General features: G+C 37.5%; 2 protein-coding genes across 9 annotated transcripts; both read left to right on the top strand.

The window, feature by feature from the left end:
- The first annotated feature begins 31,796 nt into the window (after window positions 1–31,796).
- Window positions 31,797–48,370, top strand: LOC5571690 (transformer-2 protein homolog alpha). Of its 4 annotated transcripts, none has more exons than XM_021842016.1 (6): window positions 31,797–32,010; window positions 32,108–32,288; window positions 32,362–32,426; window positions 32,791–33,052; window positions 47,351–47,724; window positions 47,809–48,370. In XM_021842016.1, exons 2-6 carry the CDS (start codon window positions 32,259–32,261, stop codon window positions 47,924–47,926), a joined length of 849 nt encoding a protein of 282 aa, XP_021697708.1. In that variant the 5' UTR covers window positions 31,797–32,010; window positions 32,108–32,258; the 3' UTR covers window positions 47,927–48,370. The 4 variants fall into 4 exon arrangements, with proteins under 4 accessions (XP_021697708.1, XP_001659834.2, XP_001659833.2 ...); XM_021842017.1 differs by having other exon boundaries at window positions 31,802–31,853; XM_001659784.2 differs by having other exon boundaries at window positions 31,797–32,288; window positions 47,812–48,370.
- A 6,770-nt stretch (window positions 48,371–55,140) lies between these two features.
- LOC5567983 (transformer-2 protein homolog alpha) lies at window positions 55,141–70,879 on the top strand. Of its 5 annotated transcripts, none has more exons than XM_021842014.1 (7): window positions 55,141–55,248; window positions 55,311–55,400; window positions 67,632–67,670; window positions 67,727–67,794; window positions 68,386–68,629; window positions 69,066–69,388; window positions 70,324–70,879. In XM_021842014.1, exons 2-7 carry the CDS (start codon window positions 55,371–55,373, stop codon window positions 70,436–70,438), a joined length of 819 nt encoding a protein of 272 aa, XP_021697706.1. In that variant the 5' UTR covers window positions 55,141–55,248; window positions 55,311–55,370; the 3' UTR covers window positions 70,439–70,879. The 5 variants fall into 5 exon arrangements, with proteins under 5 accessions (XP_021697706.1, XP_021697703.1, XP_021697707.1 ...); XM_021842011.1 differs by having other exon boundaries at window positions 55,142–55,248; window positions 70,321–70,879; XM_021842015.1 differs by having other exon boundaries at window positions 55,186–55,251.
- The last annotated feature ends 1,210 nt before the right edge of the window (window positions 70,880–72,089 follow it).

Raw genomic sequence — 72,089 nt, 5'->3', positions numbered from 1 at the left:
CTATGAGTCCTATTATGCATGCTTGGTGGATAGGATCACAAAAAAGTTTGATAAATTATACCTTAAATTTTATGTAAACATCAATAAAACCAGTGTTTCATGCAACTTTGGCGACCTGTAGCTAAAAATTGAGACGTGCTGGAAAATTTCTGCGAATGGCATCAGATTCAGCAACCCCAAATCTACTAGAGACACATAATTTGATCCTTGAGACACCCAAACATGTCATTTTTGTTACGATGTCAGGTCTTGCTTCAATTCGTATTCCTCCTTAATTCCCAGTCAACATTTTGGTTGGTATAACTTTTGTTATACATCATTCTATATGAACCAATTCAATCGTATAGAATGCATGAAAAGGCTATATACCTATCAAAGTGGAGGCTATATGCGTACTTGGCACGACTTTTTCAGACTTTCTGCGATCAGATATACGATGCCACAAAATTTGGATGGAAATAAAAAAAAGTTTCCAGCGAGTCTCGAACGCGGGACCTCTAGATCAGAAAACGAACACCTTAGCACTGTACCACCAAGGGTTACATATTCATTGAGTGATTATTTGCCAATATTAATACATGTTTCATGTACAGCGACGCATACTTTGTTGTTCTTTGAGACCCATCGTCAGCAGATACAAAGTTTGGGTGGCAATTTTTGCTAAGTTATTGCGATTTCATAGGATGCTTTCTTGATTGATATATGATCTGATTTATATAGCATAACGCGATTCTATGTTACACTATTTACGACATGTTTTGTTGTCAACACAGATTGTCGTTAATGGATCGTATTGGGGATTTATATACAACTTGTATTGACATTGATAACGCTTAATTTGGCATCTTGTGCGATTCTGATTTTCGACGTACAAATATGTGATTTTGGATGTACATTCTTATACGATACGTGGTTCACTGGGTTTGAATTTCTGTAGCAATGGTGATTGGGCTGTGTTAACATAATAAGGATAGAACTTTTTTCCAGTTTGAAAATATAACATAATTTTGTTTCACCAATATGCTTAAACCTGATAGAATTTTACATTAAAGTACATCGCGGGAAGTGTACCAACGAGGTAAGTGTATCATCATTGAACTATTATAAGTATAAATACCTATATATTTAGATTATTTTCGTACCATTACTTTGTTTTAAGTTATATTCCCATGTTCCGGGGTGTCTACAATCTGGAAAAACCTGGAATTATCAAGGAATTTTATTGAACCTGGAAAATACCTGGAATTCTCAGGGAATTTTGATAACTATCAGGGAAATTTCTTTAAGGCAGTAATTCATGGTAGAATGTGTTCATGAGAAAGGATTTTCGCGTCAGAACACTTAAAAAATCCAGCTGCATCGCTATCAAAACGCTCCATTGGCTTATTTTATCGACATCCCAAGACATGATTGAATTTTATGAATATCTCTAAATTTATTCAGTAATGGATTTACATATCTCCAAACATGCTTTTTAAAACTACTTAAAATTTGAATAACTGGAAAACTAATTTTGGGAAAGTAATCTGGGATGCAAACAACTTTCAATTTTAAAATGTTGAAACAATCAATTTATCAATGTCAGCACTGGTAGCAGGTCTCTTTTTGAAGATTTGGTCTCTATTCTAATGCAAGTCTCCACTTTTGATCAAAAGTCTCTAAAGCCTTTATTTTTGAACCAATTTGGTCGCCAAAGTCTCTTTCTGCTCCCCAGGTTGTAACCTGGGAGGGAGGCACCGATACTAGCGGGATTTGGGGCAAGTGTGCCACCTTAAGCAAATTGTTCTCTAACTTTGTCTAAAGCTTAAAAAACCCGCCAATTCAGCCTTACGATGTTAGTTTCACATCTTTTCATCAGCACTGTGCCATTTAAAAAGAAAATAATTTCAAAAAGTATTAGTTTTGGAGCTCCTCAAATATCATCCAAAATACCCTGATTTTCAACACTATGGGGCAAGTGTGCCACCCTTATGGGGCAAGACGGCCATCGAATGAACATTCATGTTATTCTACTTGTAATGAAATTTTCATTATTTCCTGTTAATATTACTAACAAAGCAGAGCCTAATTGACAATTTTAAAAATATTTTTAGGTTTACCGTCATGAGGGGATGCTTTAAAACAAGGTTCATCACATGTGGAACTCTCTACTAGTCAATTCGAATAACTAAAATCGGTTTTTTTGTCTCCATTCAATGCGATATATGAATTACTCTTTCATTATTTAGGATCTGTATAATATTACACTAGATCAGCATAATATAATAATAAAGGTAAAATATTGATGAAAATAAGTAAAATAGTTCTTAAAACGCCTAAAACCATGTTATTATCGAATATTTGGAGAAAAAAAATCATTGTAAGAGCAAAAATGTTCGCTATTCCTTTTCTACACTTCAAAAACCACTACTGGTGCCTCATTTCGGTTCATTATCATGATTTTGTTGATGATGTTTACATTTTTATGAATTTCACCCCAACCATTTTTGTTTACCAAATAGGTGGCACACTTGCCCCAAAAATTATAGATTTCAACCAAAATGGATTTTGTATGTAAAACTAAATATTTTTTTCGTTCAAATGCCACAATTACTTACACATTTGTATAGCTTCACAATGTCCAGTACGTTTGAAAAATTCGTTATTAATTTACCTCTCACCATGCTATTTAGAAACAACGAAATCTTATAAAAAATCACTGAAATTTTATGGTTTTCACAAAAGTCGATGTAAATACGTGAAAAATAGAGCAATTTGCGTCATATTTTGACCATTGTATTATGGACTATAAGGGAACATATTGTCAAGCTCAAATAAAAAATATAGTTTGTAGTTTTTACAAAAATCAGGGGTGGCACACTTGCCCCTATGGCACAACTCCAGTTTGTCAACGACAATCAAGGCAGGCTTGGTGAAAATCACTAGTTTTCATTTGTTGTGTACCTTTGATCTTTCTGGACAAAAATTGAAAAAGGGGCACAGTTTTCTATGCGTTTTATTTTCAGTTTTTATTGAAAACAGTAAAAAGAGCCTCATTACATCACGTTATATTCAATTAGAATAAATGGTGCTCTCGTGACGTTACTTTTGAATGTGCATGAATTGATTCTAATTCGATTTTTGCTACTTTTGATGAAATGTAAAAATATGCTTTGGCTTAATACGCGCTTTTATCATGTTTGTCCATTGTTTAAGATCCGGGCTCACAGTGACAGTTCATGACAGCAAAATCTCGGTTCACTGTGACATAGAGAAATTTTGCATTGGTTGCTCCCTCCCAGGTTACAACCTACTGATATTTTTACACTAATTCTTCAACCGAATTTTCCAATTGTTAATCTACGAGAGTCTAATGTTCAGAGATTTTTTCCAAGAATCTCGACAAGAATTTCTAAGTCGTTTCATCCACTGTAACTCCAAAAATTCCTCAAGAAACCATTTGAGAACTTTTAAAATAATTCGACACTGTGTATCATCATTAAGTTCCTTTAGATTTTTTTTTATGAATTTCTCCAGAATTTCATTTATGGATTAGAACTTCAGGTCATCCAAACATTTTTAACCAGTTTCTTATAACAAAAAGCCTGGAATTCACAAAAAATATTTAAGATTCCATATTTGTTAAAACTGCAGCATTTATTCCTGAAAATTCCATTTCTACATATATTTTAAAGGATTTCGATGTTTTCAAGGAGTTCCTTTAGAAAATCTTGCAGGGTATTACCCAGAGTTTCGAATAAACTTTAACATTAACATTAACAATTTACAAAGAAATTTTTCTAAAATTTTCGCAAGGGTCTATGAGTTCTTCTAGTTACCGTTATTCATTGAGGGGGACTTAGGAACTTACATAAGTTTCATCGGAGGTTACTTTACAATTTGCTCAAAGAATTACTGTGGGGATTCTGAAAGTATTTTGAGTAATTTCTGGTAAAAGTCTAAAACAAATAGTTACCTAAAATCTCATAGAAATTCTGAATTACAATGTTATAAGAAATCCCTGGATGCATCTATGGAGAAATTTCTGGTTGATTTTTTGCAGAAGTTCTAAACGGGAGTCCTAGGGAAATCGATAAAAAAAACTCACCGGATGAAATCATGAAGAACTTAGGGTTTTCTTGAAAAATATCTGAAACAATATTTAAAAGAATTTCTGGTACTCTATGAGTTAATTTCTGTGATTGTTAGTGGTAAAAACCAGATTATTCTTGAGTATCCAAAACCAGCATTCTAAACAGAATTCTTTTATGAATTCTTTAGGAAAATTCTCAAAGGAATTCTCTGGGAAACAATGAACTCCTGAAGAAATTTAAGCGATGAGCCACAGAAAATCTTCGAAGTAATATCTGAATCTTTGGATAAAAACCTGAAATAATTTCTGATGGTATTCCCTGAGAAATAGACCTATTTAAATATGTATTAAATTACTTTTGTAACATTGACACGATTTAATGAAGTGATTAGGGTGCCGGTGCCATTAGTGAACTACCTAAGCTGTAACAAATCATAACAAAATAACGAAAAGCCCTAACCGAGATCTTTTGGCGTGAACAGAAAGATTTCAACCTCTGCTATATGGGAAAAATATAAAAAGAGTGATAAAACTAATTTTTTAACATAAAATTGCTTGAGCCACTATTGGTACACGTGTTCCAGTAGTTGCGCTAGTGCTCCAGTAGTAGACGTTCGGGAATGCTACAAGGCATTTTAAACGAAATGGTAATTTTTTACAGGTTTAACATGTTTCCCTCAGAACAGCAACTAACATCTTTCGAATGAAGCATAAAGATCATCTCTGAGACTTTTCTTCATTTTTATACATCCATTTTAAAAACTGCATCCATCCGTTAATCCACTACTGGAACACGACGGCAACTATTGGTGCAAGGGAGCAATTTTTTTGCGTAATTTTAATTATTTTTATGACTTTTTGATAAAATTAGAAGCTGACTTTTGGCAAATCGACTAAACTAGAGGCGATCTATCCACCAAAAATAGCACCTGTCGTTTTTATCAAAAAATGTGCAATTTATGCCATAGTCCAATCTACTGGTACATTACAACCATTGGTACCGGCACCCTACACATATTTTAAATAACTCGAATGTTTTACAGGTCATATGAAAACAATTTTATGTATACAATTCAGAAAACTGCGTAAACGTAATTTTATTGTAAAATATTTTCACAAACATAGGTCATTTTTTCCTTTTTTTCGCTAGTTGAGGTGTCTTAAGTATCCAAACGGCCCATGGGTATCATTTGAGGTTTCATCACTGAACGCGGGCCAACAATTATAAGTATATGATCTGTTTTCGCACGAGTACGCAGTTATCAATAAACTCAATCAAGATTAGATTTGTTTACAATGATGATCATAACGATATACAAATGATGAAGTCTTATTATCAAATACAGTTCAGTTGAATAAAACTCAAGCTTCGATATTGTTCAAACCTGAAATGGGCTTCAACACGCATTAAAAAAACTGGAAGCCTGAAACAATATTGAATATATATTATTTTGTCACTAATTTTTATGCATCTGAAATAATAGTATTTCTAGAACCTGGAATTGTTTTGTAAAACCTGCAAAAATCTGGAAATAATTAGGAATTTCATTTCTGTAAACGAGTAGACACCCTGTGTTCGCACTATTACTACTGCAAAATTTATACGTGCACTAACACAAACAAACTTGTAAACTGCAAAAATCAATTTGTTTCCAAAATGTTTCCGGTCTATGAAAAATTTACTGTTTCTTTGTCCAAAAACTATTGTATACTATAGTATTGTTTTTTTTTAACGCATCGTAAACATCTATATTCTATTTGAATGACTTATAAAGAAAACAATTCATTTCTATAGACAAATCCAAATATATTGGGCATGGTACCCTTCCCAGCACTTTTCAATGAGATGGAACAAGTGGATCAAGTATTATTATCATGTATTAGGAGACGAGTTATGCGAATTTGAATTATTATTAGTTCCTAAAGAAGTTATTTTCCTGAAATCTTCTTCTTACATTTATCAAACTTAGCAGATTTGTTTTTTTTTATTAATTCACTTAACAGTAGAAAAGTCTTTCTGGTATAAATAATATGATAAGATTAAAAATAAAAACTTTTGGTGGAAATGGCTTCTCTCATTTCAGGTAGCAAATTATACAAATTATGATGATAATAAATCTTCGAGCTGTTTAGTAGAATACCTATAAGCAGATGCATTTTAATTCCACTAGAGATTGTATCCTTTGACAGATACGCGTATTTCAACTGTAAGGCCGTCTTCAGTGTCGTGTACTAGACTCGACTCAACAAGTCAACAAGTCGAGTATAATCAAATTGGAATTACAATGTAAAGCTAAACTAACCGTAAATAACTATTTGGTCATATTTTTTTCTCAAATCTGGTCGCTTTAATTACTATTTTTTGGTCCCACTTTCCGCTACCAGCCCTGGAATGTCCTTGTTCTCGACGAAGATCGTCAGAACAAAAAAAAAACAAGAATGGCCCAAAGCATCAGGCCGAGGACATATTTTTTTCGCTGCTAGAGGGAATCGGCCGCGGCCTCACGTTCGCTGTTGCTGGCCGCTCTCGGTGAATGCGCCATAAATTAATGAACATAATGGATGTCAAATTCATCAACACACAAATTTAATAATTCCGATAAATTATGACCCATCGACGTGGCCGACCAACAACTGGCACTTCATTGGCATATCCAAATCGCTGCCACCCGCCAGGATCGCCATCAGGACACTCTTTATCGAGGGGGGGGGTGGGAAATGGTTCGTGTTTGTCGACGGAGGAATGGTTGAAGCAATTTTTAATTCTGACCCCGCTAAAAGTCGAGCAATCATTCCGAAAATGCACGGATAAATCTCGGAGTGCGGATAAATAAAATTATTATGAACGTTGCATCGCGCAATGCAATGGAAGTCGGAGAGCGAAAATGAATGAATGATGCATGCCTTGGTCGGCGCTTTTGCATGGTGATGGGGTTATTTTTTTTAGTTCGGGACCATGTTTGCGTTTGGTGTGCCCATAGCTTGTCTTTTCAGTATGAATCGTGACACTTTTTCGCCAACGATTTTCAATGGGAAATTATTATGCCATTCATATTTGAACGACGTGTTTAAAATCCGCGTTGGTAAATGAGCTCCCCCACTGATCATGTGTTTATTGAGAAAATGGAGAAAATTATTGCTGCAGTGCTTTTGTAGGCTTAAATTATGATTATTTCATTAAATATTAACACTAAGAAGCGTCATTTAAATGAAAATCTGTTGAAAATGTAATACACATTTAACCACAAAAAAAGACGACAATTTTTCCATTCACATATTTATTTTAGAGGGAAACATTGAATATCGCTATCCAAAAGATCTATACTTGATACTGTAATCCAGGGTCAAATCGGTCATTTTTTTCCTAGTATACGACACTGATGACGGCCTTACAGTTGAGGTCGAAATACGCGTATCTGTCAAAGGATACAAACTCTAGTGGAATTAAATGGTAAAATACTAAATTCGGTTTTTTTTATCTACTTTTAGATTTATCTAATTTAGCGAAGTTATTATCGAAAGAGAGGATCGATGAAGAGAAATAGCTCATGTCAGTTAGGCCCTATTGAAGTAACAGTGCACTATGGTCCAGGAATCAGTTTTACGCGGAAAGATGCATTTTGAGCTTTAGAATGAAACATTAGACAAAAACGGTCTTCTACAAAGTTGTTTGTATTAGTTAAGCCCTTTGTTTGGTGTTATTGAAAATTAGGGTGGACCACATTTTCATAGAAATTGTTTAACTAACTTTCTTATTTGTAGAAATTATATTATACATGCTTCAGCAAAGTTGTAGACCATTCAATTTCAAGCAACTTTGCCAAAAAAGTTTTTTTGTATCTCTTAAATTGACCGATTTAAAGCTTTTTTCCTACGGTGACATAGGGTGGTCCGAACAAAACTGGTTTTCTGGCTCTAGAGTTTTCAATTCAAATTTCTCATCAAGGTAGTCTATGAAACACTTTTAGAGCTTTGAAAAATGCGTAATTTGGTGAGTGAAGAAACTCGCTATCTCCTTCCGTTTAGGAGTTATTGTTGTTTTTCTCTAAAAAACATGCCTACTTTGATTGTGAATATCTCTGATTGGGGCAAACATAAAAAATATTTTTTGACGGCATTCAAAAGACAAAATAAAATTGTATATTATATCAAAAAATTACAGATGTGTTATTTTTGTAACTCTAATAAAATGCCTTGAAAAACAAAGGATTTTAAGCAGAAAAACTTTAATAACTTTTGAACTAAAATAGATATCATCAATATTTTTGCATGAAAATTTGCGTTTTGTTAAGTTCTTAAAGTCGTTCATGGACGTCTTTGACGAGAAAATAATATTTCAAAAAACTAGAGTTGAAAAACTTATTTTTGTTGGACCACCCTGCGATGATTTTTGATTTTAAATTTTCAATCTATTCAAAAAAGTAATAAATTTTCGGCCTGTAGTTCATAAATACAATTTTCAATATATGTACTTTCCAGAAGGAAAAAAAACACGAAGGAATAAATTTTTAAATTAAGAGCAGCTTAGAATCCAAATTCCAAGACTGCACTGGAACCACTGGTATTGTTTGTTAGCAAAAAACTTAAAATAAGAATATCGGGGAAGTTTGCCTACTATTTCTCCGGTTTAGTGCTTACGTAAACGCGAGTAAGGGCACAAGTTGGCCATAGTGACAGCCATATTAGATTCCGAGATGATTCGAATGAAACCTCAGAATACCAGTCGTTAGGAAGTTATAGTAGAAAAAATAAAATAAACATTTGCAGTCGGGTTGTTAGGAAACTTTGAATTTCGCGGACTTTAGTGGTCAAATTTGTACGAAAATGTAAGCATTCAATACAGATAATGTACGGTAGGGTAAGCGGATACAGAAAAATGTATAGTTAACTTCATCTTTATGTTCAGCTAACGTGTCTATTTTTTTCGTGGATCACAATTGAGGGACTAACTTCAAATCGTTTTTTTTTTCCGTCTCAAAGATTTTTTTTTCTGATTGTTATGTATTGAGTAAATATAAGGGACTTGAAAATTTGCGCCAAATAATCCACTTGCCCAACCAATGTACGTGAAGCACCAAGAAGTCCAATAAACAATTTAAGGTGATAAATTAACATGTCTGCTTAACTGCTGTTTTACAACAGTCGTGCTAGAGCTAGATGAATAAGGGTAAATCTCGCGTAACAATTCTAAAGGGCCAATGATCAAATTGTAAACAAATCGGGTGTTGTACCATTCGATAGTATCTCCCAACACCCACAAACTATGCAAAAATTGTCAACATAATCATAACATTTGCCGTTATAAACTCGATTTTCAAAACGGCCAGATAACCCCGGGGGAACCGATGAAGTGGACATTTCGCAATGCAACATCTCGAACACAAATATCTCAGAATCTAGATATTTTAGCTAGATGGTGTCTTCGGCAAAGTTGTTGGGTAGGTCAAGGACTAACATGTGATAGGCTGCTTGTTTCGGAATTCTTTCACCAGATGGTGCTAGTGAGCATGACATTTTTCAAACCACAGGATCCCGATTACCTAAAAAGTTGACGTCTTCGACAAAAGTGTTGATTAGGTCAAGGTCTAGCATGTGATAGGCCACCCAATTAGAAATTCTACCACCAGATGGCGGATAGCGTTATTATATCAAGATGGTGTCTTCGGCAAAGCTGTTTAGTAGATCAAGGGCTAAACATATGATGTGCCATTTGATTAGGAATTCTTCTACAAAACGGTGCTGATTATGGAATTTTTCGAACGCAGATATCTTTGGATCCTGATTCCTAAATAAATGTCTTGAGATATCCTCATTACTAAGAAATATAACATCTTCGGCAAAGTTGTTTATTAGATGAAAGCCTAAACGCGAAGGACCTCAAGTTTTAAAATTCATCCAACAGGTGGCACTAGTGATCGTGCAGATTTATGATTGCTAATATATGAGGATTAGAGTGATGCAAATTCCGAAATTTTTGCTCCCCTATGCTTAAACGATTTAAATTATGGTAAAAAGCATCCTCCCAAAATTTGAAATGATTTGGTAGAAATTTGACTGTGCACACGCCATTTGAAGTTTATATGGAGATTACTATGGAAAACGCCAACCTTTTGTGTTCAGCCCTCTATCTTTTCGTCATAATATTTTATGGAAAAGTGAACACACGCTTCTCATGCGAAACTCTTTCAGCTACAACTTTGCCGAAGACTACATTTTGATTGGACGTCAGGAAAAATTGTTATTCATCATCATAAAGTGGGTTTGCATTTTACATGCTTCACCAACTGATCGGCAGGCAACAGTGGTGCTCCTGGCGGGAAGAATAGATCAAAGTAATCCAGGCTACTATGTTCTACAGCAAAAAAGCAGTGTTGCTCTGAAAGTAATTGAATGATCATCTCAGCATAGTTTAGACTTTGGAATCAAGAATAACAAATTATCCTTACGTCCCAACGAAATGTGGTCTTCGGCAAAGTTGTAGCTGGGAAGATTTTACATGAGAAGAGTGTGTTCGCTTTCTCATATATTATTATGACGAGCAGATAGAGGACTGAAGACAAAAGGCTTGGCTTTTCCATAGTAATTTCCATATAAACTTCAAATGGTGTGTGCACAACCAAATCTCTTCCAAATCACTTCATATTTGGGGAGAATGATTTTCCTCATAATTGACATCGTTTAAGCATAGGGGAGCAAAAACTTCAAAATTTGCATCAGTCTAATGAGGATCCCGATTACATCGAAAGATGAAGTTTTCAGCTAAATGGTTCAGTAAATCAAATACAAAAATGACGTCTTCAACAAAGTTGTTTATTCTGTTCAAGACTAAAGTATGTTGTAATAATCCGTTTGTTTCGAAATTATCCCACCAAACGGCGCAATTCAGCATGAAAATTCCATAAGTAAATACTTCAGAATCTTAACTACAGTCAAACTTCCAGTCGATATTTAAGGGATCATCGACTCATGGAAATATCGAGTCATGGAACAGATATTCATTGGAAAGCCGATTAAAGGGGAGCATCATAGTAACCATGATTTCTGTTTCAACTATGGTTTCATGAGTCGATATCGAGCTATGGAACATCGACTCATGGAGGTTTGACTTTATTTAGAAATATGGCATCTTCTGTTCTCTTCACAAACTGTGTTGGATTTTTCTCGAAACAAATATACTTCAACAGTTCCTGGCTTCTATTACAAAAACCCTATTAAATCTTGGCTGAACTGTGTTTGGTTAGGAATTATATTTATGTTAGCTGCACCAGTATAAGCAATTTTTATAAAATTTGTTCTCATATTCATTTTTGACATCGTTTTTTCAATAGAATTACTTTCCGAGTACACGACACTGAAGACCAGTGATTCCCAAAGTGGGCGAATTCACCCCCCTGTGGGCGATTTTGAGACTCAAGGGGGCAAAAATTTGTAAAATAGAATTTGGGGGGCGACAAATCCAAAAAGGGGGCGAAAAGGCTAACTCGGGAGCATTTGAAAATAATTACTTATGATTTTTTAGGACACACGTCTGAAGGTTAATTAATTCCAGGAATATTTTACCTTGGATTGATATATCTCAAATCAGAGTAATTTTAAAATTATGATAGACTACACTTGATAATTGTCAAACTCATGCATTCAGGTTTTTTTAATATCATGTGAGTTTAATGAATGGTCGGTATTTGAGATTTTCATAAGGTAGGAAGATTAGTCACAGATAACATTCAAAACACAACATATTTTGGATGTACAAAACATATATCTGAGATTTTTAGAACTTTTAGCAAATGCCCAATATTTTATAAAAGGATTATTTTTATGTGGGAGCTTTGAGGTTAGGAAGCTAATATTTCTTTCAATGGCATTCAAGTTCTTACAGAAAAAAGAAGATTCGGTTGCAATCTTTCTAAATATTTCTCAAGGTACAAACCATTTTAGAGATAAATTTGTCTTGGTGTTAAAAAATACCTTTTTCATATGTTGCATTGAAATATGAGTTGAAAGACATTCTGGATTTTCATATATTTGTTCAGTGTTTATGGATAGAATGAAAAAAATCGTTCCCAGAAACGTCAAACATTTTTTATTCACAATTTCTGAAAATTATTGCAGTAATTTAATAAATATTAGATAAATCAGTAAGTAATCATCATTAAAGAATTATCACCCAACTACGTCACAAGTTGGCTCATATGCATATATTACGTTCAAATAGTTTAAACTGGGCTGAACTTGTATCAAAAACTGTTTCAGTAGTATGTAGTGCACGCAAAATATTTTTAAAATTGCTATTATAAATTGTAATCTAGTAAATCATTCCTAATAATTTTGGAACATCGATGTTTGAGAAAATATTTTTGAATGTACATAATAGTTATTGTATCATGATTCTGTAGTTATGCGAATCAAAGACATTTTTTGACGTACAGCACTTAATTACCGTAAGGACTGTTCATTTAAGAAAGTGGACACGTGTTTTTTACAGTAAACTGTTTATTTTCGAACAAATTCATGAGTTTACCCAAAATACATGGAAATCAACGTAATTTCGATCAAATTCACATAAATTTGAACATTTATTGAGCATTGCTGGAGAATGCTCTTACTTTTCTTTTGATACCTCCCATAAAATTCTGCACAACTTTTTTCGGAACTTTTCGAACTGCTTTTTGAACTGCTGACCACATTGTCTTGAAAATATCGATGGAGCTTGCTTCTCTTCCATCCTTCTTAAGATGCCGTTTGATTATTGCCCAATATGTTTCAATGAGGCGTAGTTCTGAGCAATTTGATGGATTCGATCATTTTTCTACAAATTCGACTTATTCCTTCTTGAGCATCTCCAAAGTAGCTGAAGCATAGTGAGCCGATGCTAGGTCTGGCAAAAACAATGGAGGCAGGGTATGCTTTCAGTAGATGGGCAGAAGCCATTTTTGACGTTGGATAACGTCTTACGGCAACATACTGGGGTACAATTTCGAAAAACGAAAAATCGTTCGCGTCACGAAAAGTGGTTAGATTTTGATTGTTAATAACTTACTAACGCCCGGATAGATTTTGAAGATTCTTGCACCAATCGATTGGAAATCTTTCTACGAATCAACTCCAACAATGAAAACTATTGATTGTCATGACTAAACTATTGAAAAATTGGAAAATATCGAGGTATGTCTTATTTTTCATTGAAAAGCACATTTTTCTTGCTGTTATGAGGTTTTGACGTTTTGGAGTTTACATGTACCGTAAAACGGGGTAACTTTGATAGTGCGAGACCCACAACATATTAAACGAAATAACGAAGTTTCTGTTAATCAGTTAAGCAAAACAAATGCAAAAGTAAAGAGTATTAGTATGACACTTCATGTCAAAGCTATTTTCATTGGAATCAAGTGCATTTGAGGCTTTTTATACGAATATTAAAAATTGACACAATTTTAGCATTTTCGAAACGCTTACAAACAATCTGTTCTACGATTACTATTTGATGTAGTTTTGAATAGTTGGCCACTTATCTTTGACAGCCTAGTTATCATAGAACTTGAATACGGTCTCAAATCTCTTAGCGAATAGCATTTTCACAAACTGGGACCATTTTTGTAATCTAAGTCAGAAATTTCCATATAGCGTTAAACGCCTAGAGGTATGCAATGCCCTACAAATGTTCGTTATTCATTCAATTTTGTTCGATTCATACTCCAATGTTACCCCAAAACAGAAAACCAACTTTCGATTATATGAAAAATTATATATCCATTTATAATAAATCTTTTGGAAATCTATCGACTGCAATCGATTGCTAGGATCCCAGTACTTGTTTTAAAAATATAAATTATTATTCTTTGAAACAGCATGCATAAATATTCAAGTTTTCTTCGAAAAAACTATCAAAGTTACCCCGTTTTACGGTACCGTAAAACGGGGTAACTTTGATAGTTTTTTCGAAGAAAACTTGAATATTTATGCATGCTGTTTCAAAGAATTTTAATTCATATTTTTTAAACAAGTACTGGTATCATAACTATCGATTCCAGTTGATAGATTTCCAAAAGATTTATTCTTAATGGCTTTATAATTTTTCATATGATCGAAAGTCGGTTTTCTGTTTTGGGGTAACTTTGATAATGAAGCATCACTCGAACAAAATTGAATGAATTACAGAACATTTGTAGGGCGTTGCATATCTTTAGGCGTTTAACGCTATATGGAAATTTCTGACTTAGATTACAAAAATAGTCCCAGTTTGTAAAAATAGTATTCGCTAAGAGTTTTGAGACCGAATTGAAGTTCTACTATAACTAGGCTATCAAGTATAAGTGACGAATTCATTATGACTTCATCAAATAGTGATCGTAGAACAGATTGTTTGAAAGCATTTCAAAATTGCTAAAATCTTATAAATTTTCCATGTTTGCATATAAACCCTCAAATGTACTTGATTCCAACGGAAATAGCATTAACATGAAGTGTCAGACTAATACTCTTTACTTTTGCATTCGTTTTGCTTAACAGATTAACAGGAACTTTGTTATTTTGTCTAGTATGTTGAGAGTCTCGCATTATCAAAGTTACCCGCATTATCAAAGTTACCCCGTTTTACGGTACCGTAATTTCGGGTGAAATTGATAATTTCTCATGGTTTTTATTGTCTGTTTCCAATAATGTTGAAAATGCCAAACAACTGAATGCAGGGCAACAAGTACGACGGTCATCCTCTTTGGCTCATGTGCCAAAATTTTCTAACAAATGTGTTTTTAGTGCTAAAAATCACCCCTTTAATAGAAAATCGGGGATCGCATGTCGGGGTGAAATTGATCACTGCGATTATTGTTATTTTTTGAAACGACTCTGCATAAATAATATGAGCTCCCTGAATCCGAAAAATGCAATATTTGTAGAAACAATGAACAGTTAATTTCAAGAATTGCAATGGAAACGCTTAAATGTAGGCAATTTCCTAAGGAAATCCCTGAAGTTTAATTATTTCAAACGTATGAGCTAATTGGTACGAGTTTAGAAGATGAAATCGGTGCGGAACTTCTTCGAGTATCAAAAGGAGATCATGCCAATCATCGTGACTGGCAACTTTAACATCAATTTGAGCAAATAGAAGAACATGGAGTTCACGGACTTCGTGGAAGATTACCTCAACCTCAAACTGGCTTCGGAATGTGGATCATGCGTGGACCTAATGTTCAACCGGAATATTTGTATGGGGAGCAAGAATTACCGCTCATGCTTCTTCTTCCATCGACCGATTCTATCGGTGTTGAATTGTCAACCGAAGCAACCAAATAATAACACACAATGTCCATAATAGGTTAGAACACACAATGTCCATAATAGGTTAGAATTAACATGCAACAAATAGTATGAAAATTCATTGGATTTTTATCAGTAGAAATCTCTCATAAGTTCGTGACGGTCTCAGGCCAGGAAATAGAAGAAGCTAACGTTATCCAACGTCAACTTGGCGGTTGTATCTCGGAAACAACCTCTTACTTTTTAATGCATTCAGTTCTGTAATTTTCGCCGTTGATTGAACCCGTCGTGAAATATGTAGTACTTTCATACCGCAGGAGCAAATTGCTTGCCATACCAAATCATTTTTCCCAAATTTTTCTGTTGGGATGTATCGTAAGTCGTCAGGAATATCTGTTTTGGCCACAGCTTTGAAAAAAATCAATTTGGACACTTCGCGATTTAAGCCAAATCTCGGAACGGCAGTTTTTCGGTACACCATTTGTGCAGAAAAAATTGCTAATATTTAGGTGTCCACTTTCTTAAATGAACAGTCCTTAATTTCGGGTGAAATTGATCATTTTTCACGGTTTTTCTAGTCTGTTTGCTATAATTTTAACAATGCCAAACAACTAAATGCAGGAAAACAAGTACAAAGGTAAGCCTCATCGACTTATGTACCCAAATTTTCTAACAAATGTCATTTTAGTGTATCTATCTACAAACATCTCTAAAATAAAAAATTAGAGGATCTCATTTCGGGGTGAAATTGATCACTTGCCAATGCCGTTATTGTTAGTTTTCATCAACTCTACATGATAGATTTGAGCTCCCTGAATCCGAATATGCTTGTCAAATTCTTAACAATGCAATCTTTATATAAATAACGAATAGTTAAATTTCAAGAATAACGCGGAAAACGCCTAAATGTATGCAAATTCCTAAGGAATTCAATGATATCTAACAGAAATTTAATTATTTCAACCATATGAGCTAATTGGTACGAGTTTTGGTGATGAAATCTGGTTTGGGGATATATCTCAAGCATCCTCACAAACTTTCAGGTTTATACCATGTTCGAATCCTTGCTTATAAATAGAAATTTATAGGTGTTTGTCAATACTGCACCGTGCATGATTTTGAAATTTAACATTATTTTCATAGTAATAAACATTCTTTAACGTAAAAAACTTCTTAACACACAATTCGACAATGGACCTATGCAGTGGTTCACTATTTGACGTTTAAGCGGTGCCGTGTTATTTATGTGACCATGGAAACTAGTGAATTCGGCACCGCTCAAACGTCAAATTAGTGAACTCGTGCATCGGTCCATAGTTACGACAAATAACGTTCATTTACTGCAGCTTACATTGACATTTGTGCTCCATTACGAATAAATAAATCGTGTGATACGATGATCAATTTCACCCTTCTGATCAATTACACCCGATTTTACGGTACATAAAATATTGAAATCACATATCAGGGGTGCGATTCCAGGGGGTGAAAATTGAAAAAGTTTGGGAAGCACTGCTGAAGACGGTCTTACAATTGAGATCAAAATACGCGCATCTGTCAAAGGATACAAACTCTAGTGGAACTAAATGGTACAGTACTAAATTCGTCTTTCATTCATTTTATGGTATTTTACTACACTACTTGAAGTTCAAGATTATCCAGAAAGTACGGTTTATTCACATAATTTGTTCATATAGAGATGTATGATTACTGGAATAGGGTCCTAAAGCCCTGTCTCAATTTTATTACCAAACGCTTAAGTTTAGGGCAGAAACACATGTTTACTCAATTTTTAAATGATTTTCATTGGTTTAAGTACAAAAAACATTTTTTTTTATGATTTTTGAGATTTTGTCACACCCCTTGGTTTAAACTCGAATTTTGGGTATATTTTGTTTTCCGTGTCCCTTCCGAAATGTCAGATAGGAACAACCCCAGTGTTAAAACTATATGCCCTGTGGCATTTTTGTCGAAAAAGTGAATGTCAAACAAGATCACAAGTGTCAAGGTTGATATTTGGAACCATTTTTAAAATTGAAGTTAAAAAATGATATAGCCGTTATTTGAGCGGGAAAACTTGCTAAAGTAGTTGCAAGAACATGCTCTTTCGTATTATTGAATAAAAACGAGAATTCATTAAACATTTTAGGACCCAATTGATGAACTGTCAAACGCGGTTCCAATCGAGCAATAGGCCTTTTCACGAGATGTTTCAAATCAACTGATTCGGAAGGTCTTAGACAGTCTTGAATAGAAATGACAGTCCCTTGAATGCACCGGTCCTCCACCTATAGAAACGAATGGAAACACGGACCTGTCTCATAAAAAGGCCTAGCCAATGGGCGGCAGAAAGCTGTTACACAAAAATGAAGATGGGTGCGTGTTAGTGCAAATTACGTAAGGCAAGTTTTTGGGATTTTCCTTCTCACCTTAGTGTACTTATGAGCACTTCCACAGTTATTGACTGAGAGCTTTCTTTGTCGAAATTGCCATTTTCGCATTCGTATATCGTGTGGCAGGTACGATTATACTCTATACCCAGGGAAGTCAAGGAAATTTCCATTACGAAAAGATCCTGGACCGACCGGGAATCGAACCCAGACACCTTCAGTATGGCTGTGCTTTGTAGCCGCGGACTCTAACCACTTGGCTAAAGAAGGCCCCTTAGCTCGGTCTATTATGGCGACTCACGGGATGACACTACAACAACAGTGCATGGCGCGGTCACGCTCAATAAACTGTTTTGCTCTTTGACATTCACTGCTGGAATTGTTGACAATTTTTTATATAGAGTTTCGAGCTTATGTTAGGCGTACAACGATCTATAGTCATTGCCCGTGATATACAGAACAACTTCATCAAAGACATCATCTATCTAATACAATTTTGTTTTCCTAATCAGGATCCTGAAATATATGCTTTCAAAAAAAAATGCATAAACCGTGTTGTGGAAGAATTTCTAATCAAACGGCACATCTCAAGTTTAGTCCTTGATCTACTAAATTGCTGAAGACACCATCATGCTATAATATTGCTATCCTGATATTGCTGCGACCAAAATACAGCATGCTCACTAGCGCCATCTGGTAGAAGAATTTCAAGTTAGGTGGCCTATCACATGACCTATTACCTACTCAACACTTTTGTTGAAGACGTCAACTTTCTAAATAATAGGGATCCTGAGATATATGTGTTCGAAAAATGTCATGCTCACTAGCGCCATCTAGTGAAAGAATTCCGAATTATATAGATCATCACATATTAGTCCTTGAACTACTGAACAACTTTGCCGGAAACATCATCTTTCTAAAAAATCGGTATCCTGAGATATTCGTGAATGAAATATTGTATACTCACTAACGCCATCTGATAGCAGAATTTCAAGTTAGATGGCCTCCCGCATAATCAGGAACTGTATTTCCACTGTTTCACAAACTGTTCATAACCATTTACAACAATTTTAGAACAATTTCTTTTACCATCCAAAATTACAATAAACCACCTGTACCCCAAACTGTTTTGACAGTTTGGCGAATGGTAATCGAGGAAATCACAATATGGGGAATAGGCGGTTAAGTTATGTAACCATTTGAAAACGTCGATTTTCTCGAACAAATTTTTTTGTTTACAGTTTCCCAAATGATGGATATGTTGTTCATTTTTGTACCCATTTCACTATAACGCAAATAGTTATAAAATAGTTGACCTATAAAATTTGACCGAAAACGGAGAATGTTTGTGTAATTATTTAAATATAGTATGTTATAGTAATATAACCGTATCCTGTACTGTACTGATATGTTTATATGTAGGTAAAATCATTTTTGAATGAATCAAAATAATGAAACAATTAGATACGTGTAGAAAAATCCTTGGCAGAATTTTCTGAAAATCCCTCTTGACTTCAAATGGAAATCCTCCAAGAAAACTACCGGACAGTCACTGGGACTTTAAAAAAAATACCTATGAGATTCTTTGATTACTGATTTCTTTTTCTGAGCATCTTTTGAAAGTGACTTTTAAATGGTTCTGGAAATTCCATTTGAAATTATTCCGTAAATCTTTCTGGAGCTCTTCTGGACATCGTAATTATTCTGGAAAATATTCATGAAATCGTCTGGCTGTCTGTGACTTTTCATTGAATCTTCAGGGGTTCTTGCGATATAACTTCTGGGATTCTTTTGGATATCACTGTAAAAAAAAACATTCAAAATCCATTCGAAATTCTCCTGAGATTGTTTCAGGAATTTACGAGAATCCTTAAAATAATTCCTTTAGAAATCTCCCTGATAATATTTTAGTGATTTCTCTGTGGTTCTTCTGTAAATCGATCTGGGATTCTTCCGGAAATCCTCCTTTAATTCCAAAGCAATTTCCAGAAGAATTTTCAGAAGGATATTTTTAAGAATCCTGTATATTTTCCCCTAAGAATCTCAATGTATTTAAACAAAATAACAGGACAATTTACGGTTGAATCCCACAAAAACTTCCGGTGGAATTCTTGAATGCTTATCATTCAAGCAGAAATCCAGTCGTATTTCCGTATGAATTTCGGCAGGTTTTACGGAAGAATCCCAGCAGAATTTCTTGAAAAATTCCAGTCCTCCAGCAGGATAACAGAAAGAAATCTGGGGGTATTGTAGAAGAATTTCCGAAAGAATCCTAGAGAGATAGTCGAAATAATAACAGTTTTCTTGAAAAATTCAGGAAAGTCCCAGAGTCTAGAGGTAATTCGGGAAGAATTTCTGCAAGAATCCTTAACAGAAGGATTTGAAGGATCCTCAGAAAGATTTTCGAAAGTATCCCAGAAGGCTTCCCGAAATAATGCTAGAAAGATATCTGGAAGATTTCCTACAGGATTTTTGGAAGAGTCCCAGACAAATTTCAAGAATATGGACGTAAAAATCTCAGTGGCATTTCTAGAATAATTTCAGAAAGATTTTCGGAAGCATCCTCGAAAGTATTCTAAAGGGATTCCGAAAGCATCTCAGGTGATTTCCGGAAGAATACCAGAGGTATTCTCATAATAATCCCAGCAGTATTTCCGGAAAAAGGCCAGAGTTATTTTCGGAGGAATTCTCGACGAGTTTGTAGTAGAGTCGTAGTGCATTTTTTGGCAAAATCCTCTAAAAATATCCAGAAGAATTGCATCAGGATTTTTGTTAGAATCTTCCATTGAATTTCCGAAAGAATCTTCGAGAATTTCGATTCGAATTTGATTTCCAGGATTTCAAAAGTAATCCTTAAGAGCATCTTTAACGGGGGCGACTATTCCGGTGAGTAAAATGATCACCCACAGAGCTGTCATTTTAGTTTGGTCACTCATTCTCACACCGGTCGCTACTATATTTAGTAACTCGTTTCCGTACCGGTCGTTGCCTTTTGGGTCAACATATTGGGTTGTGAAAATAATGGTGATTATTTCAGGTTGGCATTTTTTTTGGAACTCTACTGGAATATCTATTACATTGTGGTGCGGGATTCCGACTGGAATCCTGGGGATTCCGACTGGAATCCTGGGGATTCCGACTGGAATCCTTGGGATTTCAACCGGAATCCTTGGGATTTCAACCGGAATCCTTGGGATTTCAACCGGAATCCTTGGGATTCCAACCGGAATCCTTGGGATTCCAACCGGAATCCTGAGGATTCCAACCGGAATCCTGAGGATTCCAACCGGAATCCTGAGGATTCCAACCGGAATCCTGAGGATTCCAACCGGAATCCTGAGGATTCCAACCGGAATCCTGAGGATTCCAACCGGAATCCTGAGGATTCCAACCGGAATCCTGAGGATTCCAACCGGAATCCTGAGGATTCCAACCGGAATCCTGAGGATTCCAACCGGAATCCTGAGGATTCCAACCGGAATCCTGAGGATTCCAACCGGAATCCTGAGGATTCCAACCGGAATCCTGAGGATTCCAACCGGAATCCTGAGGATTCCAACCGGAATCCTGAGGATTCCAACCGGAATCCTGAGGATTCCAACCGGAATCCTGAGGGTTCCAACCGGAATCCTGAGGATTCCAACCGGAATCCTGAGGATTTCAACCGGAATTCTTGGGATTCCGACGTGAATCCTTGGGATTTTTTGAATCCTTTTCTTGGAATTCCAGTCAGAGTCCCGGGGATTCCAACCGGAATTCTTGGGATGAATCCTGTCGTGAATCCTTGGGATTTTTTGAATCTTTTTCTTGGAATTCCAGTCAGAGTCCCAAGGAATCCGGTTGGAATCCCAAGGATTCCGGTTGGAATCCCAAGGATTCCGGTTGGAATCCCAAGGATTCCGGTTGGAATCCCAAGGATTCCGGTTGGAATCCCAAGGATTCCGGTTGGAATCCCAAGGATTCCGGTTGGAATCCCAAGGATTCCGGTTGGAATCCCAAGGATTCCGGTTGGAATCCCAAGGATTCCGGTTGGAATCCCAAGGATTCCAGTCGGAATCCCCAGGATTCCAGTCGGAATCCCCAGGATTCCAGTCGGAATCCCCAGGATTCCAGTCGGAATCCCCAGGATTCCAGTCGGAATCCCAAGGGTTCCAGTCGGAATTCCGAGGATTCCAGTTGGAATCTGGTTGGAATTCTAAAGATTCCAGGTGGAATACCGAGAATTCTGGTTGGAATCCCAAGAATTCCGGTTGGAATCTCAAGGATTCCAGTTGGAATCTCAAGGTTTCCGGTTGGAATCCCAAAGATTCGAGGTGAAATCCTGAAAAATAAATTCTTGCGATGCATCGAATAATTCAAAAATTTCACCCGGATTTCCAATAATCACATCAGATTCCTAGTATTCTTAAAAAACCTTGAAATTTTACCCGAATTCCCAAAATATCATAATTTCCACATTATGCGCATCAAATTTTCAAAATTTCCACCAGAATCTCAGAACTCTCACGGTATGCTTAAATTAAAATCGAATAACAGCGCTACTATCGCGCAACTAAATTTGCTCACCCGATGCTTCCCGAAAGCAGCGCTGTCTTTTTGCTACCCCGGTTAGCAGCGCCCGGTACGGATCAGCGTAATGATGCTGCGCAATGTAATTTAGTTTAGTCGCGCACCGTTAAAGTTGCTCTAAGGAGATAAACTCAAACTCACATACAGATTTATGCAAATATTCCAATAAGATGTCCAGAAGAATCACAAAGGATATCCGAAAGAATCTCAGATATAGTACCGGAATGCTAACGATGTTTTTAAGATGAGTTCAAAAGCGATATCTGTAAGTATTATGTGAAATCCCAGAGAGGTTTTGAAGGATTCATAAGTGATTAAGGAAGAATCCCAGGAGGGAAATTCCATAGAATTCTGGAGTAATTTCTGGACCAATGTCTTTATCATTATGGCTGTATCAATATTTACAAGTAATTATAATAAACAAGTATTTATGGAACAATAACAAATTTAATTTATCGCCATAATAACGACAATTTTAATTAGAATGTGCATCCACCACATCATCCCTCTCAGAAGGATTGTGATTCTAAATATTTTTTGTGGTGATTCAGAATTGTAATCACATACTAATGTATGTGGTGTCATTCAATATTTAAAATAAGATTCGTTAAGCCGAACATGTTGATCCTTCGACATGAACCAACGAGCATTGCTTGAAATAATGAGATTTTTTCGATTACTTTGATTACTGATTTCTTTTTCTGAGGATCTTCTAAAAGTTACTTTCAAATGATTCCGAAAATCCCGTTTGAAATTATTCCATGAATCTTTCTGCAGTTCATCTGGACATCGGAATTATTCTGGAAAATATTCATGAATCTTCTGGATGTCTGTGAATATCCTTTAAATCTTTCAGGGATTCTGGCGAAATAACTTCTGGGATTCTTTTGAATATCACTGTAATTTGGATTTAGAATTCTCATGGGATTATTTCAGATATTAACGATAATCCTTCATACAGAAGTGATGTTTCTGTGAATCGCCTTGGAATTCTTCTGGAAATCCTTCTATAATCCCAAAACAATTCTCAGAAAATTTTTCAGAAGGATATTTTTAAGAATCTCAATGGAATTTCTGAAAAATGCCAGAACGATTTACGGTTGAATCTCACGAAAACTTCCGGTGGAATTCTTGAATGATATCCGGAAGAATGACAGTCGTATTTTTGTATGAATCTTAGCAGGTTTTACAGCACAATCCCAGCAAAATTTATTGAAAAATTTAGAATAGAAAGATATCCGAAAAAAAAACTCCAACAGGATTTTTGTAAGAGTCCCAGGAGTATTTCAAAGATATTGGCGTAAAAATCTCAGTGGAATTTCTTGAAGAATTTCAGAAAGATTTCCGAAAGCATCTCAAGTCATTTTTGGAAGAATACCAGAGGCATTCTCATAAGAATACCAGAAGTATTTCCGGATAAAAATCTAGAGTTATTTTCGGAGGAATTCTCGAAGAATTTCTAGTAGAATCGTACATTTTTTGATAAAATCCTCTTTAAATATCCAAATGGATTGCATCAGGATTTATGGTAGAATCTTCCATAGTATTTCGAAAACAATTTTCAAGAATTTCAAAGAATTTAATTTCCTGGATTTCAAAAGTAATCCTTAAGGAGATACACGCAAAATCACATACAGAGTTCTGCAAAAAAAATCCAAAAAGATGTCCAGAATAATCGCAATGGGATATCCGAAAGAATCTCAGAAGTAATACCGGAATGGTAACGTTTTTTTTGGATGAATCCCAAAGCGATATCTGGAAGAAAATTCAGAAATAATCTCAAGATTTTCAGCAGAACAATCCCAGAGAGGATTTGAAGGATTCATGAATGATTTAAGGAAGAATCCCGGGAGACGCTCCCAAAGAATTCTAGAGTACTTTCTGGAACATTTTTTTTTTCATATGATTTATATATAAAAATACTTTGATTCAAATATATTTCTTGTGTAGCATTAAGTTTAACTACAGACATAGCTCGTAACATCAATAATAAATTAAATTTATAAATCTTTTAAACACATCCAAATTAAATAACAATTCAAAGAGTAAAATACCATTCTCATGAGTTTTTGAGAATCATATGGTCGGTGTTTAGACAGACCAGACTAGATGAATTTTGGAGCTCTAAGGATACGTAAAGAACTCCATCAATTTTAAATCTTCCATGTTATTTTGATACAAATGTATCATCAATTAGATAAGTTCCATTATTACAGTAAATATCTATAATATTTTGATGTTTCACATGTTTGGGGGACATTTTTCTTACTCGATTGAAAAAAAACACTTGGTTCAGTCTGTCTGAACACCGACCATATCTATGTTTGCTATTTGATATTTAAATACTTGAATTGTGCTGTATCAATATTTACAGGTAATTATAATAAATAAGTATGTATAGAACAATAACAATTTTAATTTATCCCCATAATTGAACGACAATATTAATTAGAATGAGCCTCCCCCACATCATCCCTCTCAGGAGAATTTTGATTCCCAATATTTTTTTTGCGGTGGTTCAGAATTGAAAATATCAAAAGTCTATTGTAATCACATCCTTTTTGTTCAATTGCATGTGGTGTTATTCGATATTTAAAATAAGATTCGTTAAGCCGAACATGTTGATCCTTCCACAAGAACCAACAACAAGCATTGCTTATGTTAAGAGATTTTATCGTAATGCACAACCAGCCTAAACGTTCTTCCCCTTTTGTATATGTACTAATTATAATTTCAAATTATTTTAATTAAATTAGTTGTGTTGTCTACTATTGTACACGGCAATATGTTTCAAAATAAGTGGAGCTGCTTTTAAAACAAACTTTAACATCGATCAACCAAACCATAGAATATCTGGTTGTTGCAGATGAACACTTATCGTGTAGCGTGACATCATCATTGACAGTAAGCTTGCAACTCACCAGACAAACGATAGGTGTAATTAACAACTGGACTATTGAGTATGAGTGTTACTGCTATTCACATACACGGGAAAAAATTCTGTGGTAAAAATTACTATTGTAGCTGACTACGCCCATTCGTGAAACTACCATAGAATTTCAGACAGTAAATTGGTTTACGGTACATCCCACCACATTTCTGGTACATTTGACAGAAATAATTTACAACAATCTGATTTCGACAACAGACATGGTAAAATCAAGCGCATTTCTGGTCTGCTGAAAACTGCCGGTGCGAGTGCTTAAGTTAACCCCCTAAAATGGTAGTTTTTACCGAACAATTTTTTTGCGTGTAGGTACACGTCAAAACTTTGAATCATACACTGAAACGAATTTTATTGTTGAAATTACTGAATCCATGGTAAAATTAAAAACTGCACCAACGATTTTCAACCGACTACATTATTCTGTCAACTCTACCAAAACATAGTCAACATCACTACACAAGAAAATATATTCGGTTTATTTAACCACAGTTGCAGTATTTATGACTAGAAACATACTTGATTTGACAAGTTTCGCATTGTACTTTTGACCACACTGTGTTGTACGGTGGGTGTCACGGATTGAAATACAATGCTTTGTAGTGGATGCTACTATGGACATGGTCACATTTACTGCACTGCTCAGTTATTTGTACCAGATTATAGTAAACTTAACAGATTTTTGTAGTCGGTTGAAAATCGTTGGTGCAGTTCTTAATTCTACCATGGAATCGGTAGATTATACAATAAAATTTGTTTGCGTGTAGACAAAAATAATAGTAAAATATGCAAATATAACATCTCGCGTTTAGTATCATAAGGGCGTATCTGCAGTTTTGGCGGGAAATGAGATTTCGCAATAAGGCAATCCATGAGACAGCTGCGATCAGCTGGTTTTTTGTTTATCACGAGATTTTGACGTTTCGCGTTCGGAGTGACCGTTCGATTCTTCTTCTTTTCTGGCGTTACGTCTCCACTGGGACAGAGCCTGCTTCTCAGCTTAGTGTTCTTATGAGCACTTCCACAGTTATTAACTGAGTGCTTACTATGCCAATGGCCATTTTTGCATGCGTATATCGTGTAGCAGGTACGAAGATACTCTATGCCCTGGGAAGTCGAGAAAATTTCCAACCCGAAAAGATCCTCGACCGGTGGGATTCGAACCCACGACCCTCAGCTTGGTCTTGCTGAACAGCTGCGCGTTTACCGCTACGGCTATCTGGGCCCCTACCGTACCTACCTGAGTACCGACCGTTCGATTCCAAAGGGAAATGTTAAGCTCCGATAACACTCGCATGTTTTGTTTACCCTTCTATTTCGGTTGCATGCACACTTTTAGCTGTCAGTCCTAGTCGGAAAGTCCTCATGGATAACCTTATATATGAATTCTATAGGTCCGAAACTATAACCCTACCAAAAATTATTACTAAAAACAATCTATAAATACCATATTTTTAAAAGCATAATTTGACGTAACTGCAGAACTGCAATGGGAAAAAAGATACGTCAGGCGTAACTTTTCTGGTCATCATCTGTTGAAGTTACGCCAACTGCGATACTATTCCGTGTTTACAAAATGTCTAACAGAAAATATTTGCTGCTCCGTATTATTTCTTCATTTTACACAGTTGCTTAAGTTCGATGCATTCGAGGATGTAGTGTGGTTTACACCTGAAGATGATAAAGAAATATACTGCAGTTGTAGGTGAGTGATGTTAAAAAACCAGTCCAAACATTTTTCAGTAAATTTATGTTACCATCATTGAACACAGCACAGTGGATTCCCGTACAAGCAATGTTGTAGGAATAGAAAAGGACGATCTGGAACCAGTGTACAATAACTAGTAATAATTCGATCAAATTGGTTGCAAATTGACAAACTTTCCCTGTATCTTAGCCGTGAACGATACATGAACACCAACATGGTATTATCGAAGAATGTTTTGTTTCATGAATTGTAAATATGTCCAAAGTGTACGTACTTGAGAAGCTGGTTCGATTCCAGTAGGCATGAAATTTTAGCAAAAAGTGTTTAGAGACTCTCAGAGCCTGTTTGGTGTTATAAAAATTGTTAATTTATCAAAAACTAATGATTTTGTTTCGTGGCGTAACTTCGTCCAATGCGACATACCGGCGTAACTGCAATTTATTACATTTTCCTGCATATTTTACGTGTACGTAATTTGGCACTGTTCGGTATGCATTATTTAATCGTTTTGCCAAACGAACGGCATAGAAAAACGAAGCGAATGATGAACGCTACACTCCGTCCTTGGCATGACCAGCACATCCTACGTCCACAAGACGCTGGTTATGATTCGGTGCGCCGAATGAGCAACGAATGATATGTGTTTGTGTAGGGTCAAATGGTCCAGAATGCCACTTCAAGGATTTGTGTCGTTTTCTCCTAATGAGATCCACATTTTAACGCCATACGAAGTCCTAACAGTAACTTTACAATATTTGTTAGCTATCATCATGAACACATTTCCCAACAGTTTTTTAACGGGTTTAAATCGTGTAGAAAAGTTGGTTTAAAAATGGGGGTGGTTCAAAATGGCCAAATGGATGGGGTAGAATGCCATTTAGTATGGAGAACTAGTAGTTAGCAACCATGTTTCTCCATGAGTTTGCTCTGTGGTACGGAAACGCTTATTCCATATTAAAATGATTGGAAAATCTTAATGTTTAGGAAAAAAAGGAAAAAATGTTGAATTTCATCGGAAAATTCAGGAAAAATATATGAGTTTATGTCCAAGGGTTGTGGCGGCAACTCTAGGGTACACGTATATTAACATCGTTTGGCAAAGTATTCAAATTGAAACGTCCTAGAAATGATTTAATGAGGTGGGCCATTTTACCCCATCAGTGCGTCTTGGACCATGTTCCCTAAATGAATCCTCGTCGCTTCATTTCATTCATTCAATATTTGTTTGGATTAGCTGGATAAGGCCAAATACGGACGGACAAGGCTTGGCGCACAAAAGAAAAGCGCAAAGAATGAGCTTATCTATTTTCATTTTATACTAGTTAATACTTGTTTCAAAATAAATGCATTCTGTTCAATTTCCTCTACTAAAAATTTTCTAATTGATAAGAAAATCATAATTTATCAGAAATTTCCAGCGTTGATTTAAAAAATCTTTCATGAGTCGTAATAAATACATATAAAATAAATAGATAATTATAAAGGCGAAAATAATAAGATTTATTTTAGGAACGAAAGAACGGTTCAAAAGAACTAGTTCACTTTCGAGAACGGAACGAACGGGAACTGTTTATTGAAAAGAACTGTTTTGCCCATATCTACTTGCGTGGGCGAGTGATGAACACATGTTCGGGGTACAATGCGTTTATCGAATTATATTGCGAATCCGATTAGGCGTCATTATATCATGGATCGCATCACCAACCATTGGTGACTCCCAGATCCTTACCTTTTCCCACTAACCCAATATCCTTTCCATGACAACTGTGGAGATGCAGAGGTATACTCGGTCTCTAATAACAACGGTTGTCTAACTAACATTCCTTCCCTTCCCCGATGACCGTAAGGACGTGGCCGGCGCCGTTATTGGCTTTTAAAATTTGAGCTCTCGATTTGTGCACATTGAAGAATGGTAAGCTAATCCCAAGCCCCATTCATAAATTCCCTGTGCAACTTCGATTGTTCTGGTCAATCACGGAGTAGCAACTACGAATCGTACGGTCATCTATGCTCATGCTCATAATTATACAGTTTTACATATTTTCACATCAACATACTTCTTAAATGCACTAAGTATTAGGTTTCCACCATATGTCCGGGTTTATGATCAATAGCCTATAAATCCGGACAGCGTTTGGGGCAGCCTGTTGCCACACTAAAAATGCTTATTTGCACCAATTTTTCTCTCTCTTCGATGTACACAGTTGAAAACTATTGTTCCATAAACTTCGCAGGTACGCACAGCACCAAAATAGTAAATGTTAATAAATTCATCGTAGCTCAAAAGTGGCTGACGTTCTTGTCGAAAATTTCACTATGCGATTTGGTTCTTTGGAGGAATGACGCACAGCTGGTGTCACCTATTTGTTTTTGTTTTAAATATTTCTTTGCAAAGGCCTACTAGATGAAACTATGAATTAAAGTGAACACAAATATTAAAAGTTATGAATACAAATTCAAACCTTTATTTAGGGATGGTACACAAATTATGTCACGCTAAATTTAAACTTTTTGACGTTGGATAACGTCTTACGGCAACATACTGGGGTACAATTTCGAAAAACGAAAAATCGTTCGCGTCACGAAAAGTGGTTAGATTTTGATTGTTAATAACTTACTAACGCCCGGATAGATTTTGAAGATTCTTGCACCAATCGATTGGAAATCTTTCTACGAATCAACTCCAACAATGAAAACTATTGATTGTCATGACTAAACTATTGAAAAATTGGAAAATATCGAGGTATGTCTTATTTTTCATTGAAAAGCACATTTTTCTTGCTGTTATGAGGTTTTGACGTTTTGGAGTTTACATGTACCGTAAAACGGGGTAACTTTGATAGTGCGAGACCCACAACATATTAAACGAAATAACGAAGTTTCTGTTAATCAGTTAAGCAAAACAAATGCAAAAGTAAAGAGTATTAGTATGACACTTCATGTCAAAGCTATTTTCATTGGAATCAAGTGCATTTGAGGCTTTTTATACGAATATTAAAAATTGACACAATTTTAGCATTTTCGAAACGCTTACAAACAATCTGTTCTACGATTACTATTTGATGTAGTTTTGAATAGTTGGCCACTTATCTTTGACAGCCTAGTTATCATAGAACTTGAATACGGTCTCAAATCTCTTAGCGAATAGCATTTTCACAAACTGGGACCATTTTTGTAATCTAAGTCAGAAATTTCCATATAGCGTTAAACGCCTAGAGGTATGCAATGCCCTACAAATGTTCGTTATTCATTCAATTTTGTTCGATTCATACTCCAATGTTACCCCAAAACAGAAAACCAACTTTCGATTATATGAAAAATTATATATCCATTTATAATAAATCTTTTGGAAATCTATCGACTGCAATCGATTGCTAGGATCCCAGTACTTGTTTTAAAAATATAAATTATTATTCTTTGAAACAGCATGCATAAATATTCAAGTTTTCTTCGAAAAAACTATCAAAGTTACCCCGTTTTACGGTACCGTAAAACGGGGTAACTTTGATAGTTTTTTCGAAGAAAACTTGAATATTTATGCATGCTGTTTCAAAGAATTTTAATTCATATTTTTTAAACAAGTACTGGTATCATAACTATCGATTCCAGTTGATAGATTTCCAAAAGATTTATTCTTAATGGCTTTATAATTTTTCATATGATCGAAAGTCGGTTTTCTGTTTTGGGGTAACTTTGATAATGAAGCATCACTCGAACAAAATTGAATGAATTACAGAACATTTGTAGGGCGTTGCATATCTTTAGGCGTTTAACGCTATATGGAAATTTCTGACTTAGATTACAAAAATAGTCCCAGTTTGTAAAAATAGTATTCGCTAAGAGTTTTGAGACCGAATTGAAGTTCTACTATAACTAGGCTATCAAGTATAAGTGACGAATTCATTATGACTTCATCAAATAGTGATCGTAGAACAGATTGTTTGAAAGCATTTCAAAATTGCTAAAATCTTATAAATTTTCCATGTTTGCATATAAACCCTCAAATGTACTTGATTCCAACGGAAATAGCATTAACATGAAGTGTCAGACTAATACTCTTTACTTTTGCATTCGTTTTGCTTAACAGATTAACAGGAACTTTGTTATTTTTCATTGGATTTTTATCAGTAGAAATCTCTCATAAGTTCGTGACGGTCTCAGGCCAGGAAATAGAAGAAGCTAACGTTATCCAACGTCAACTTGGCGGTTGTATCTCGGAAACAACCTCTTACTTTTTGACCACCTCCCCACACCCCCCCTTTGCCACACTTTTTGTATGAGTCCTCCGAAAATTTTGTAAGGCTTGTCACGCTTGGCTCGACCACCGTATCCATAATAATTACAATCAAAGAGTCCAGATATTGGTACCGTCTGAATTTTGATTCATCACGGTACTGAGTACACGCGTAAAAACTTAGGTTAAAAACACGATGTTTTCGAATACTTTTCGTTGATTTGTTTTTTTTTTTTAATTTTGTAATTTGTAATTTGTTTATTTATTCTTACGGTAACTTGTTAGTTTACACTTTTTATCAAGTCAAGGAAATTTTTAAGGAAACTACATATTGTTCGAAAAATTTCTTTTGTACAAGCAAAAAGAAGAGTAGATCTTGGAATAGGACCAATACCCGGATCAATTTGAAGAGATTTTTCACGTGTTTTTCGGCTCTTCGCAAAGTGCGTGTACTCAGTGCGACCGACGGTGGGTTAAAAGAATCGGTGAAACGGTGAAAAAAACTCAAAATTTTGGTTTCGTAGCCCCTCGTTTGTCATTCGCTCCGAATTCGGAAGACGTACGTCTGTTCTTGGTGCAACATCTCAAGCTGCTGGTGCAACATTTTCTGTGTTGTCAAAAATCGTCGTGGCTGGCACTCGGCTAGCATCACATTTTTGGTTTGCAATATTTTATCGGTAATAAATGTGAAATAATTAGGAATTCATCGTGAAAAATGTGCGACTGGTAGCAGAAAAGTGAAATCTTCTGAAGTGACGTGAAAACGTGATCAATATCCGGGAAATATCATCAAATTCGTTGCTTCAACTTTGTGCTCATTACGCCTTCCGAAGGGTGAATTGGGGCTGGGTTACGTGTGTTGGTGTTTTTGAGAGGGAGGGAGTGACCGCTTGCGACAAAACTTTTACGTGAGTTCTTGCTTACGCGACAGGAAAACGAATCAACGAAAAAGCTGGTGCAAAAGGTGATGTGTTGATCTATCCGGTTTTGAACAATCGATTTTAGGGGAAAATATTCATTGCATTCATAGTACAAGTAGTGGAAAATAAAGAATACGATCTACAGTTTGTAATTCACGAAGAATGAGCTACTCCAGAGGCCAATATTATGAGGTAAAGTAAAAACAAAAGTTCAGATTTGGATTTGATATCACGAAATTGACATTTTCTGTTCCTCCATTTCCAGCAAAGCTCTCGTTCTCGCAGCCGTGATCGGAAGTATCGCCGTGAATACCGTGAAGATGGTTACCGGTAAGTAAAACAGGCGAAAAAATGAGAAAAAATAATGAGACCAGACGGATCCCAACGACAATAGTCAGGGTGACCACACATTCGGGAGTGTTGGGAAGTTAGGGCAAAATAATTAGAAGTACACTTTGAGAAAAGTCACCTCGGATTCTCTAAGGAATCTTTATTGATGCTTTTTAAATTTTAATTTGGGGTTTACCCTTGTTGCCGTTTAGTGTATTTTTATTTTTTAGTTTGTAGTTGGTCTCCTTCAGGTTTCTTCATGGCAATTTCAAGTGGCCACCATGAATTATTTGACTACCATTTGAAAAAGGTTAATAAATTCAAAGCACATCTCCTGACTATCTTTTCTTGACAACTCTTTCAGATACAGCTCATCCTACGGCGGTGGTTCCGAGTATGCAGGACGCAGCAGCGGCGGCGGCGGCGGAAGTTACGGCCGCCGAAGCTCCCGTCAACCGCATGCCATCGAATCTCAGCCGCATCACCACGGCGGAAGCGAATACGACGAGAGCAAGGCCGTTCTAGCGGTTTTCAATCTAAGCATTTATACCACCGAGTCCGAGCTGTACGACGTCTTTACCAAGTTCGGTCCACTGAAGAAGGCAACCGTAGTGATCGATGCGAAGGTAATCTTTGACGCGGGATAGTGTGTAGAGAAAGAACTGTGTAGCGCTCATGGAAAAATCACCAGAATGAAGCTCGTTGAATAGCGTGCTGGTAGCCTTTGTCGAAGATATCGGAAAAGTTCTGCCCCAAAATGTGTTCTGGTTACAGAAACATCCCTCTCGATGTTGGGAGATTTCAGGAAGAAATGTGCGAAGAATATAGCATTTCTTTAAAGGCTCTCCCGTACAGCTCTTTTTTTTACGAAATTTGATAGAAGATTTGCATTTATGTGTGTGCCTTCTTTACGAGTTCTTTTGGTGTCATTCATAAACGTGAATCAATTTATTGTGTTCAGGAAGATTTTTCTATTGTGGGTATCGCATATGGTAAGAAGATGATAACGAGTTAGACAAGTTCAGAGAAGATCGATCAATGACTGCAATTGAGTTTTGTGGGCGAAGAAATTATCAATTTCAGAAGCTTCTAACAGGTGTTGCAGAAACGGCATTCACAAGAAGAGAACGAAGAAGGTGGCCAATCATTCCCAACCGAAGAGAAATAAGCAGTGTCAAGAAAAACGTATGCAGATGAAGATATCAAGCATGAAGATCAGAAGATTCTTGAAGAGTCCAAGGCATACCACATGAAGATGAATGGAGAAAAGAGAAGACCTGAAAGTACACAGGATTCGTGTGTGAAATGGGAAGATACGCTTGCAGCTGAAGAAGTCTCGAAGAAAGCGATTCAATTGGAAGGATGCCGAATTAGCGAAGAGCCAACGATGATGAGAAGCGACCCCCGCCAGCTGCACTAGTATTAGAAGATTGGGTTTGTTGTAGTGGTTATAATCTGTAATAATATGTTTCATTGAGAAGAGAATCCATAAGAAGATCGATGTTCAACGATAGTTACTACACCCTCTGATTCTAAGGAAGCATAGCACGCTGCTGAGTCATGTACAGGTTGTATTGTCTATCCTTAATTCAGGTATTTAATTTTGTTTTTGGTTGTACATTCATTTGTTACAGGAAAGTGCCATTTAGTCTCTAAAATGTCTCTATAGGGACCAGAATCCTATTCTTGACACTTTTGATTCACTTCGGCAGTGGGGGTTTTTGAAAGCTACAGAGCTCATATTTGGCCACAATATGTGTCGTACTATAGCGCTTCTTATTGCAAAATTTCAAACAATTCGGCCGAGAAAAATCCCCCATGCCAAAGTGAATTATGGATGTGCCCAAGTAGCTCTGCACTAGACTGGCCCAGCTCAGTATGGGAGAAAAATAAAGTTGTATGATTCCACGGGGCACCCCCCAGGATTATTTCTTGGGGTTAGACGAGGCCTTTCTGAAAAATTCAGCTCATTTGGTCGTTCCATGAGCTGGCGCATTTGAATTGAAGTTAATATGGGATTTTCAGCTCAAACATATGAGCAACAGCACATCATGTACTGTTTGGTCCAGGAAAATTGATGATCGCGTTCAATTGGACCCAGAATGTCAAAAACACTACTTGATGTAATAGCGAAGAATATTGTAGAAGATTGTACCATGATCAAAATTAATAAAGTTGGTGTTTTAACCATCTGAAGTATATCATGCAATACTGCTTGTATTTCTTCAACATAGCTAGGAGGTAGCCACTAAGCGTATCATAGCCACCTATGACGCTGGGCGAACTGAGGCACATGTCGCATGCATATAAGTGACTGTACGGGAGTGCTGATCTAAGCCTAAGTTTCAACAACTGAAAGAGTATGAAAGTGAGATTAAATCCAGATACAACCTTCTGCAATTATGTTCATTAGGGTATCAACTAGTGCATTTGTAATTCTGGGCTTATTTGAACGCGAACAATTAGTATACGGAACGAAACAGTGACATAGGATCAATTTTCAATATATTTGAGACGAATATCCCATACAAACTTCAAATCGAATGCGCCAGCTGGTGAAGCAACCAATTGAGTTGAAATTTTGAGAGAGCGTTTTTCTTACCCTAAGGCTCATATCTAGGGGGTGCCCCGTTCAGTTTTACAACTTTTTTGTTTAAGGGCCAGTCTACTCTGCACCCTATGTATGTAATAGATGGTCTCTAAAGTATCTTTGATAACCAAAAAGGTCTCTGAAGTCACATATTTTCTTTCAATGCAGGGAACCTTCAGAGACTCTTACGCAAATATCCCACAGTTTCTTCCAGAATTTGCTCTCAGACTTCTCGAACAAAAGCTTCAGGAATACCATTTCTCCAGAGATTTTTTGTGTAATTAGATTGATTTTCTAAGGGGTTCGTAGAAGAATTTCTCCGGAATTCGCTTTTGGAATTCGTTGAGCATTCCTACGCTACTAACTCCAGTAATTTCCACAGGACAAACTATATCTGAACTAGACAGTTATAAAAATCGAATGACCATCGGATTTTTCTCGCCAAAAAAAATATTCTATCAATGAACTTTTTACCATACATTTTGTATGGGCTGAAATTCATCAAAGAACGTGATTGCAATGGGTTTAAGTATCAGAAATAGCTAAAAAGTGAAAAAAAAATTTCATCGATAGAATATTTTGAAACCTTTCGATCATTTATTTATTTATTTATTTATTTGCTTCATCTTCAACTTGGAAGTTGCACAGACTGTTAAAATTCACTTAATCCTATTCTTATAAATTAATTTACTAATATTTAAGTCGAACACATTACACACTTGATTAAACAGTCGACAACATATATCAAAAGGATTATTCAGTCCGTAAAGAGTGCTATGGCCAGGAATCCACAACAGTTGGCGGTTTCGAAGCTGACGAATGGGCACGTGTAGACTGACATTCTCCAGAAGGCTGCTACAGTCAATGTTATTTCTGATAACGTCGAAGGTAAACAGGCGTTGAAGCATCACTCGACGACTCGCTAACGGCTGCAGACCGATTAGTGCACACCGATTTTCGTAGGGCGGTAGAATCATGAAAATATGGATCAAATGCTGATCTCTAGCGAGAATAAATCCGATGTGCATTCGATTTTTTTTAATCTGCTGGTTCAGACATAGCCGGCAGGGATTAGTCTAAACATTTTAAAGACAATTTACACCGTCTTCAGCACATAGGCTGCACAGACTGAACGATCCCTAACATTAGGCAACGGACAACACGAAACACCCAGTAGCCCAGCGATGAATTTTTCATTTGACGAAAAGTTTTCACCGACTGGAGCGGGAATCGAACCCACACTCCGTGACACAATACGCCTAGACGACTGACGACGCTAACTCTTCTATCAATTCCCTTAGTCGTTACTCTAGGAATCTTTCGAAGCATAGTAGTGGAGTTCTCTCAAGAAATCCTCAGATATTTATTACTGACTTTTAAAGAAATTCGTAGAAATTTTTTCCACTGCTAGAATTTTTCCAAAAGTTCCTACGTTGATTTTTCGAGATATTCTCCAGCCATTTTTTATGTATTCCTATTACAGTTCTTTCAAAGTTTCTCTCAGGAATTGCTCTAAATATTCGGGAGCGGTCATTTGGCATAAGGCTTTTAGGTATAACGGGCACTTGGCATACTGGACATTGAGCTGATGCAAATTTTGATATTTTTGCTCCCCTATGCTTAAACGATGTCAATTATGATCAAAATCATTCTCCAAAAATTTGAAGTGATTTGAAAGAAATTTGACTATGCACACGCCATTTGAAGTTTATGTGGAAATTTCTATGGAAAGACCAACGTTTTGTTTTCAGTCCTCTGCTCGTAATAATAATCTATGGAAAAGTGAACATACTCATCTCATGTGAAATCCTTTCAGCTACAATTTTGCCGAAGACAACATTTTGATTGGACGTCAGGATAATTTGTTATCATTGATAACAAAGTCCAAATCATGCGGAGATGATCATTCAATTACTTTTAGAGCAACACTGCTTTTTTTTGCTGTAGAACATAGTAGTCTGGATTACTTTGATCAATTCTTCCCGCCAGGAGCACCACTGTTGCCTGCCGAGCAGTTGGTTAAGCATGCAAAATGCAAACCCACTTTATGATTACCAATAGCAATTTATCCTGACGTCCAATCAAAATATGGTCTTCGGCAAAGTTGTAGCTGAAAGGATTTCACATGAGAAGAGTTTTACTTTTCCATCAAATTATATGACGAACAGATAGAGGGCTGAACACAGAAAGGTTGACGTTTTCTATAGTAATCTCCATACAAACTTCAAATTTTGTTCAGGGATTATGTCCTATGTTTTTCAAAATATTCCGCTAGAAAATACTGCATTGAGATGAGGTAGACCTACACTTTACAGTATAAGAATGATTTATGGGCCAACTTTTTTTATTCAGTTTACCATGGAAATATTATTTGATCATCGCCGTGATTTAGAAAGAATTGGGTTCCTGATTAATGCTTAGCTGAGCTGAAGTTTTCCTTTCGGCGTCATTCGTAACTCCCCACCTTTCGATGTATCTTTAAAATCAATTCGTTTTATGTGGATATCTGAAAACGGCCGGCTTTCTTTTAGTATTCGTACGATAACAGTTAAGCTTGGTTTAGTGAATCTATAAAATCTTAATCAAAATGCTAATTTACCAAAAGTTACTGCCTATGCAATTTCAATCCGCACTAAGCTACCCTCGCAGAATTTTTTTTTTATTAAATAATATAGTCTGGACTAACCAAGTTCGATTCATGTCCGATAAATGCAGAAAAATTCAACATAAAATTAGCAAGATTTCCAATATTTTTTTTTTCAGAAAAAAAATATTATTCAAGGGACAAGATCCAAAACTAATACATATTATTTGAAAATTAGGCAGTCTTCGAAGATCATCCTTCTACTCTAGGATTCAAATAAGCATGCTTTGAATAAATCCCAATAAGTGGGAACGTTTTGAATGCTGAATTTGATTTGTGAACTGACATGTTTCTGATGAAAAATCGTTGTCAGATCCAAGGATGGAAATCTAGTGATCATGACAAAATCCACGATGCATCGCGGTTGTTCTTTATCGTGCGATTAACCTTTTGTCGTTAAGATATCACAACAAACTACGCTCCACGATTAATGCATCGTTCGGCATGTGTGCTAGCGATTAAGTGTTCTCAAATCACACTTTTATCATTCTAAGGATTCTTCCATTTTTATCTGTTAATTTCCCTTCGGATATTTTGTTTGAGAGTCTAAGATCATTCGGGCATGGTTATAGTGAAAAATAATAGCGCCATGGTTGAAGTTGATCGCTACTTGTAACAACATCCGATTAACGCTTTGTCCCACGACAAACAATGCATCGGATGCTCCATATGGCGCGTCGTGAGGTGTTTAAATCATGCTGCTTCAAGACGGCCCTCTTAGACCGTTCAAATGCCGTGTTGTTTGTCGCTAGAGACGATTCTTTTCCATCCTTGGTCAGATCACAAGCACATCAGGTTTAAATATAAAGCCGGATTACTTTTATCAGAAAAGTATAGGAATCCTAGGAAAACTAACTGGGATCTCTAACGGTTTCACTTAATGAATGACTTGCCATACAAAGGTGAGTTAATTAAAACGTATTCACAGCTAGAATCTACTTCTGATGTGATTATTGACAAAATGATCACATCATGTCACGCCAGCTGTCCTATCAAACATAGGGTGTTCAATAGGGATGTTCCTTGGTGAAATGATAGGCTGGCAGAATTGAGGAAGAAATCTAGACGATTGTTCAATAGAGCAAAGACTACCCCAGACTGGGTCACATATAAACAGGCCCCAACAGAATACAACAGAGAGTTGAGGCAAGCCAAACGAAAGGATTGGAGACAGATATGCGAAGACATCAATAACGCTCCTACAGCTGCAAGGCTTCATAAATTCCTTTCAAAAGACCACTAAAACGGTCTTGGCAACCTCAAAAAAGAAGATGGAGCAATTCTCGCTGAAACCAGGCCGCCATCGGCACCCATCGTTAGAATTCCAATTTTATGTCACTGATCGCTAGCTTTCGATAAAACTTAAGGGTGGTCCTTTTTGTTTTCTCAAATTGGTGGACCCCTCGTACGCCAGCTAGCTAAACAGTTTGCAAAAAAGCCCATTTTTTGATAAATCTTGGGTATTTCTTCACGTGATATGTCTCATATTTCCCTTGGAACACATACCAAACATAATGGCATCGTATAGAGAAAGGATATAGCTTTCATTTGAAGTTAAAACAAATCCGGCGGCCATTTTGAATTTGGCCGCCATCTTGAATTTTGTTAGAAAAATCGTTTTTTCACCATTAGCGCACCGCTCGTTTTGAATTCTGAGATCACCATCAGAAAGCTGAGGAAAAATTGCGTAAGATAGGCTACAGAAACTAGGTGTGCAATGGTATTTACCCTATGAAATGAACGATTTTCTAAAACATGTTCCACGATTTTGACGTATATGGCGAGTGCAATCAATGCAAACATCATTTTTTGTACAACAAAGATACAAGTTTTCAATAGTTGGTGTATTTTTCGAGTCAGATGAAGAATAGGAGTATTATTTAGAGTGATAAAATCTGGCGGCCATCTTGGATTTTGACGCCATCTTGATTTTGACTAGTAGAATGAATTTTTCACCTTGATAGCACTCAGCATGTCTAATTTAGAGGTTACCAATAAAAACAAGGTTACGTATACTCTTCTTCTTATTATTCTTCATTTTCCTGACGTTACGTCCCTAGTGGAACCGAGCCTGATACTCAGCTTTGTTAGTTATAAATACAGGTTATTAAATAGGAATTTTCTTTTATAATACGATTTTTAATAACAGAATAATTCTCGACATATCTTTGAATTCAGTTTGTAACACTCATATGTTTTGTGCCAGTCTAAGAATATTCCCTTTTTGTTCATAACCAAAAGATAAGCAAGCTTTAAGAGTAGCTTTTGTGCCCAAAAGAGTAAAGCTTAAGTAAGTGTTGCGCACGGTGCATAACCAAAGGCGAATGAAATGGACGCTTATGAACATTCGATAAGTTACGGAATTTTCCACTAATTAATTTGTACCTGGCCTTTTGAATTTGCTAAAATCACCAATCGGGAAAGCGAACCAGTGGAAAATTTTTAGATTCCTTCTGAGTTCTCCAGAGCTGACCAATAAAAATCATCGTACAAAAAAGAGAGTACACGATAAGGTGGAAATTGCGTCGTAGCTTTAAGGCTCGAACAAATTTATTGCGCTCGTTCCATTTTATTCTGGTGGAGTTCGTTCAAGTGTAAAGATCATTTTCCAAAGTAGTGAGCTTTCTCCGAAAGTGAATAAAAGTTATTAAAGTAAGCTTTTCGTTAAATTTTCGAACTTTTAAAATCTGAATTCGAAGTAAGTTCGCGAGTTTTCAGTAATTACTCGATCAAAAAGATTAATCGAGTTTTTTTAGTATTTATGAATTTTCAGAGTTCGAATAGTTTGACCAGTGAAAAATTAAATAGTTGTGAAGAATTTATTGTGACTATTCAGGTAAGCCTTTAGTGGAAAATCATTAGTAGATTCAGTTAGTGATTTTATCACGTTGAATAGGCATCGTCAAGCCCATCCAACGTGGGCAGCTTGTCCAGGCTGGTGCAAGATTTCCTGGATTGACCTGAGTACCACGTGTTCCCGTGCGAAGTCCCTTCCTGCGTGTGATCGAAGACTGTTCCGACTAGTGGGCCATTGTGGGTGGAAAATCAGTTAGCTTTCCACCGGTTCGATAAGCTCGGACGTGAGCTTGTGCCCAAAGTGTGTGGCCGAGTCGTTGATCCAAAATCGAGCAGTGTTTCGACGATTGGACTCGTTTCGCCAAAGCGTGAGGCGTAGAGCATACGCAACCCGCTCTCACTCCACCAACCTCCAGGGACGCATCTACCCTAATGATATTGCCCACGCGCGAGTCAAACTACTAGCACACGTTCCAATTAGATTCCGACGAAGCTTTTCTGCCGTCGAGGGACGATCAAGCCATCGCCGTTGGAGCACCACACCGATGCAGCTAAGGTCAGATCCACACTAGCTCTTGAACTGATTAATAGTATCCGAAAATTGTATATATAGAATAAGAAAGCTAAATGCGTGACGTCACCAGACTAGATACTAGGTTTTAATGAATTTTCACAATAAATTGAGAGCTTGCATATCGTTTCAATAGGTCCTATGCAAATAACTCTCTAAATTCATTTTTCTAAAATAAATTCGTTTAAATTTACTTTGTTTCATAATATTTATTTCGAGTTCGGATTGAAAACGACTCTACTATTCTTTTACGTTTATTTTTAGTAATTATTTAGATTTGTTGGTTCCTTAAGTTAAGACCTTTTCTGCCGCTCAGTTCTGGTTGACTTTTTCTTTTTTTTTTGGTTTAGTTTCCGGTTTTCAGTTGGTTTGTAGTTAAATTTTCGTTCATTTGTCCTTTCGTGTGTGCCATTTTGGAGTTTTTGCCTCTGTATTGAACTATTTGCGACCTGCCCTGAGAAGGGTCGTCTCATACCGGGCTTAGACAGAGTAACGGTCCTTCGGAAGTCGAAGGTGGCGCTAAAGCCGTTGCTTGAGGAGCAGAGAAGAACGTTACAAGTTATTATGAATAAATAAATTTAATGAATAAAAACCGTCCAAAAACATTGATTGAAATAAACAAATATTTTTTTTTACCATATGCTTTTTTGTCATCGAATGAAGTTTATAAATTGTTGCGACATTAGTAAGTTTTGTGGTAATATCTGTAGTTTTAACGTAAAACATTTCCGAAAGTGCATTAATTTAGAATGGAAATCTTAAATTTTTAAGCAAAAAAATCCTTGATTTTCTGAATCATAAAGTATTGTTTTCACTAACACCCAACATGCATGTGAAAAATAGCGAAATTGAAAGGTGAGAAGCAGGCTTTGTTCTAATGTGGACGTGATGCCGAAACGCAGGTGAATCATTTTGAGTTTGGAAAATCTGGTGGCCATCTTGGATTTCGACGCCATCTTAGTTTTTAAGAGTAGAATGATTTTTTACCATCTCAGCGCTCTTCATGTTTAATTAATTAAAGATCTCCGTTAAAAAACAAACAGATTCTTTATTTCTTATCTTATTTTAGCTGTTCAACAGATTGTTCATTTCTATCAATGGTTTTAGACCAAATAAATGAAAGAATTAATGCTATTTTTCAACTCGCAGATATGCAGAACAATCATTCAGGTGGCAAATAAGCGTTAAAAAATTCTACTTGTTAATTTATTTTTGAAGGTTAGGGGCTGGCTCTATTCCAGTAGGGACGTAACGTCAGGAAAAAAAAAAGAACAAGAAGAATAGTAAGTGCAACGGTGGCATTAAAATTCAACATGTTGAGTGTTATCAAGGTGAAAACTCATTCTACTACTTAAAACCAAGATGGCGTCAAAATCCAAGATGGCCGCCAGATTTTTTCACTCAAAATAATACTCCTATTCTTCATCTGACTCGAAAAATACACCAACTATTGAAAACTTGTATCTTTAATGTACAAAAAATGATGTTTGCATTGATTGCACTCGCCATATACGTCAAAATCGTGGAACATGTTTTAGAAAATCGTTCATTTCATAGGGTAAATACCATTGCACACCTTGTTTCTGTAGCCTATCTTACGCAATTTTTCCTCAGCTTTCTGATGGTGATCTCAGAATTCAAAACGAGCGGTGCGCTAATGGTGAAAAAACGATTTTTCTAACAAAATTCAAAATGGCCGCCGGATTTTTTTTAACTTCAAATGAAAGCTATATCCTTTCTCTATACGATGCCATTATGTTTGGTATGTGTTCCAAGGGAAATATGAGACATATCACGTGAAGAAATACCCAAGATTTATCAAAAAATGGGCTTTTTTGCAAATTGTTTAGCTAGTTGGCGTACGAGGGGTCCACCAATTTGAGAAAACAAAAAGGACCACCCTTAAGTTTTATCGAAAGCTAGCGATCAGTGACATAAAATTGGAATTCTAACGATGGGTGCCGATGGCGGCCTGGTTTCAGCGAGAATTGCTCATGGCATTTTTACTGTTGACTCTTCTGAAACATTGGAAGTTATGATGAGAACTCATTTTTCTGGATCGATATCATACTCGGCTGAAGCACAGGAACTGGATAGCGCAAATGCATGGTCATCAGATACGTATCAGAAAGCTTGTGAAATCTTCATACCATGAAGGATCGAATCGTCTTTTCAACATTTCAAATCTGCAAGAAAAGATGACATTTAATAAAATATTCAAAGCCAGTATAACACTGAGTTACATACCTAGTCATGGAGAAAGGTTCGAGTTATCTTTATTCCAAAATCCGGTAACAGGGATAAAACGACTCTTAAAGTCAGCACATAAGTCATTCCTCCGTTTTATTAAAGACAATGGAAGTCGATGTAGTCGATGACTACATAAAGTCAACGAGTTTAGCCAAATTACCTCTTAGTAAATTTCAATTTGCACATCAAGCAGGTAAATCTACAATAACGGCGTTACAATCGTTAGTTATTAGAATCGAGAAATCATTTCAAGCCAAGGAAATAGTTGCAGTGGCTTTTCTTGATATTGAAGGCGCATTCGAAAATGCATCTCATAACTCCATACGTTCGGCAATGGAATTAAGGGGCTTGGATAGATGCATTGTTGATTGGATAATGAAAATGCTAAAAGATCGAAAAATGTGTGCTCATCTGGGAGGTGCGCAACTATCTATAAAGACGATAAAGGTTTGTCCTCAAGGAGAAGTACTGTCACCCTTATTGTGGTTATTTGTAGTAGACGACCTTCTTAAAAAGCTAACGGATCAAGGTTTTGAGGTGATTGGATAGGCAGACGATGTGGCTATTGTTATTCGTGGAAAATATAAATACACGATTTCCAATCGGTTACAAGCTGCACTAAACATGACTCTCAAGTGGTGTAGAAGAGATAGCCTAAATGTAAATCCTTCTAAGATTAATATTGTTCTTTTTACAAGAAGGAAAACAATTACTCTAACACAGCCTTCTCTGGATGGAGTCCAGGTTCGGTTTTCGGATGAAGTTAAACACCTCGATGTTACTTTGGGCAAGAAACTGAACTGGAACTCACATCTAGAAAAGATTATCACTAAGGGTACAAATGCCCTGTGGGCCAAATATGGTTCTCTGGATATATTCGGCAATATTTCGCCTATGCTTCTTTGACATGGTGGCCCAAAACCAATGAGGTAACCACTCAAAGGAAATTAGGTAAATTACAAAGGCTTGCCTGTATTTCGATAACAGGGTCAATAAAAAGTACACCATCAGCCACTTTAGATGCCCTTCTCAATATATTACCTTTACATCAATTTGTTAAACTGCAAGCAGCAAACAGTGCCTTACAGTTTATCCGTTTTAATGAAATATTGGATGGAAATCTGGTAGGACATTTAAAAATCATCAGGGACTTCAATCTGAACTCAGAGATAATGACAGTAGAAGACTGGATGACAACGAAGGCAAACTATGATGCTCCTTTCAAAGTGGTTATATTAAGCCGATATATATGGGAGTCTGGTGGGCCGAGTTTACGTTGGTTTCTACACAGACGGGTCTAAGATTGGTAAAAATACAGGAGCCGGAGTTTTTGGTCCTGGAATCAACAAATTGATACCTACAGGCAGTGCTGTAAAACGGTGAACAGAGTCTGTTCATGCACTACAGAAAAATGCTACCGCATCGGTGGTTACTTTTGTACGATTGCGTTCTGGCTTTCTTTGCTCACGATCGCCCGAACACAAATACTGTAGAGGGCATCCCATCATTTTATTTTGACACGCACTCACGCATCCGATTCCCTGTGATATTTCTATAATAGCACCATATATCGGTCAATTTTCTCAATGTTGTCATATATTAGTTTGTAATCTATCTATTATAATCATAATCCACCTAATTATTTATAAAAATGGCTATGAACGGAAAAAACAACGACCGTGAGCAGACTCTGCTCATCCAGCAATCACGCTCTTTTTACATTTGTTTTGTTCTGGTTCTCCAATGCAAGAATCTGTGATCACATCGGTCGCTGTTGGTTCGTGAGCGTGTGAGCGTGGATCCTGCTTAATATTGGTTCATTTTGCGCAAACGGCATGATGCTTTCCACCACTGCCTACAGGGCACAGTCCCACTGTTTTTCAAGCAGAAATTCAAGCAATTATAGAATGTGCGAATATCTGTATTGAAAGGAAGTACAGATTTGCTAAAATCTGTATTTTTTCGGATAGCCAAGCAGCTCTGAATGCGCTGAAGGCATTCACTTGTCAGTCGAAGCTAGTGTGGGAATGCATTCTTTCTCTGAAACAATTGGCCAGTAGAAACGAAGTTACTTTATACTGGGTGCCCGGCCATTGAGGAATTGATGGAGACGAAACGGCCGACAGTTTAGCAAGACAAGGTTCTTCAATGAATTTTATTGGTCCCGAGCCATTTTGTGGAGTTTCAGAGTGCTCTCTGAGAGCAAAACTTAAATTTTGGGAAATGTCTATGGTAAAATCCAACTGGAATACCACGGATAGATCAAGACATGCAAAAAGGTTTATAAGGCCCAGTGGTTCAAAAGCCCAGGCTATATTAAATTTCTGATCTGAGAGTAACAACCGGTCTGTTGACTGGTCACTGCCCTAGTAGGTATCATCTGTATAAAATTGGGAAAATCCAATCTTCTAAATGTCGTTTTTGACAAAAGGAAAACTAAACTGCTGAATACATACTCTGCAGCTGTGGAGCTTTGTTCAATCAAAGAAGGTCAATCTTTGGAAAAGGGTTATTAGAGCCCCTAGAAATCTGGCAAAGTAATCCCAACAGGGTTATAGACTTTTTAAAACAAGTCCAGTCTAATCGGCTTGATGCGTTTGAACACCAATAATTAAAATTATAAGTGAAGGATCGATCGTAACTAAAATATTGGAGGATTTTTTGGCTTTCAGGGCTTTCAATCATCAATCCTCAATTAAAACAGTATTTTTCTACTGTTTAAATTAAGGATTCAAGACTGTCCTCTAATAGATATATTTGATGGTCGATCTTAAAAACCCCAGAAATATAACGCAGAATCGCTATCAGGAAGAAAGCTTACTTGTAGCGGTCATTTGACGCTCTTAAAAAGCTGGATTGGTTCTGTTTTTATTATTTTTATGTAGAGATGAAAAAGTTTTCCTACGTGCAACGCTCTAGTTTCCGCTAATGGGAAAAGAATGTAATGCCTTAGAATCTAGGGACTTCTAGGGGTTTAGTTTTGAATCTCGGTTGCAATTCAAGAAAGAGAAATAACAAACAATCCTGCACAAAACCGTTCAATGAGAATAATTTTATTTTTGATACATTTAATTAATTATTCAGTATACTTGGTGTTCAACTTCTAAGTGTTTTCTTAAGGACTCCAACTGATCAAAAGACGACTTAATTCTTGAAACCAATCCGAGTCAGTTTTGTTTGAACTTTTAGTTACGGACAAAATACAGTCCAGTGCCATCATAGTTACGAATATGACCTTTGCTAACTGCACCTTTTGGATAATCTGTATTGAAATTGGAAGCGTTAGACTTGGAGGGAGTTCAACAGAATCCTTCCAGAGATTTCATCAGCAACCATTAATGGTTTTTTAGAAGCCTTCTAAAATCAACCATTAATGGTTTTTTAGAAGCCTTCTAAAATTCTTATCACAATCCATTCAAGGTGCTCATCAGGTTTCTTCGGGATGCTCATTATAATAATTTTAGGATTCTTATTGGAATCGTTTCACACACAGATCAAACGTGTGGATTTTTTTCAGTGTATTTGTCCAGTTGGTGATGGACTAAATGGTAAGCGAGAAGTCAAAGCCACGTGGTTTTACGAACAACTGTCACTGTACTGTGGCAATTTGTTCCATAGATGGCACTACAGTAGAATTTACACACGAATTTTGAATAAATTTGTTCCTGTATAAACGTCTGTATGTGATTAAATGTACAGAATTATGGTACGACTTAAACGACACTGCAATAAATTAGAATATTAAAATCGAATAGTACCCAAATGGGGGTGTTACATTTGGCATATGGTCTTTTGATATAAAGGTATGGCCATTTGGCATTAGAGACATTCGGCATAACATATTTTTTTCATCAAGAATAGGGATGTTTTGAAAGAAGGGATGTAATTCTGGTTAAACCAAACGACTTTATACGAAGGGGCTCGCTCTCATGGGCGACAAAGGTTAAATTTGCCCTGTACCTCCAAATCAAACTCGAATTATTTTTAAAATGATAAACACCTTGTTATTCGTCAATGTTGTTTCAAACCATCCATTGAACAATTTCCCCATTTCTGTCTGTCCCCATCAACAGACCGGCCGTTCCCGCGGGTTTGGTTTCGTCTATTTCGACAGCACCGAAGATGCCAAAGTGGCGCATGCCCAGGCCAATGGTATCGAAATCGGCGACCGGAGGATACGGGTCGACTATTCAGCAACGGAAAAACCACACGATCCCACTCCAGGAGTGTACTACGGCAAGGTAAGCTACCCGAAAGGAGGAGGCGGTGGAAGTGGTGGTGGTGGTGGTGGAGGCAGTGGGGGCTATGGAGCGCCTCCGCTAGGACCACCTGCACCTGTTGGAGGCAATATGGCAGCACCTGGTGGCTACTACCACTGCCGAGCATGTGAGATTGAAGCTCGCGAGCGGGAACGATGGGAACGTGAGGCACGGCGCTACGGAAATGGGTAAGTTGCTATTTTCAGGCAAAGAGCATGTGACCTGTAGAACGTCATGAACAATTTTGTAATAGTCAATTTTTACCACACTAGCAGAGATTACTACTATCAGGACAAGTACGCTGCGCCGGAAGCTCCGCGCAGCCGCGATCGGTCGGCCATGTCCCGATCCCGAAGTGACTACTACCGAGGGGGTGCAGGAGTTCGCTGACAGTGGGCACCGATAGCTGCCGTTGCCACTGCGCCCCTTCCCGTGGGTTATCCCGCTGCAATGATGATGTAAAACCGTAAATAATGTCACACATAAAAAAACATAACTTCCTTCCTATCATTCTTAACAAGGAGGCCAATTTCCCAGAAATTTATCTATTCTTCTGGTGGTGAAGTATGATAATTTCACATCCTTGATCGATCGATATTTATTGTATAATAATAAATGTGAATGTGTGTATGTAATGCACAATACTTCATATTCAGCAGACCACGCGTACATATTGAAATATTATAAAATCAAATCTGATACATGCAACCCATTAGATGATAACGCATTGATGAAAAACTTAGCACGTAGCAATTTCATATAGTTGAGACCATACAATAATGAAACCGAATAACTATTGAAATATTATCCTTGAATAAAGATTTTAGACAGATATAACAGAAAAATTGTTCTGAGTTAAATTCGAAATCGTCCCTCTCTCCAATCATAATTTTACTATCGAAACAAATGACGGGTCAGTTTTGATCAATTCGAAACTGCATTGCAAACGTACAAAACGTCTCTTTGGCATCTCAACAGGGTGTTTATAAGGGTGATTCAAAAAATCGTTTTTACCCCTCTCCGCTAATTCTATTCTAAATCAAATTCTGAGTGTTCTCCCAAAGTTTGAGCTCATTTGGATTGAAACTGGGACTGCACAAGCCCTTCAATGTTTTTATGGGAATTACTACGAGAAAAGCAAGCAATTCATTTAATCGGTCATGGTATTTGCCCACGTGCTCTTGAGGGTTAGAACAACGCTGATACTGTTAGATAAATTAGTCAGCTACAACTTTGCCAAAGTCCGTATTCAAATCTGACGACTCAGTAATTAGTGATTGATTTATGTCCAATCGGAAATTCTTCAACAGTGCACATTTATCATCTGGAGAAAAGATAGCACACAAAAATCATGGCTACTGTGTTTCACTACATTAATGCAGTGATGCCTGAAAAGCAGCTCAGTTATTATAGCCGAATATTTTCAACTCATACAAAAATCAATAACTAATAACAAAAGCGACCGATATGAAATCGGTTGTAGCTGACAAACAGAATCAGCGTTGCTCTGGCCGTCAAGAGCATGTGGGCAAACACTATGATCGTTTGAAAGAATTGCTTGCTTTTCTCATTATAATTCTCATACTAACTTTGAAGGGCTTGTGCAGTCTCTGTATCCATGCAAATGACTGTCTGACAACACAAGAGTACTTCGGTTCATGATTAACTTCTCAGAATTTTTCCGATTCCTGGTGCAAGATATTGAACACATTTGAAAGAGATCTCATCGAACATCATTGAGATCCTTGATGGGGCCCAGATAGCCGTAGCGGTAAACGCGCAGCTATTCAGCAAGACCAAGCTGAGGGTCGTGGGTTCGAATCCCACCAGTCGAGGATCTTTTCGGGTTGGAAATTTTCTCGACTTCCCAGGGCATAGAGTATCTTCGTACCTGCCACACGATATACGCATGCAAAAATGGTCATTGGCATAGTTAGCTCTCAGTTAATAACTGTGGAAGTGCTCATAAGAACACTAAGCTGAGAAGCATGCTTTGTCCCAGTGGGGGGACGTAACGCCAGAAAGAAGAAGAAGATCCTTGAAAAATTTCTAAACTTCCTGTCAAGGTGAGATACTTGATAGATTTTCACTGAGATTCATGCATTTTTTTTTCATGAAACCTTTATTGCAATCTTAACTCTGAGTCGAGGCGATAGTTTATCAGTTATTTGAAAATATTTTGGAAATTCGTAGAGATTTTTGAAAAGTTGATCCAAAAAGATATTTGATCAATTTAGATCTTCCACTACATGGTTTCCTACTGAAATCTTGGACAGATTCATTGACAATTCCATTGAGCGGATTGCTGGAGTATCTGATGGTGCTGATTCTTGGTGAAGCCTTGTCTGGTTTAATAGTTTGATCAGTTCTTCATCTATGTCAAAGCCCTCATGAGACCCGTTAAGAGATTTTGAGTGGATTTCTGTAGATTGACAGAACATTCTTTCAATCCTTCCCAACAAATTTCTTGTAAGATCATTGATTATTTATTATTTATTTATTGAACATTGGAACATAAATTATCTTTTTACGTACCGCAAAACGGGTAACTTTGATAGAAAAGTTGAATATTTGTGCTTGCTGTTTCAAAGAATTATAATTTATATTTTTAAAACAAGTACTGGCATCCTAGCTATCGATTGCAGTTGATAGATCTATTTTGAATGGATATATAATTTTTCATATAATCGAAAGTCGGTTTTCTGTTTTGGGGTAACTTTAATAATCGAACAAAATTGAATGATTACGGAACATATAGGGCATTGCATACCACTAGGCGTTTAACGTTATATGGAAATTTCTGACTTAAATTACAAAAATGATCCCAGTTTGTGAAAATGCTTTTCGCTTAAAGATTTGAGACCATATTCAAGTTCTATGATAACTAGGCTATCAAAGATAAGTGACCAACTATTCAAAACTACATCAAATAGTAAGCGTAGAACCGATTATAGGAAAGCGTTTCGAAACTGCCAAAAACTTATCAATTTTTAATATTCGTGTATAAAGCTTCAAATAAAAACAGCTCTTACATGAAGTGTCATACTGATATTCTTTAGTTTTGCATTCGTTTTGCTTAACCGACAAACAGAAATTATGATATTTCGTTTAGTATGTGGTGGGTAGCGCACTATCAAAGTTACCCGCATTATCAAAGATATCCTGTTTTACGGTATCTTAAAGATCAAATTATGTGTGTCCAGCAATGTTGGAGGTTGCTAAAATATTACAGTTCTCAAAAATGTACCAGTACGTCACAATTTCATTCTACCGGCTGCAGGGAACACAAATTTTATTTGTGTTTGAATGAAATTTGAACTTTGATAAAAAATAGAACTTAAACCATTGGTTGCAAGACATGTGTAGGGTAGAAGTACCAATTATGGCTATAGTACCAATTATGGCAATAGTGGGAACAAAAAGAGATTTTTCTTATTGTTTCACTAGACTATAATGGCTTATATTCACAGGAATGATTAAACTATATATGATGGTAACTAAACCTTGAAAAGAACATTCGTGCAATAAGCTTCGAAAAATGAACATTTGAAAATTTTGCCTCACATATATGACACCTTCTTAGCAGTTGGCTAAGGGACCTCCGTTACGAAATGTATGTTTTCATCCGGATAAACTGTTTCAACCGATGAATGTATGTTACCTAGTGAGAACAAATGAATAAATTTAGCTGGTATGCAATCAATTCTACTGTTTTAAGTTGGAAATCGTGTTATTTCCACTATGTCGATAACTGGTACAAAGAGTGTATGAGAGCCCAATTATGGCAATACTCTGGAGGCGGTTTGTTTACATTTTTTGATCAGTAAAATAAAAGAAGTAAAGCTATTTTACGGGTGACTTCCACGACGGGACGGTTCGGTAAGGCATTATCTTCATGTTTTGTACTCAATTACTAAGATTTTTCAATCACACGTTCGAAAACGTTCGCGAGCGGAAGATGCTAATTTCATGATAGAGAGGGGTTTTCAGCGACACTCGATTTTTGAATTTTTCCTCTTTTTTCGTTAAAAATTGGCACTGGAAAGGTAATGTGAGATCATTAATGCTGTTTTGTATCATAATTTGCATTTACACTACATTTTGACTTCTTTTTAGAAAATTAATTTTCTCCCATGAACCCATTGCAAAAAATTGATTAAACATCTATTTAACCCAAAATTTTTGGAAAATTCTATGAGCGATATCTTCATTACATATTAGCGTTGCATTATCATTCGCTCTTTATGGCGTTTGAGTTCATTTCGTGCAAATATTCGATAGTCCATAATTGGTACACTTTTATGTCGAATGCTAGGAACGCTATTGCCATAATTGGTACAAAGACATCGCTTTTTAAAATCCATTTTTAGAAGCTTAAAGTCAATTTAGTACTAAAACTGTTTAAATCAACAGATTCGCAAGGCTTTAAACTAGTAATTGACACCAACAAGTCATGCTTGCGTTTTAGAAACGCGGTTACAACTTGATTTTTATTACTACTGTTGACATATTGCATCCATAATTGGTACACCTACCCTATATAGTTTGAAATTGACCGATTTAACAGCGATTTAATCGACTTTTCGACATGCCTACAGACTCCATACAAAATTCGTTGTTTCTTCTATATGGCCAGATACAATACTTTTCAAAATCATCAAAAAGTAGCTTTTAAGTAACGATATTACTACAATCTTTGTTGTTTCGTATTTCTTAGCAAATTAATTTCTGTAGTAAATCAAGCACGTGCATCAGCATACACGCTGCGAAACTTGCATGCAAGTTAACTGAAATCGATAAATAATGCATTTAAAAAAATTAATATCTCAAAAAACCAGACGTGCTATGACATTATTGAAAACGGCAATAGATTCAGCGACTCTTAAGTCAAGTAAATAGTGGTATTTTAGTGCTTGATACAAAAACCTGCAACGCTGTGTTAATGATGGAATGAATGAATGGAGAGGTTCTTTAAATTTTCTGGTGCAGTTTTTTCTTTATCTTTTAAAAAGATTCTTGACAACATATTGGATGGATTCATAAGTAGATGATTTTTGCAATAAGTGTCGAAAATATTAGCTAGCTTGCTTGTATCCATCAAGACTCAAGAGTTTCACCTAGAATTAATCCAGGAGCCAGGCTTTGTGTCCCGAATAATTCCGAAGGCATTCTTACAAGGGAATGTGTTGGCAACCCAGCTAACATTAGTAATTGAACGATAGTTTTTTAAGCTGATATTAGCTTAAGAGTGATTTGTTCAACTCTTATTCAGCTAAAATGTTTGTTGGGAAGGGCAAAGTTTAGTAGCGCTTTTTTTTTTAATTTAGAAACACAAAGCAGATATTTTTTTCATATAATTCCAAAATCCCTCTGAACTTCCTGTAAATGGATTACATACATGGCCTGACTCGCTACTCATCACATAGTAACGCACATGCGCTAGTGTACCCGGATAAAAACGTATCATTCAGTGAATGGAATAAACCATTAATGTACAATATAACGTATTGGATACAATACAGCGTATTGTAATTGAATGTCGAAGCAATATTATTCATGTTTGGATATACAATTCAAAAACAATATAATATGTTGTAACAGAACATTGTATTGTTTTTAATTGGTTTTATACCTTACAATTTTGGTCAAATTCCTATTTTCGCGTAAAACAACTGTTGCTTTTTTCTATGTAGCTTTGCTGAAAGAAATAAACAAAACAAGTTCAAAAAGCAAGAAATGTTGGGTGGAAAATATTCAAAAAGTCAAAATAAGTAGTTTTTTAGAAGTCGCTTGACATTAGCTGACATGCAACCATGATACAGTTTGTTGAATTGTTTTTGTATTGTACAACAATACACGAATTGCTTATCAAGACAATACATGAACAATATATCATATTGTGTTTTCAAAATATTTGTATGAGAAAATATCTATATTTGTATTGTTACGATACTTAACCACCCATACATTATATTGCAAAAATCTCATATACCATACAGTGAACTGTTGAAAACAATATATTGTACTGTAATTGTATTGTCATTTCACAAAATACTGTATTGTATTTCCAATATATTGAATGGTACTGTTTCAATACGTTATATTGTTTTTGTATTGTATTTTTTATCCGGGTATATGCACGAGAAATCCCTAAAAGGTAACGCGAAAAATATTTGTATGGCGAAACGCATTCAACGATTTATTTCTGTAAATTGGGAACATTTTTCGAAAACATACTTGGTACCGGTTGTATGTAATGATAATGACAATCACGCCTAGCAAATATTTTTTTCGATTAATGCTTTCATAAACGAGAAATTTAAAGTTAGATGTCTTTCGCCATACAGAATTAAACGAGAAAACTCCTGCTGATCAACTGTGAACAAGAGCAAAGCAGGTAATCCATTATAGGATGTGGATAATCTGCTAGATATTTTCATAAATCGTTTGTATCTTAGTGTTTTGAAATCACAGTTTTTTTTTTCGATTTTTTTTTTCATAGTAATTTACTTAGTAAACTTAGATCAAACTCTCCAAATTTAATAATTTTGTGTAGTGCAGCTTCTGGGAACGCATATTTTGAGAGCCAAATCTAACATCAAAATTTTCTTTTAAACGTCTAGAAAATAACATATCGCAGGATTATTCTTCTTCTTGGCATTACGTTCTCACTGAGATACACTGAAATAAACTCTCGATATACATAGAAACCCCTTATGGAAATTCGCCACAAAAGATCGGATTGAAATTCATAAATTTGCCTTGCGAAGCCAGAATTTGAAATGCAACCCGGAATCAGTGCATACACCGCGCGCCTATCGACGCCTGATGCTAAAACAATACATAAATAATCTTTCATAAAGCAAAATATATGAATTTCGATAGTCCAGTTTGCTGTGTGTAGGCTTACTTCTCAGCTTAGGGATGGTACACAAATTATGTCACGCTAAATTCCAATTTTTTCGACCCCCTCCCTCCCCTTTGTCACACTTTTTGTATGAGTCCTCCGAAAATTTTGTAAGGCTTGTCACGCTTGGTTGGAACCCCCCCCCTTAGAGCGTGACGTAATTTGTGCATGACCCCTTAGTGTTCTCATGAGCAATTCCACAGTTATTAACTCAGAGCTTTTTTTGCCAAAGTTGCCATTTTAACATATCGTATGGCAGGTACGATGATACTCTATACCCATCAGGGAAATCAAGCAAATTTCATTTCATGCACCGATTGGAAATCGAACCCAGGCAACCCAGGGATTAGAATTTTTGAGTGAATTGACGAAGTTTTGAATCAGCCTTGAAGTGTTTAATTTATAATTTCAAACGTTATTCAATCGGAGAAGTTTAACAATCATATGCAATTACAATTGGGCTTATTTTGAAAGCTTGTTTTTTTGTAAATTTTTATATGTGCTTGACGTTAGAATCGATTCAAAAACATCGATTCAAATGATTCGATTTAATCGGTGAATCGATTCGACCTATTGAATTTGAATCGATTCAGTAACATCGATGTTCTGGTCAAATTTGCCCAACGCTAGTAGGTATGCGATGCCTAATGCCGCCCCAGGTTTCTCTAAAAATGAGTGTTCGGTGAGATACGCGCTACATATGACAGTGGAAATGACGTGTCGCGCGACAAAACGTCGCTATGTGCATATTTGTTTACGCGTCAAAAACGATAGCAAGAGGGCAGCCAGTGATCAGTGGGTAAAGGTGGTAAATCTTTCTTCGCAATAAATTTAATGTTTAACTAATTTTCTTCATTGCATCAATAGAAACTGCAGTGAATAGTGAAGTTCTATAATCACGAACAGCGGATCAGAAGGACGCCGGAAATGAGCCACCCCAGGGGCCAGTATTATGAGGTAACGTTTGCTCTTGTTTACATGGGTGTCAAACCTTTTGATACGGCAGAACAGTTTTAATCATCTGAACTTGTAATTTTTTTTAAGTCAGTAAAATTAGAATTACTGGGACCTTGCTTAGCCGAGTGGTTAGAGTCCGCGGCTACAAAGCAAAGCCATGCTGAAGGTGTCTGGGTTCGATTCCAGGTCGGTCCAGGAACTTTTCGTAATGGAAATTTCCTTGACTTCCCTGGGCATTGAGTATACTCGTACCTGCCACACGATATACGAATGCGAAATTGGCAAATTTGGCAAAGAAAGCTCTCAGTTGATAACTGTGGAAGTGCTCATAAGAACACTAAGCTGAGAAGCAAGCTCTGTCCCAGTGAGGACGTTAATGCCAAGAAGAAGAAGAAACATTGGTATTTTATTAATGTACTTACCTTACCAGTCAGGCTAAGGCCTGGGTGGCCTCTGCTGTACGTAGGAGACGTCTCCATTCGACTCGATCCATGGCTGCCCGTCGCCAACCATGCATTCTGCGAAGGGTCTGCATATCGTTCTCAACTTAATCGACCCATCTTGCTCGCTGCGCACCACGTCGCACAGTGCTTCGAACGTATGGCACTTGGGGACAAAAGTCAGAACTGGATGTTTTATGCGGTTTTGCCCTACGAAGTTGAGGAGAAAGTCGTTATACACAAAAAATCTTATTATTGGCATGAATGACACATATTACATCAGTAATTGCATAAGTGACTTATACGCCACGTTTTACATTTGACACCATAGAACAGTGCTCGATTTTGAATAAATGTTTAAAATAAACACGCATTAAAAAGTACTTGAGTCGTTTGCATAAACGATGTTTGTGGTATGCGTAAATGTAAAAGTGTCTCAATAACCAAATTTTTATAAACATATTAAAGCACGCATTATTCCAACGACTAAAATCAAACCCAATAAAAAAAGGTTATATAAAATTTATTTTTATTAGCAATACAATTCATTTGCCAGCTATTAATCATCCAAAAACATATCAATCGAATCATTTTATTTATTTTTATTAGCAATACAATTCATTTACCAGCTATTAATCATCCAAAAACATATCAATCGAATCATTATCTTCTTTTCTACAAAGAAAAATGAAATGTCGTGGGTTTCTGTTTGATGATTATTAAAAACAATTTGATACATAGGCTACGAACGCGAGCTCTCCAGGTTCATTATTTTTGACAAGATATATATAGGTTTTTCATGAACATTCATTAAAAGGTATGAAAGGCCTTCCCATGCCAGCCTTTACAGCCGAATTGGAAAACTCTGCATCGTCAATTTTCTGTTTGCGCTGAAGCAAAACTGGCTTTGCTAATCAGTCGGAGTTTTTCTTCACAAAAATATCGTATGATCTTCTATATTTAGCCCATTTTTGGTGTATTTTGCAGCAATAAAATTTACTAAACGTATTCAGCTTGTTTTCAAATATCTGGGAGAAAGAATCAGTGCTATAACAACCGTACATGAAATCCACAACATGATTTTTTCGAATACGTGGATTGGCAGAATACCTTTGCTTGAAACAATCTTTATTGATGATTGTGGCAGCATAACCTAAAAATCATAAAATTACATACAATCGGCAAACATATGCAGCTGGAATCACTTTCAGAATTTGAAAAATACTTCATATTTTATTTTAAAGTGGATTTCAGAGAGGTACTTTGAGGTACTTTTTTGTATGGGCTAGAAGAAGATAGGAGTTTTAATTTTCTTCTGTATTAAAGAGCTTATTGTTCAGAAGCATCTTTTTCTACAATTTTCAAAATATATCATAGAAAATTAAACGGAATTACTCCTACTTACTAGTTTCAACACGATCCTTAACGGCTTTCGTTTTGAAAATGTGATTAGTATGGGAATAAAGCGAATTAAAAAGGGATTTGATTGACACAAAAACAATGAATTATATATAACGATGAAACAATTTGTCAACACGTGGTGTTTTGGTTTGTTTTAATAAGCGCACGAACTTTCTAGTATCTGTATTACACGCTCAAAACATATGTCAACATCATGGCCTACTTGATTCTTTCGAATATGAAAGTTGATTTTTTGACTTTTGTCCAAGGGACGAAGCACTGTGCGTCGTCTTGTGCCGGTCGGATTGTTTCCAAGAACCATTTTCACCGGGTTGTTATCCGACATGCTGGTGACATGCCCGGCCCACCGCAGCCTCCCAATTTGTGCGAGGTGGACGATGGTTGGTTCTCCCAGCAGCTGGTGCAATTCATGGTTCATTTGCCTTCTCCACGTTCCGTCTTCCATCTGCATTCCGCCGTAGATGGTCCGCAACACCTTCCGTTCGAAAACACCAAGGGCGCGTTGATCCTCTGCATGTAGGGTCCATGTTTCGTGCCCATAGAGATGTAACGGTCTAATCAGCGTCTTGTAGATGGTTAACTTGGTGCGATCGGAGCGTTCTGCGGAGTCCAAAGTAGGCACGATTTCCAGCAACGATGCGTCTCTGGATTTCTCTGCTGGTGTTGTTGTTGGCGGTCACCAGTGAGCCCAAGTACACGAATTCTTCGACAACCTCGGTTTCATCACCGTGAATATGAACTCGAGGTGGGGGGCGTGCCGTGTCTTCGTCTTCGACGCATTGATGTTCAGTCCGATTCGCCTAGCTTCAGCCCTCAGTTTATTCACAAATTTCATAACGCCAAAAATGGCCATTTTTGTCATCCGCTTTTGTATGAATATTTTACAAATTTTGAATTAGCCGTAACATCACGAAAACACCCACCCACCCCCTTCAGCGTTATGAAATTTGTGAATGGGCCCTAACTGAACGGACTTTCTGAATATCCCCGCTCTACTTATCACACCCTCTAAAGCAATGTTGAAACAGTAAACACGAAAGGCCATCACCTTGCCGCAACCCTCTACGAGATTCGAAGGGTCTCGAGAGTGTCCCTGATACTCGGACTACGCACATCACTCGCTCCATCGTCGCCTTGATCAATCTTATCAGTTTGTCCGGGAAACCGTATTCGTGCATAATCTGTCATAGCTCTTCTCGATCGATTGTATCATAGGCCGATTTAAAATCAATGAATAAATGATGTGTGGGTACATTGTATTCGCGGCATTTCTGCAACAGCTGGCGGATGGCGAATATTTGGTCCGTTGTTGCTCGTTCGCCCATAAATCCTGCCTGGTACTGTCGGCGCGGTAAAAAGTTCTATGCGAAATATCTAACTTCGGAGGTGCATTCGATTCGCATCCGGATGCGCCCTACTTCCGAAGCAGTGTATCTTGCATGGGTACCGAGAAAAATCCGTTTTCGGCGAACTCCATTTTCTAACGATTGACCGAACTTACAATATTGTCCAACGAATTCTCTACACTCAAAATAATCCAAACGTCATTGTTACGTGGAAACAAACGTGATTTTTTTTCCATTGCACTTTTCACGTAGCACCTACGTGAATAATTGGTAACACAGAATGAACTATTGAACTCCGTTTGATCCACCAGCGTTACACGTACGAGCTACGTGGATTTTCCCGTAGCCTTTACGAAGCGTTTCAATATGTCCTACATTGTTTTCCCTTCAAATTTATTGAAATGGAGGCCCACCTTATGTTCAATAAACTTCTGAAGTAAACTATTTCCCAATCCGAAAAATGTAAACCAACTTTGAAGATTGAGGTATTTATTTTATCCAAACTAAGCTTTTCGAATGAAAAAAATCCAGCGAGAATTGGATATCTCGCTCCCATATTTTCTGGTCGTTTCTGCTGTAGCCTTTACATGCTATAATATGAGTGAAATCAGGTATTGTTTATTTCTTTCACTACTGGACTGCGAAATGCGGCTTCCTAAGTGCGAAAATGCGAAGAAAAGTGCGGGATTGCATCGAATCATGTTGGTGTCTTCAGAGCACTTATTCTTTGGACTGTGAGGAACAACCCCGCTGAATACACCTTCTCGATTTGATGCAATCGCGCACTTTTATCAACATTCCCGCACTTGTAAAAACTTCTGCGATAGTCCAGTGGTGAAAGAAATGCGCAATATAAAATATGAATGAATACAGGATTCTTTGGTATTCAACGAGTACATACCTTTAAATCAATCTTAAATGAGGTTTGAAGTTCAGCAGCTCTTCACGTTCTTCGAAAGTCTAGCGGACTACGTGATTTTTCACGTAGCAATGACGTTTGAATTTTTTTGAGTGTAGCAATTGGTGATAGACGGTGGCATATAATTTTGGAGAGTACCAAAATTGCGCGCAAAATTGTGATCGCACGATGATTAGGGTGACCATCTACTGGAGATTCAAAATCATTTTGCTAGGTAGGCTATCTGACAAGTATTTTTTTTTCAAAATTATTGTTTGAGATCTGTCAAAAACCACAGTAGGAATCCCCTTTGTCAGACATTCGCTCAAAATTACATCAAACATCTCGTCAGAATCTACCAACATGAATCCTTTACAAATATACCGAGGGTATATATTCATCAATTCAGTTTAGGAAATCCTGTGACAATCTTGCCAGCAATTTATCGATGTTAAAAAAATCTGCTCAGTGTCTGATTAAGGTGAAACATCTCGGAATCCAAAGATGGCCGGCACAATGGCCGACTTCTCCCCCTACTCACGTTTTCAAAGGCATAAAACTGGAGAAATAGTTTGCAAACGTTCCTGATCTTCTTATTTTAAGCTTTCTGCTAGTGCACAAAGCCAAAATAAAAAGTGCACTGTTGTGGGATGCTTTCTTCACGAGATTTGTGGCTTTGAAGTTTTAGTGCAATCTTAGAAATTGATTCCAAACTGTTTCACCTTAAGATCTCGCTAGGAAATTACTAAAAATTAAAAAAAAAAAACAGTTTTTTCGAAGATTTATTAAAGTTCATGCAAGGAAATGCCGCTTGGATTCTTTGAATCATGATTTTGCTAAGATTTCACAAAGCTTCACAAAGAAGCTCCCGTTAAATTTCCATTGAGATCCCGTGATAATATGCAAATGATCTCGCTGGAAACTCACGAAGAATCATACAAATAAACACAACCAAAGTTGTTAGGAGAAATCTGGCTTATATCATCCCTGGAACCCGACAGGTTTTTCAACACGATACACGACACATACGGTAAAAATCTTACCAAAAATTCATGGAGAGTGACATTCTCGGCGGTCGCGCTCCCCTGGTTGATTTTTTTTTATTTCCGACATAGTTTTATGAATATTAACTCCGCTGAGAGATCGAAAAAATTAAAAAAAAACTCAACTTTAGTTGCAAATTGTGCTTTTTGAGAACACCTTCAATGATGGCAGCAATCTCTCACACTTTCTCATTTGTTAATATGGTAAAATAATGAGAGAATGCCTCATTGCAATGCATCAAATTATTGCACAAAGATAGGAAGTGGTTTTATATTCCCTTGATTGCTACCATATGTACTGAAACTAATAATTGGAGTTTTCGGAGAGCTGATATCAATAGAATTCTGTGAAAATATGCCAAAGATCATAGCTTGTGTTCTAATACGAGTCCAGTTGATTCTATTAACAACACCAGAATCGTCAAACATCGACTAAACCTGAAGGTGTTGTGATACGGTATGAAGCGCATCTCAAACTTTCTATGTGGCTGAAATCGATTTCTAAACCACAAAACTCATGGATTTCAGAATAGATGTCATTTGAACATTTTGATTTGGCACTTACTAGAATAGCTTTTACTTATTCGAAATATCTTTGACATTGGTATTCGCCAAGCAAGAAAAAGCAGGGCAAAACTTGAAATAAGAAAAATAAATCAGGACGCCTCAAAAGAATCTCAAAATCAGGACATGTCCTGCTAAATCAGGACGGATGGTAACCCTAACGATGATTGGCGCAATCCAACTTGTCGCACTTTTTGTAGATAGGACACACGACACCTTCCATCCACTCCTGCGGCAATACTTCCTCCCCCCAAATCTTGGAAATAATTTAGTGCAGCGCTGTTGCTCGTCGTAGTGCTGCCGCCACCTTTCGACCACCTCACGTTCATTCTTTTATCCTTGTTGCGATACGTGATATGGCTAGTGACGCGACTCGTAACTACGGTTTAAAATATAAATTTATTACTAAAAAGTATAACGAATTAAAAACGTGTATGCATGCGAGTCGCCGATCGCAATTGTAATGTTGATGATGGTGGCCAACACTGGAACAACGAATAGTGGTTTTCACGCTCATTGGTATGGGTGCCCTAGTGTAGATGTGGTTGTGAACCTTAGAGGAAAACAATATGCACTCTGTCTCGGAAAACACCCAGAAGCTGGGTGTAAATATTTCAAATTGGGTAATATTTCCATATGCATTTTGATGAGTCTGGAAAGTGTGTGCAAGTTTCGTTGAGGAAAACAAAAACAAACTGTGTATGATAAGCGTATGTAAGTGTTCGTGTGTTCAAATGTCACTAAGCTCTATGCCGAAACTTCCCATGACATCTGTCATAAGCTGACGGCTGTCAGCGTAAGAGCCTTATGGTGGTTGTTTCGGTTGCGTCCTTTATTGGGATAGGGTTGTCCTCCCAACACCTCCCCCTGTTAATAAAGGCTGTACGGTTCGTACCTCACAGGCAGCCTTCGGATTCTTGAAGACTGTCGAGTAGGAATCGGTGGTTGCTGTGTGTTGCTTTGGGGAGTTCGTTGACGACGTTGAATCGGTTGCAGGTCTTCAAGTAGCGCAGCCGGCATTGGTATAGACCTGAGAGAGAGGAGACAGCTCACTGACAACTGGCTTGTTTTCTTGGCTTCTTTCTTCTTCTCATATTTGGGTTGTGCACAATGGTTCGGAGAGCACAAACTGGGTCAAAACCATTTTCTCATTCCATGTGCTATCAAAAAGATCATAAAATTAAAAAAATTCAATAGCAACTTGAGTCCAATCGACAATATTTAAATAATCAACAATTCAATACAGAGTCAGAATTAGGGCGAATGTGAACACTAATACATTGTCAGTAAAATCGGTTTGAAGTTCAGCGGATATAATTTCAATTCTGTATTATGTTTCCGATCGATTTAATCGCATGATGCATTTTTGTATGATCCATTACAATATTACTTTTGTAACAAACCATTTGATTTATTTTCATATTATGAACAACATGTTAAAATAAATAAAAAAGCATCATGCGCCATTCATCAAAATTGAGGATTGTTGCGCCCCTCGGTTTTTCGTCGCCTTCAGTTTGACAGCAGCGATTGCGCCTTTCCACCTCATCCTTCTAGTTTGACTATCATCAGCTTCGCCGTGTTGCTACGCTCTTTCACACGAACCTTCTTCACTATCGACCTTCTGCACACTCAGTTTTAAATGCGCCCTGCTGCCACACTCAATCGCAAATGCGCCCGGTTACCGCAGGGGGGAAGGTGGGCGAAATTGACATCAGAGTTCGTACACTGAAACAAGCGTTGCAGTAATGAGAACCATGAACGTGTTTTTAAATTTACTATTCCAACCACGATTGAGCTATCATGAACGCTTTTTATTTGCGTTTTGTTCCCTCTCAATCCAACCGCGTCGATAGCCGAACGGCTAGCGTTCGCGCTTGACAATCGCCAGATCCTCGGTTCGATTCTAGTCTGCTGCAAGTTTTTAACCATGATATAGTAATTTTTACCATACAAATGGTGCCATGGTAAAATTGAACGCACAAAATATTCTAAATAAATGCGAATTTAGTCTGCACAAATCAAGTGGCGTTGTGTATTTAATTTAACCCTCTGATATAGTATTTTCAACCGCAACGCTGTTCTCAGTGTATCGAAAGAGAATATCAAATGCGCCGTTATGTTTTTCTCACTTATTTCGTGAAAAACGTTATATTTAAGAAACAGTTGTGCAGTATATGATTGCAGTTTATCCAATAAACTGTTAGGTGAATAAAACTCAATTTGTTTACATTTGGCAGTTAGGCCGTTGTTCTGGTACTGTATTGAATTCTATATGCGAGAGCACCGGAGAACAACCTAAATTTTCAACCAGATCCAGTTTTAGTTTGGCCAAATTCTGACGGTTTTTCACGCTCTGCCCTTCGAATGTGCGGTTTTCCAGTGACAGTTGATGACAGGTTCCCTTGACTTTTGGAAGCTCGCAATCTAAGCCAGCTGTCTCCTCTCTCTCAGGTATAGACTGACTACTTTCATCTTCGGTGTTCGTTATATTACTTCGAAGACTCCAACTGTCCAGGAGTATTGAGAGCGGAACTTGGATGTTTGCTGGTGCACTGATGTTTCGCGCGCTGCCTTCTTCAGACTCATAGCGCGACCGCATTTGATTGCAGTGGGATCGTATTAGATTCTGCTTCGATGATAGCCAAACATTGTACATGACGCTACCGATACGCTCGATTACTCTTCCAGGCTGCCAGGTCCACGTGTTTGCTGAGTAGACTTTAGCCCAGACGAGATCGTGAGGATGGTACTCGCGAGCTTTCGTTCCATGCTTCCGATTGAACTGCTTCTCTTGTTCATCTGTTGGCTCATTGTACGGTGTTGGTGGCCGGAGCAGTTCCAAAGATGTTCGTATCGGCCTACCGTACAGTAATTCACCAGGAGATTTTCCATCCAGAGCACTGCGACAGGGAGTTGATCTGTAGCAAAGCAGAAAACTATCGCTCCTCCACCACGCACTCCATGCTGTACGCAACCGGTCGTTTGGGTCGAAACACCGGTTTTGGAGTTTCCTTCAGCACCAACTGGACAGGAGTTTTGTTGTAAAGGCCCAATTTTGTGGTGAACACGTTTGGAAACTGAGCACGAAGATCGGCAACTTCTTGGGTTTCCTCAATGGCCACTTGGTTGCAGAACGACGTGATTGATTGGTTCCACAATCCAAACACATCCATGAGATCAATCCCCAAAATGTCAAGCTGGACGTTAGAAGCGGCAACGTAGCACTTACCCTGTTTCGTGACGTTGTTTAAGGTGATGCCACACTGCAACTCCGAGACAAGATCCAGAGGCTCTCCGGACGCTGTTCTTGCTTGACACGTTGCAGTTTTCGTTTGCGGTCGACCAAGCTTGATCCACGAACAGTGCGAAATGATCGACACATCGGATCCCGTGTCCAGTTGCAGCCGGAGAGGAACACCATTAAGCTTGACGTTGATGAACTTACGCCCCTGGCTTATGTTTCGTCGACTGCTTCCGCTGATTTTTCTTGTTCTTCGTACTTGGCTTTTTCGAACTAGGTGCGCTGGATGAGTACTTCGATGAGAAACAAGAGCAGTACCCTTCTTTGTGGCCCTGTTTCCCGCAGTCACAACACTTGTGATCGCGGAACCGACAATCCTTGCTGAAATGCATCCCGCCACACGACCAGCAGGGTGTTCTAGGTTGATCTCGAGAAGGGCTGTTGCTGTTAGACCGGTATGGTTTGTTTCGCTTGTTGTGGGCTACAAAATTCACTGTCAACGGATTCTCCACAAGCACGGTGCCCTGTTTGAGGTTCACCAGGCTATTGCACTGTTCAACCACTTGTTGGAGAGTGAGATCCTCTGCTTCATTCAGTTTGTTGATAAGCCGCATTCCGATCTCCGCATCTTGCTTCGATTTGAGTCCACAAACAAACGTCAAACACTTGAATTGTTCTTCGGTCAACTCCGACAACTTGAAATCGACGCATGATTTATTCACCTTGCATGAATAGGCGAGATAATCTTCACTGTCTTCTTTGGTTGTTTGTAGACAGTTATAGCGCCGCCGAAAGATGGAAATAATGGCACCGAAGAGCGCCTTTAGCTTTTCAACAGTCTCGGCGAAAGTGAATTCCCGAGTAGTTTTCGGCAAGATAAAACTGTTATAACGCTCGTGATCCGGTGGGCTGAGATTGCGTAGGAGTAAACGCACTTTCGCGGCGTCATCCAACTTGGACGCGTCTCGATCAAAAAGATCACTATAGCGAGAGAACCATGCGTCGAATGTGTTACCGCTTTCCTTGTTGTACACGAATTCCACCATATTGTTTGAGAGGGAATCGAGCACAACCTCATCGCGGGACAAACTCTTGATGGCGGATTGGGTTGCTGCCAGCTGTTGTGACATTTGCCCCATAAGCGCTTGTTGGTTACGGAGGATCTGAACAATGGTGCCCGTAATGTTACCCGACTGTTGATGGCCTCCAGAACCTGCTGCACTATTGGCGTTGTTAGTCGCCATCGCACAATTATGTCTCCCCCTACCGATCCACGAAGAACGCCTTTTCTCGGGATGAACGCGCGATCTTAGCACGAATTTACTACCGCCTCGTCGCCACTGTTGCGATACGTGATATGGCTAGTGACGCGACTCGTAACTACGGTTTAAAATATAACTATCTAAAAGTATAACGAATTAAAAACGTGTATGCACGTGAGCCGCCGATCGCAATTGTAATGTTGATGATGGTGGCCAACACTGGAACGACGAATGCCGAAACTTCCCATGACATCTGTCATAAGCTGACGGCTGTCAGCGTAAGAGCCTTGGTGGTTGTTTCGGTTGCGTCCGTTATTGGGATAGGGTTGTCCTCCCAACAATCCTCATCTTGCACATCCTTGCGTTGATCGGCTGCCACCCGATAACGCGTTGTCGCAGCTTGCCCAACACTATGAAGCCAGTTCCTAGCTCATTTGTGGTGCCACAACTTTGGTAGAAGGTAGCCGCTCGATGCCCGCTTTTCCACACCTTCTGTCCAGTCCAACAAAGTTCCTTCAGCGCTACGATATCGAAATTACGGGGATGTAGTTCGTCGTAGATTATCCTGTCGCAACCTGCGAAACCAAGTGACTTGCAGTTCCATGTTCCATGTTTCCAATCGTAATCCTTATTTCGTCGCGTGGGTCTTTGACGATTGTTCCGGATCGTATTATCTCCTATGTTATTAGCAATAAGATTTGTTTCAACGATGGCTTATTGGGCCTACGCCAACACTGCAACACTCCAGTCTCGCCGGAGCTGTGCGCGATTCAGCATTCCTTGCTCAGCCCCTGGATACCAGAACAGACGCTGTTTGAGCCGCACCTCCTGGTGAACAGACGCTCAAGACGTACCTCCTCAATCTAGCTGATGTCAGAAGGACAACAGTGCCCAGGTTGCACTACCAGCTAAGTACGCAACCCTTAACTGGCGGTCTTTGTTATCGTTTGACCCGTGGAAGCGTGAAGTAGGAACCTGTGAGGACCAGAGCTGTGTTAAACGCTCCTTCCTTGTTGTCGACTCACCGTTTTGCAGCCCATTGGTTTGTTCATAAAAACCTCTTTTATGGCTTTCCCGGTCAAACGTAGTGAAAGCGGGATAGTTATGTAACTTCCAACGTTTTGGCTATGTGTTTCGTCAATCACCATAACGTCATAAAGATGAAGATGAATTAAAAATACCTCCAAATATCCAGGAGCAAAATTCTAGCGGACAAAACAGTGGTCTGAAATAAAAATTGTTTGTTTATCATTTTCCTAGTAACGGAGTGATTTCCAATCTAGTGTTCATTAAATAAATGTTGTTTGTCTCGATCTCTCCCTATCTCGATGGTCCCTTTGATATCGAGATGTAGATAGGTGACTGTACTACAGTCAACCCTCCATGAGTCGATATCGAAGGGACCATCGACTCATGGAAATATCGAGTCATAGAACTGCAATGCTATGGAAAGCTGTTTGAGGGGACCATCATAGTAACCATGAAATTTCACTTTTAGTATGGTTCCATGAGTCGATATCGAGTAATGGAACATCGACTCATGGAGGTTTAACTGTATAACAAACAGAGCGTAAAAAATAATGTCTGTGCTGTATACTCGAACTGTAAAAATTGTGAGATAGTCATGTGTAATTCAGTTGAGAAACAGCATATCCAAAATCCTGCCGTTATTAGCTTTTATAGTTCTATTACCTATAACCTCCTTGCCATTAATTTTTGATCAAAAAACCGGATTATACCGTGAATTAGTAGCAGGTGCACTTAAGCAGTAAGGCAGATTTTTACCACCGAAAAAGGTGATCCGAAATGTTATTAGGTATTAACCGATTGTGTTTTCTATTTAGTTTTTGCAATTAATAGACATATACAGGAATAGAGCTACCAAGTTCATTAGGTAATGATAAGAGCACCGTATGCAAAAGGTTAACACTGCACTATTTTGCTATTTGCATATAAAATAATTGTTTATCTCTTCTTTATCCAACTTTGTGCATTTATCTCAATAACCAAAGGTCGTCCGGACTAGTCGAGTAGTCATTAGAGGAGGCGAGGTAAATATGAAATACTTGGTCAAATTGCTGCATTGCTTAATAATTTTGATTTACAGCATGATTCGCGGTCCCGCAGCCATGACCGCAAGTATCGCCGCGAAAATCGGGACGATGGCTACCTCCGGTAAGTTGGGGAGATGATCTGTGGTACATATTAAACTATAAAGCGTTTTTATAAAGTGACTGCCTTTTTCTTATTAGCTTTACGTCTTCATTTCAAAAGAGCCTTTCCTGTGCTTATCTTTCTGTGGGCTTTTTGAGGGTCCAATTACATCTGAAGAGGCCAACGAACAGTTACGATTCGATAATCCTCAAGGGCATAAACTTTTTCGTTTAAAAAACAAAAAAATGTATAATGGGAAACTCAAATGCCGGCATCCTTTTATTCTTACGATCACGTCGGAGTTCTGGACCAATGTAACAGTGAACTTATTATTCAAATCCATTGACTCGTTCTCAAACCATTTCGTGACATACAAACACCATTCCATTGTGATTTATATGGATATTCTGCCACCCTTTTCCTGAGCCACCGACAATTTCCGTCATACATTTGGCGAACTTTTATCATACGCATTTTAAGCCTTTTACGGAAGCACGTCTCGTGAACCAAATAATGAAACTTTTAGGGACTGGTACTACATATTCAACTTGTCATTTACAAGTATCAGTTATCAAGCACTGTTGCAGTTACTAATGAAAAGTTCACTTTCAGATACGGCGGCGAATCAGAATATACTGGACGCAGTAACGGCGACAGCTACCACGGGCGTCGAAGCACAAGGCAAGCAATTCCCCACGAATCTCACTCCCATCACCACGGTGCAAGCGAGTACGACGAGAGCAAGGCCGTTCTGGCGGTCTTCAATTTGAACATCTATACCACCGAGTCGGAGCTGTACGACGTCTTCACCAAGTTTGGCCCACTGAAGAAGGCGACCATAGTTCTCGATGCCAAGGTAGGATTTGTTGTCTATGATTGTATACGCATAAAAGTAAAAAAAAATACCAGACTGAGGCTAGTCGTACAACGTGCCGGTAGCTTTTTTGAAGATATCAGACAAGTGCTGCACAATATGTATTCTGGTTACAGAAACATCAAATGATGTTTGGAGATATAATAAGGAAAAAATGCGCGAAGATCGTAGCATTTCTTTAAAGGCTCTCCCAAACAACGTCAATCTTCATAATAGAATTAAAAGAGGCATTAGGGGTTCCAATCTTCTTCTAATCAGTTAGTTTATAGGCCATTAAGAGCCATTATAAGCCTTCGAGAGATCATCGGTTACGCTTGTAGATCTGAAGGAGGCTCCCACGGAGGTCGTGGCTGACCTACAACACCAAGGGCAAACCTTCAGCTTATCGATTTTATCGTTCTTGATCCTTTGCTCACAGACCGGCCGTTCCCGTGGATTCGGGTTCGTGTACTTCGAGAGCACCGAGGACGCCAGAGTGGCCCACACTCAGGCCAATGGTATCGAAATCGGAGATCGACCGATACGCGTCGATTACTCGGCAACGGAAAAACCTCACGATCCCACTCCGGGTGTGTACTATGGTAGGGTCAGCTATCCGAAAAGGGGCGGCTATGGCGGTGCTCCGCCGCGAGGACCTCCAGCTATGGCAGCACCTGGTGGCCACTACCACTGTCAGGGCTGCGAGATTGAAGCCCGCGAGCGGGAACGATGGGAACGCGATGCGCGCCGCTATGGCAATGGGTAAGTTGTATGATTTAGAAGAATGTATGCATACCATAGCCATGACTCATCTATCGGGTTGGCGACCTGGTTGGCATAGTATGAAGCTGTGTAAAAATGACAGGTCTAAAATTTGAAACATTGAACCTTTATATGGTAGTTAGGGTGTCTAGTGAACCTCCCTGAAATAATTTGTTCATGGTTTGTTCAGTGCATCTAGGCAAAATTGATCTGAAAATAACGTCAATAAGGTTAGGCAAACTAGAACAAGTCCCGCCTCTTAGTTTAGCTTTCAAAACGTTTTTGCACATATATGCAATTAAGTCGCTTGAATAAGAACGTTGGTGTTTATTGTATATTTCTTGTAAAGGGAAGTGACATTCCCATATCAGATTAAATTAATATCATCGAAGGAGTTGATGAAACCAAACTTTGTTAAAAGTATGCTTTGGTTCATTTGGAATGTAATGTTAAAGAAAAGAAAAAAGCTGTCAGGTAGTCCTTGATGTACTGAACAACTTTGTCAAAGAAATCATTCTTCAAAACGTGCAGAAGTACCTATGAGGTAACGAAATAAATTTCACAAGGAATCATCTATGCATTTATAAAATTCCAATTGAACTTGAACAGTTATCATATAAGATTCAATCATCTTCAAGGACCGCATAGGATAACCCATACTTTGAGAGCTTATAACTTAGCCATTGCTAAATGGATTTACTCTCGTTTTTCGCCGATTGCTTGCTAATCGCAAATAGATTCATCTTCTTCATTCTACGAGTTAGAGATTACAGCGCAGCCTATTGGCGAAAACCTGAAACCGACGATTTTTTCTATTCATTAAAATCAGGTTTTCTAACCGCTATGCTCAGCTAAATCATGTCAAATACTCTTTTTTCACCACTTCCTTTTGAGCATTCAAAGCCTATATAACGTATTTACTCCCACACCAGCAGAGAATACTACTACCAGGACAGATACGCCGCACCGGAGTATCCGCGTGGCCGCGATCGATCAGCCATGTCCCGATCCCGGGGTGACTACTACCGAGGAGGTGCAGGTGTTCGCTGACAGTGGATGCCACCTATGGCAGAGGTTATCGCTGCACCCCTGCCTGGGACTTATCCTACTGCAATGATGATGTAGATCCGTAAATAATTTCACAAAGTCCACCCAGACACATAGTATTCATGCCATTCTGGATAAGATCTCGACATATACAGACACTGTCTGTCGAATTGCGTAAAAATCTGGCAGCCGCCTGTTGGGTGTCCCATCTTATTTCATCTCTTCTCTAGATGTTCAATATACTGAAAAGAATAGATTTGCTGTTACGGCGAAGAACATACTGCTTATATTGGGCGTACTTACGAACGTACAGAAAAATTTATTGATTAATTGCAAGACGTTCCTTATAGAACGAAACCTTCACTTCCAATTGTGTGACAGAAAAACTCATATAAAAACAAAAAAGAAACATACATGCTTGAATAAAAATTTTAGACAGATTAATGTTGAGAATTTCATTATTTATATCATAGAGTCCCTTGCTACTTTGTCTTCCTTGAAGATTGAACTTTCCAGAATCTCAGTAATTCTTGGAGCCGATATATAACAACCAACCACTTTTCTTCTGGAACCAAATTCTGAAATCCAAACAATTTTCAACATTCAGCGATTAAATTTAAAAAGCTGTCGCATATGATACTCATGTGGGCCTTGTGTTTTCCTCTAATTTGGTGTGGCTAATACGGCTATACCTACAATGTTTCAATTCCAAGCCATACACAGTGTGAGTTGTAGTCACAAAAGTAAGTGACATACATATTCAAAAATGAAGAGCTAGCCTGTTGTTAACGGTAAGATCGGTAATCCAACTCATCGACTTAACCAAAATTTGAACCTTAAAATTAATACAAGTTTATACATTTTATTGGTACCTTTTCATAGTTCCACAAGCTTTGGGGTCGTCCATAAATGACGTAGCTTTTTAGGGGGGAGGGGGGTCTTCATGAATTTGTAACGATGTGTGACGAGGGGGAGGGAGGGGTCCTAGCTAGTGGACGTAGCATTTTGAGTCACGTAGGTAATATGAGGAGCGCTGATAAAAATGATATACAGTTATTATTTATCAAACTTCTTTTTTCTTTGTTTGACTTATAAAGTTGGGTTATGAAATGATGATTTAGCTTTAAAACATTCGTACTGCAAGATTGAAAAAGTTCTAAGAAATTTTAGATTTTCTTGATAAGTGCCATCAAACAGATTTTTTAAATGCTGTATATATAAATTCATGTCCTAATAAATTAATTTATAAATAAACAAATTAAAAGTTAAATAAATTAATGAAAAATCAACGCTTTAACGACTTGGAAAACATTGTTTTAGTTTTATTCATTCTGTTCGAGCTTATTTCTTTAAAAAAAAAAACATATGTTCGTTTTGGCACATATGGCATTAAAACAAGATATTTATTTCATGAATGATGCTTTCAATGTTGCAGAAGATCTCCACCCAATCATTTCATCGATTTGTTTTGATATATCAATGCTCTTTATGGAATAGCCTTAATACAACTTGATGGAAAAGACTGGACAACAGATTCGAGTGTTATCGAAATTGTTCTACCATTCAATTTTCTTAATAACTCGGTAATTTGATGAAAGATTTTTTTAGTATTCAATTGTTTCGTTACAGGTTGTGTAAGATTACTTCAGTATGG

This window comes from Aedes aegypti, chromosome 2 (assembly GCF_002204515.2).
Source record: "Aedes aegypti strain LVP_AGWG chromosome 2, AaegL5.0 Primary Assembly, whole genome shotgun sequence".
NCBI lineage: Eukaryota > Metazoa > Arthropoda > Insecta > Diptera > Culicidae > Aedes > Aedes aegypti.
The sequence above is the reverse complement of the archived record's forward strand: the minus strand, read 5'-3'. Positions and strand labels throughout refer to the sequence as shown.

Coding starts and splice junctions, on each gene's coding strand:
- LOC5571690 (XM_021842016.1), top strand. CDS start 32,259: ATGAGCTACTCCAGAGGCCAATATTATGAG. Junction 32,427..32,790: donor TACCGTGAAGATGGTTACCG/GTAAGTAAAACA, acceptor CAACTCTTTCAG/ATACAGCTCATCCTACGGCG. Junction 33,053..47,350: donor CCGTAGTGATCGATGCGAAG/GTAATCTTTGAC, acceptor CCCCATCAACAG/ACCGGCCGTTCCCGCGGGTT.
- LOC5567983 (XM_021842011.1), top strand. CDS start 55,371: ATGAGCCACCCCAGGGGCCAGTATTATGAG. Junction 55,401..67,631: donor CCAGGGGCCAGTATTATGAG/GTAACGTTTGCT, acceptor CAATAACCAAAG/GTCGTCCGGACTAGTCGAGT. Junction 67,795..68,385: donor CGGGACGATGGCTACCTCCG/GTAAGTTGGGGA, acceptor GTTCACTTTCAG/ATACGGCGGCGAATCAGAAT.